General features: G+C 44.3%; 1 protein-coding gene and 1 pseudogene across 3 annotated transcripts; both read right to left on the reverse strand.

The window, feature by feature from the left end:
• Positions 1-9,316: 9,316 nt before the first annotated feature.
• LOC310772390 (non-structural maintenance of chromosomes element 3 homolog pseudogene) lies at positions 9,317-10,970 on the reverse strand (annotated as a pseudogene). The gene is made up of 2 exons: positions 10,888-10,970; positions 9,317-9,998 (listed from the first exon to the last, which is right to left on the reverse strand). The product of its transcript is annotated as a non-structural maintenance of chromosomes element 3 homolog pseudogene (transcript).
• A 7,145-nt stretch (positions 10,971-18,115) lies between these two features.
• On the reverse strand, positions 18,116-35,585 carry LOC310783605 (protein phosphatase 1D-like). 2 transcript variants are annotated; one of them, XM_083644496.1, is made up of 7 exons: positions 34,997-35,585; positions 32,270-32,495; positions 27,250-27,374; positions 26,968-27,149; positions 26,422-26,655; positions 26,174-26,288; positions 18,116-18,461 (listed from the first exon to the last, which is right to left on the reverse strand). In XM_083644496.1, exons 1-6 carry the CDS (start codon positions 35,520-35,522, stop codon positions 26,178-26,180), a joined length of 1,404 nt encoding a protein of 467 aa, XP_083500622.1. In that variant the 5' UTR covers positions 35,523-35,585; the 3' UTR covers positions 18,116-18,461; positions 26,174-26,177. The 2 variants fall into 2 exon arrangements, with proteins under 2 accessions (XP_083500622.1, XP_083500621.1); XM_083644495.1 differs by having other exon boundaries at positions 18,116-18,464.
• Between the last annotated feature and the right edge of the window lie 36,504 nt (positions 35,586-72,089).

Here is a 72,089-nt window from a genome sequence, read left to right on the forward strand (position 1 = left end):
TAGCAGTCTTTAGAGGAGCTGGTACAAGACCAGAGGATAGAGAGGAGTTAATAAGGGTAGTGAGGAAGGGAGATATACTGTATCTGTGGAGATGGATTGGAGAAGAGAGGAAGGGATAGGATCAAGGGGGCAGGAGCCAGGAGGTGGCACGGTTAGACATGACAAGCTTAAGGACCTCTTCGGGGGAGAGGGGAGAGAAGGAGGTAAGTCCTGTAGCAGGGGTCAAAGAGTTGGAGTCGGGAATGTTGCAGCTATTGACTGGAGGGGGGAAGGAAGAGCTGATGTCATCTACCTTCTTAGCAAAGAAGGTTACAAAATCATCAGCAGAGAGGGAGGATGGTGGGGGAGGTGAGGGAGGGTTGAGGAGAGAGGAGAAGGTGGAAAATAATTTGCTGGGGTTTGAGACAGAGGACTGGATTTCAGAAATGAAGGAGGTTTTTGCTGTTGAGACAGCACATGTAAATTTAGAGTGGATAAGGTGGTAAGCAGAGAGATCCCTGGGGTTCTGTGTTTTTCTCCATTTCCTCTCAGCTGCCCGAAGCTCTGTTCGATGAGTTCGCAGAGATTCAGACAACCAAGGAGCAGGGGGAGAGGATCGAGGAGGTTTCGAGGTGAGAGGGCAGAGAGAGTCAAGAGCAGAGGAGAGAGAGGATAAAAGAGTAGTGGAAGCCTCTTGAGTGGATAGGAGAGAGAACTGCTCAGCTGAAGGGAGCAGGGACAGGACAGCCGAGGATAGGGCTGTCGGTGAGAGAGATTTTAGGTTGCGTCGGGTGGTGATAGAGTGAGTGGGAGCTGGGAGGGAGTTGGGGATGGAGATGGGAAGAGAAAAGGTTATAAAGTGATGATCAGATACAGGGAGAGGAGTGACAGTGAGGTTGGAAGTGCAGCAGGATCGGGTGAAGACCAGGTCAAGCAGGTTCCCTGCCTTATGAGTGGGTGGAGATAGAGAGAGGGAGAGATCGAAGGATGAGAAGAAGTTAAGGAAGAGGGGGGATTGCAGGGTTACCGCCTGTATGTTGAAGTCCCCCAGAAGGATGAGTGGAGTGCCATCTTCAGGAAAGACGGAGAGGAGGGTATCCATCTCATCAAGGAAGTTACCAAGTGGACCAGGCGGGCAGTAGATCACCACAATGTTGAGCTCGACAGGTAGGGAAACAGTAACTGCATGGGACTCAAAAGAGGATATAGAGAGATGAGAGAGATGAGTGACCGTGTAGGTCCATTTTGGTGAAATGAGGAGACCAGTGCCTCCCCCACGCCCAGAGGCTCTGGGGGTTTGGGAGAACGAATAAGCCACGGAGAGTGCGGCTGGAGTAGCAGTATTCTCAGGTATGATCCAGGTCTCAGTGAGAGCTAAAAAGTGGAGGGATTGAGATAGAGCATGAGCTGAGATGGTCTCAGTTTTCTTAACAGCTGACTGACAGTTCCAGAGTCCTGCAGTAATAGTAAAGGGAATACTTGTGCGTTTTGGGTAGGAAAAATTACATGGGTTACTACATCTGAAGCTGCCATATCTACGGCGTCTATGGGCTGATGTAACAACGGGGATGGGGGAAAGACACATGGGTAGACGGGTAGGTAGTTAGTAAAAAAGAAGTAACACAGAGCCCTAATCTCTGGCCTCCCCTCGATGGACTCTGGCACAAAGACTTCGTGCCCAGAGGCTTTGTGCCGCTTACCGCTGCCCCTTTAGACTGACTATGCAAAGAAATACTCTTTCAACAGGGGCTTTGAGCTCCGCCCACAACAATCACTCCCTCGTTCACAAGGGCTGCTCACCTGATGTCAGCTGAGAGCAATTAATAGCTTTAAACGACTCTTAAGTTTTATGATTTCCTGACAGAGAAAATCTACTAGCCTACACAACTCCCCACTGCTTTACAGACAGAGAAAATCTAGCCTAAAAACTACTCACCCACTGTTTCTTGAAGAAAGTGTAGTCAAAGATAGCTTACCGGTATATCACACAGGAGAAGGCTCTTGGCAGACAAGCAGAATGTGAACTCTGTTGAGTCACTGTCACGTCACCACTGACTTTGTTTTGATTTACTGGATTTAGGGGAAGACATGTTCAAGGGTTCAAGGTTCAAAGGTCTTTATTGTCATTACATGTTTCCACATGAAACAAAATTTGTCCTCAGGACCAGCAGCGTACACTATCCAATAATAATAGTAGAGAAACTAATAACCTAAATAATAACTCAGAGTGACCTAATAATAATAACTATGATAATAAATAACTATACATATAATAAATAACTGTAGAGATTAAAACAGTTAAAACTGATAGAGCATCATAAAAACAGCAGCACACAGCGCAGTATGTTAAAGCAGCAGCACAGCAGGGCAGCATGTTAAACAGAGCAGCATGTTAAAAACAGCAGCACAGTTCTTTTTCAAATTGATTTAATTAACTTTTGATAGGACAAACAATATAGCATCTGTTCTGATGACTTTGTGTGTCTTAAACTTGGAAGGCTGCCAGCACAAAATTTAGCAAAGCAACATTTTCACTGATTCAAATACAATACAACAGTTTCATTGATTTACAGTAAGTGCAATATACATCCTAGTGTAGTTCTGATCTACATGTAGCAGATCCAAATAAGAAAACAATCCTTATTATAAAAGGGAGCAGGTGGGCAATGTTTGTTCTCTCTGTTTAAATATTTGTCCCAGAGGCATTGTGACATCACTGATGATGTCATCAGTGATGTCATGTCATGTTGTCAGTGATGTCATAAGAGCAGGTGAGCCCGCACAGGGGTCGAGCTGCAGGGCAGGCTCGGCCGTGGCATTGTGACATCATCAGTGATGTCATAAGAGCATTTGTGATGTCATCAGTGATGCAAAGTTGTGACATCATCAGTGAGAGCAGAGTAAGAGCCCGCACAGCGGGTGAGCTGTAGGGCAGGCGAGGCCGCACAGCGGATGAGCTGCAGGGCAGGCGAGGCCGCACAGCGGCTGAGCTGCGTATGCGAGCTGCAGGCCAGCTCGACGAGTACAACGGGCGAGCCTAAGAATCAAGCATGCGTAGCACGCGAGATGCATAGTAAAATAAAATAAAATAAAACCAAATAAAATAAAATAGCCTTCTCAGGACCATAACGTCCTGATTTGTCAGCCCCTCTTACAAATACAGTCACTGGATGGATACCTGACAGTTTATTAAAAAGAAACTCTGGATCTGCCCACAGTTCAAGATAGAGCCATGAAACAAAAACCAGAATAGTCAGTGGGGCTTTGGAAAAAAATAAATTAACTCTGACTGAGGGTGGGAAAACTGACAGAGGGCATTATTAGTTACAGTCACAGAGTGGGAGGCCTCGTTGCATTAGATTTGCTGTTAAATCATTTACTCTTCTTCTCTTCCAGCCTGCCACTCCTGTGCATTCCCAGGGATCCAGGGGTGTCAGTAATCCCATCAAGGGCAGCCAGTAGAGGGCTCCTTTTCCCACATGCGCTTTGTACCGCAAAATGACCGGAACGTGGTCAAATGGCTGCATGTGGGAAAGGCGCCGTGCCGGTATAAGCGCGACCCCGTCGTCGCGGCCATTTCACCAGTTTTGAGCTAGTCAGAAGAACGGTATGCCGCGATAGACAGACAGGTGAGAAAGGGGTCCAGTCATTTTCCGCTATCAGTGCACACAGTAGACAGTCCAACACCAAATACACAGCTGATTGTTCGATATTCCCCTGGTGTTGCGTACCACCAAAGGACTATTGCCAGTCGCAAACGCGCTTCCAGTGGTTTTCGCCACCGGGTGATCTTGCGTGCGGGTCGGACCAGACTCAGCACGTAATACCGGGACATGCGAAAATGACGCTTCCATTCCACGTCGTCAAAATTGTTCAGAGCATCTTCCCAAAATAAATTCCCTCCTGGTCTCTCTCGCTTCCAGACGGCAGTCTCACGCAGCAGCGCAGAGGTACAACACTGTCATGATCTGTCCCCGGTTTTTAGTCTATCTTCATATTCTGCGCGACACTCTCATGGGCGAGGTGTACACACGTTGCTTAATGTTCCAGCGGGCATAATCTAATCATTAGCGCACATTAAAGCAAACTGGCGAAATGATCTTGTGATAATAAGAGCAGTAGCCTATGTCAGCTTCATGTGTGTGTGTGCTGATTTCCCCCTCTCCTCTCTGCTCGCTCTCTGGGAGATACATCTAATTGCAGCGCCGCAGAGCCAGCTGGCTACGCCTCTTGACACGGTCTGTCTGTAAAAAGTGCTTCAACGCAACGCAGGTGAACGGATAAACAAGCAAACTTATTTCACCATTCGGAGTTTTGCCGACACGTCACTCCCCACCCGCTCTGCAGTGCCGCCCCCCCCCCACATACAGGCAATTTCGCTGATAGATTCCCACATGCGAGAGGAGAGGTGTGAAGGGAAATGTCCGATATTGACTTACAGGTAATTTTCCGGTACGCATGTGGGAAAACGGCTTGGTCACACACAGCAGAGCCGCCTTTAGCTCTTCTCCATTCTGCCTCCCCATATAGCAACCAAAGGGGAAAGAGATCATCTCTCAATTCTGTATAAACTGTTAATGGCAGAAAGACCATATGCATGGCACGTTCCACACACTGCTGTTCTGTGTGTTTTTCCTGAGAGCCACTTCTTAACATGCAGTGGAATCCGTATTATATAAATAGTGAAATAAGCCTGCTGCTGCCTGAGGGCATCTTACAGTAGTGGATGGGACTTGGGAGGCAGACATATTCAATATTACATGACTCAGATGTAGCTGGCACTCTAACTCCCTTTACAGAGAAAGTCTCTGTTTCTACAACAAGCAATGATACCAGGGGGGAAAAGCAATAGCAGAAAGTATGAGCAAAGAAACATCTGCTCTGATGTCATATTTAAATCAGCACTCACAGCAAGGTAAGCCAGTGGTGTTTTCCTGTCCACTCAAACACAAAAACATGCCAATAACTGTTACGTAGTTGAGTATCAATAATTTGCTTATCCTAAGTGTAATTGGCTCATGATGAATTAGTCGAGCAGGCCGTCATTTGCATTATTCAGCGTTATTTTGGTTTAATTGATCAGCACTCAGTTTTGGTAGTGCTTTACTGACATTTCAAAAAACCTAAACTAACATGACTCTCTCTGAAAACGAATCACATTTCTCAGTAAATGAAGGGCATTTATTGAATGTCTTGTCATGCTGTCAGTGGTCATGGACCTTTCTCACATGACAGATCAACTTGTTTGTGAGGAGCGGAATTGTGTTTATGCCTCTCCACCAACAAGGCAGAACAGTTTGAAGCTAACTATGTAGGCTAGTGGAAATGATTTGATGCTACACAAGCCAACTGTTATGACCTTTGATCAGATGTTCTATACATATTGTAACGTATCGGTGATACGCCAAGGAACGGAGAGTTGTAGTTGGTACAGGTTCTTTATTCACAGGCTTCTTTAGCTCCTAGCAGCTAGCTTCACACCGCTAGCTCTAGACACAACAACCGGTCTCGCTCACTCCATAGCTTGACTCCCTCCGGCACCCCGGCCGCTGGTCCTATATACCCCGTTTCCCCTAGGAACACACCCACACACATTAGTTCCTAGCTACAATCCAGACACTTATGTTGCACATCACATTACAGGTAATACCTGGATTACCTGGACACGTTACATACTCCTCACCCAACATTAGCTCAATGCCCACATTGACACCCACAACCCACACATATCCCCCTGTACCAAAACACACCACCCCACAACATTTTGTATTCCCCCAATTTCCCCACATAGTCTCTTATCTTTTTAGCACACTTCTTAATTTTCGTTCCACCACCACCATTTGCATTTCTTTTCATTCCTTCCCTCTTTTCCCATTCCTTAAATTCAACCCACATTTCAATTCACATTCCCATCATCATTTAGTTACTTCCCATTAGCACCCTTTTCCCCAACATTTAAATTCCCTCTTTTCTCTTTGCACTCATCTTCAATTTAACTCCAACCCATCACATTGACATCATTCTTTTTTCCCATTACCTTCATTTAAACCTTTTTTCTTACTCACATTATCCCACTTCCCTTCAACCACTATTTCCATCCCCCCTTTTAAAGCTTCTGTCCCATCTGAAGCACATTACAGTCGACACAGCTAAGGCAGTAGTCCTCTACATCTCCCTTCATCTGTACCCAGTAGAAAACTCGACAAAGGCGGCTGAGTGTTTCTTCAGCCCCTCGATGCCCCTGACCCCTGCGGCCCCTGTGCGCCCCCCGTAGCGCCAGTCCCCGCAGGCAGCTGGGCACCACCACGACGCTGCCACTCTTCCCGCGCCCATCTAACCCCAGAATCCCCGACTCTCTCACCCTCAAGTCCGGAAACAACTCCCACAGTTCCTTCGTGGTACTTGAATACATGCATATCTCCTCCAGGCGAGGCCGGTATCCGGCCGCCACCCACCTGCGCACCGGTCCAACGCTAGCGTCCTCCGCCTGTCTGCGTATCCACTCCTCCAGATCGACATCCTCCATAGTCACATTCTCATCCTCCCGGTCTTGCACTCGCTCGTCCTCCCGTCCCGCTCCCCCAGGGGGCGGCGTGTTGAGGACAGCAGGGCGGACACCATCGGCGTCGATCTCCACCTCGACTTTCTGCAGTGCAGCCGTGGGGGTTGTGTAGCGGCATGGTTGGGCCGGCTCCTCCAGCGTTGACCCCTCTCGCTCCCCCGGGGACACGAGCGCCGCTCCCCCGACTGTAACAGCATTGCAGGTGATGTCGCTCACTTCCCTCTGGCTGTTCAAAACGATCCCCGCTCCAGAGCAGCTAGCCTGGGCCGGCTCAACAGTCACTCTCCTGCCCAGAACAATCGGCTCTGTACTGCTCCGCTGCTCCGCCGCTTGTTGCTCAGGCTGCTCAACTGCTTGTTGCTCGGGCTGCTCCCCCGGCTGTGTGTCTCTTCCAGCGTTCACACTCTTAGTGCAGTCTCTAGCTAAATGTTCAGGCGACTGGCAAGCCCAACAAAGCCTCACCTGTCTCTCCTCTCTCGCTGTCCTCCAATCCCCGACAGCTTCTTGACATTCTCTGGCTAAATGTCCGATCGCGCCGCATGCCCAGCAGGCTCCCTGCTGTCCATGTCGTTGTCCCGCATACCCGGTCCGTCTCCCGGGAGCGCCTCGGCACCACCTCGCCTCGTGGCCCGGTTCTCCACAGCTCCAACACAGTCTTTGCGGCTCCTCCGTCCGCTTCTCTCCGTGCTGCGCGACCTCTCGTAGCAGCTCCATAAGCCCCTCTGCCCAGGCCGGCGTCGCCTCCAATAGCCGTCTAATCTCCTGCATCAAGCGGGCTTCCATGGCCGCCAGCGCCGAGCTGATCTCTGTCGTCAGCTCTTCTTTTCTCCCGGTCGCCGACAGGCTTTCTTCTAGGCGCACCATCACACGTGGCGCTCGTAGCAGCTAGCTCACACAGCTAGCTCGCTACTGCTAGGTCGCTCGAGCCTTTGATCTCCAACTTTTCCTCCGCCGTTCCTCCTCACTCTCTCCCCTCTCGACCGAAATCAGGCGTTACCGCTTCACTTCTGACACCAATGTAACGTATCGGTGATACGCCAAGGAACGGAGAGTTGTAGTTGGTACAGGTTCTTTATTCACAGGCTTCTTTAGCTCCTAGCAGCTAGCTTCACACCGCTAGCTCTAGACACAACAACCGGTCTCGCTCACTCCATAGCTTGACTCCCTCCGGCACCCCGGCCGCTGGTCCTATATACCCCGTTTCCCCTAGGAACACACCCACACACATTAGTTCCTAGCTACAATCCAGACACTTATGTTGCACATCACATTACAGGTAATACCTGGATTACCTGGACACGTTACAATATTATTCATAAATCATAAATCCTCTTTAGTAGATGAAAGCTGAAAATGAGATGAGAATCCTGCTGTTGGCCTAAACTGGATTGGGCAGTAAGCAGCTTAAGTCCTAAATGCTCTCACACTATAGGATCTGATGATGACTGTAGATCCCAACTGTCTGAAATGAGGGGAACCGCAGTCTCTCTGCCACGGAGCTCCATTTGATCTTTTCTTTCAGACCCAAACCTGAGAATATTTTTTGTTTGATATGAAACCCAAACACGATATCAGCATTGTGTTTGTGTGTGAAATTAACTGCACAGAAACAATGAATGAATAATTAATGAGGCTCAACTGAGGACGAACACTAACATAGTCTGGAAAGAAAGATTCAACAACTTTATTTACATTTAAAAACATAACAATCTTAGTTGGGCAATATTGTCATTTTTTTTTAATATATGTTGGCTCAAACTGGGAAGTAAACCCACATCATCTCTGACACAAAAACACACTTAAAAAGGGTAAAAATAACTATCTGATATGATTGGTACCCCAAAACCAATAGAGAGCCGCAGGGATGACGTATTTTTGTAGGCTGAATGCGGAAGTCCCGAACTTCCTGGTTCAACACTGTTTCTGTCTATGGGACTTTTGAATGGGTTTTTGGCGTGATGCTTCAAATAAGGTCTCTGGGCAACGCAAGTTTAATCAAACGCGAACCAAGGTTCAGCGGGATAATCTTCACACATGAGGACCACTTTCATGAGTTTTGAAGCGTAAATGCGAGCCCTAGAGGTAAAAAGCTCGTGCTAAGCTAATCCAGAACTACACACTGTCGCATAGGCTTCCACGTCACGTCAACACTCAACCTGGACTGTTGTTGATGTGTGCACTGATTACCCCGGGCTGAACGGGGCTGAACCAGGTGAGGGAAAGAGAATTTCCGTGTTCGTCCTTTGAGTGGTGACGTTATTGACGTATATATCCCCATCGACTCAACAGTGTAGTCCCATTTAGCCGTTTGCTAGCTAGCCGCCCTTTTAACGGCACATAAAAGCTTCAAAACTCATAAAAGTGGTCTTCATGTGTGAAGATGATGTTACTACCATCTGGTTCGCGTTTGATTAAGCCAGCGTTGCCCAGAGAGCGTATTAGAAGCATCGCGCCAAAAACCCATTCAAAACTCCCATAGGCGAAAACTGTGTTGAACCAGGGCTGTTAGCATCGATGATTTCCGGACTCGTTACTGCGGCTCTCTATTCCTCTTTTATTTAAGAATGCATGTTATTGAGTGAGAGACAACGCAAGTTATGGCTCACCAGTTTAACTGCAGCCAAAAAGGAGGGCAGGAAGGCTGGGTAAAAATATATCTGTGTGATATGTTTTGTTGATCTTCAACAAATAAAAAGAAAATATAAAAGCTTAGAAGAAGAATAAGAAGAAACAAATTAAGGCGGAAAAACTCATGTATCATGCAAAAACATGGGCTTATCTCTGACTACTAGTACTGGCCTGGGCAGAGTTGGGGTTGGAGTTGGTGGCTTCTTTGGTGGCTTCTTTGTACTGCTGGCTCCAGCTCTGAGGGTCCTGGTCATGGAGCTGACCCATGAACTCCAGGATTTTTACTTTTGACACTTCCAATTCGGCACGTTGACCCCAGCGGAATTCATGCTCAATCGGCTCTGTATGGGGGATTCGCACATACTCCAGGTATCTTTGACGCACAAACTCATCTGTGACCACCCGCTTAACATCACCAAACTCTTCATGTTTCTCTCCGGGGTCAACGTGTAGTTTCTTCAGCGTATTCCAGATGAGGGTTTCTTTGACAAAGCCTCCTTTCATGAAAACAATGCTCAGGATCACAAAGAGCAGACCCATCTTTGGATTGCTCAGTGGGGCCCCTTCAACTGTCTCCATCTTATTGATCAGTATGTACACATGATTTTTTGTGTCTAGTTCAACCAGTATAAGGCCAAACACCTGCGCAAAGGTGCGCTCTACTCCTTTCATTATCTCAGGGTAGATGTTTCTGTAGTCTTTCAGCACATGTTTCATAATGTCTGCTCGGCGGATGGGAATCTTCTTTTGGTCCCTCACTAGAATGTACTGCACCACCTCTGCCATCTTTTGGTTGACCTGTGCCATCGTGAGCCTCTCCAGTCCTTCACTAGATGTACAGCTCTAGATGGCTTACCCTGGTGACTACCATAGTGATGTCATAAAGAGTGATGTCACTCAAGCAATTGTGATGTCATCAGTGATGTCACTCGAGCAATTGTGATGTCATCACGGCTCCGGGGCGGCGTCTGGGTAGTGTAGAGGTAGCAGTCTTCGCCTACCACCGCGGAGACTTGGGCTCAATTCCCGGCAGCGGGACCTCCAGCTTGGTCAGATGTTCCTACCGACCCAATTGGCCATGTCTGCGGGTGGGAAGCCGGTGAGGCATGGGAGGCGGCAATGCAACATAAAGGATGCCAACTGCGGTAAAACACCACAGAAGAAGAAGAGACGACCCTGGTGACCCCAGAGCAGGCACAGCTGGAGGTGAGGGCGGATCCCGGATCCCGAGGCATCTAGGGTCCCTCTGTCTGGCCCACGTGTGTCAGATCCGGATCCGTGAAGCACTGGGCACACATCGCCTGAACCAAGTCCACTCCCTACCACTAACACAAGTGATAAGACTTTGTGCTCCACCAAAACTAACTTGAACGACTGACTGTCAGTTGATTTATTTTCATTTTCTAGATTTAGTTCTTCAGTGACTGTGTTTCAAGGTTGCCTTTTTACCCACTGGTCTATTGTTTGAGAATGATGTTTGCTGGTTTTGGAAGAACAGTTTGTCATGTAACATTGTAACATTCAGTCTTCCGAGCAGCAAAATAGTAAGTTGCTGTGACAAATGTCCTGTCGTATTTAAGCTCTCACAACTCTCTCTCTTGCCCTGCTTTGTGTGGTAGTGGCCAGGTTTATGGCTTGAATCAGGGTACTTCTAGTTATGCTCATTAGCAGATCTTAGCGACAGTTGCTGAATAGAGGGACTTGATGTAGGCTAACACAATGGTTTTCCTTGGGGGTGGGGCATGCGGCCTGGCTCCACACTGACGCCTCTAAACTGGACGTGCTCTGCGCTCTTGGACATGGACCTTCCTGGTAGAACAGGTCCCGCTTCCCAGTAGGGATGTCACCGTGTACACGGATATTAAATAATATCTGTTTAGAAAAATCAATAACCGTTTACACGTCTTTTTTGTGTGTCCTTTTAAATAAAGTTTTGACAATGATTTGACTGTGTTCTGGACTCGCAATCATTCATTTCTCATCAAAAATAAAACAGTGAGTGTGTCCGATAGGCAGATTCCTGTCAGCTGGGTGCTGGGGGTGCACTGGGGAGCGGTGGTCCCAATGGACAGTGTGCAGGGAAGGAGGAGGACGTTAACTCAGCAGTGGCTTCAGAAAAGCGCTGGTGCGGGTGCTCATTTTCAGGCAACTAATCATATGGAGAAACTATCACTACCGAGACAGAAATGGCTCAATTGTGGGAGCAGATTGGCTAGAAGACACTTAACTCATTGAGTGCCAGCCACTTTTGGAGAACGGACGCTCCCAGTGCCAGAGTTTCGGAGTGTTTTCAGTGATTTCTCGAGGCCCACAGAATATTGTGTGATATTACTATGTAAACACTGAACACGCACAAAGAACGAGGAGACTCTATTGTATCATCAGCAAAAGGAAGTTTATTGATATCATTTTCCGTTCTTTAGTTATCAGCCGGAGAAGATAGGTGGATTTCAGCAAAAACACACGTTTCAATTTAGAAGCTGAGATAATCAGCCTTTTGTGAAATGAAGCATTTCAAGCACATCACTGACTCTGAAGCTAATATTTTCTGATGTGACACCTCAAAAATAATTTCCTTCAATAAAACAGTGAAAACAAAGGAATTTTGTTTGGCCAAATAATATTTTTTAGCTGCAACCAGCAGCGCTGGCCCCTGCGTGCGCAGACCCTACACCTTCTTGCTGGTCTTGATTTACTGCTGGTGGGCATCAGATATTCTAGCTTGTTTGCCTGTCTCTGTCCATCGAGCCTGCTGTCTGGGTCTGTGTTTACTGTCAATGGTTGTATGCTGCCCTGCGTGCCCCACCCCCCTCCTCCTCCTCCGTGGGAGTGTCTCTGGTGGCTCTGCTGCATTTGCTCTGCGTTTGCTCTGCACTGAAAAGTGCGCTGCACCCCGCTTTTTCACAGCATGTCGCCGGCTCCCAGCTGAGAATAATGTAACTTTTCAGAAAGACGCTAGTGTCGGCAACTAAATCATATGGAGGGGCTATCGCAGCGGAGACGGAGGGGCTCAATTGTGGCAGCAGATTGACTGCTGTTCACAGGCACAGCTAACGTTATGCTTCATGCATATCGATGCATACCGATGCCGTTTCCGTTTACATAACGACTTCTTCTCTGTTTTTTACTCAACTTTCTCTAATCTGGAGAGCACTGTCGCCACCTAATGGGTCGGTAAAATAGGTTATACACATTCAACATCCACCATACTTTCACAGGAGATGGATCTGGCTTTGATCCACGTCCCACCGTCAAAAAACGCAATTGACGACAATCGTCGTCATTGGCACTCTACGTTAGTATTCGAATTGACGACAATTGTCGTCATTGGCACTCAATGAGTTAATGGTGAGTGCTGTGCTTTTATCACAGTATGTTGTTAGCTGTTAGCTATCAAGCTAGCTACCGCTGCTAACATTGTTTTCAATCTGCATCCTTGCATGTTGTGTGGTGTTCTGGGATCGGCGCTCCTCAGCGCTCTTCCAGCGTTTAACTGTCAGAAAAATAAGTTTAGTGGACATCTACTGCCTGTGCTACTACAGATGATAACTTTATCGTTAAAGTTTTCACACAAGTGCAGTACATTGCACATAAGGACGCATTGGTCACAATGTGCAAATGCGGTCCAAAAAGAAAAAGAAAACATCCAGTTAACGGGTTAGACGCTGCCAGAAGGTCCAGTGTACAAGTTTAGAAGATGTTGTAACCGTTGACATCCCTACTTCCCAGGCTCCACCGTCCACACTTTTAATCAGACAAGACTCACTCATGTACATCCATGGCACCTTCTTCACCTCTAACACAACCACTGCCCCTCCCTTCACACTTCACACCTCTGTTCACAGAGTCCAATCCCTCCCTTCACAACCTCTTTCACTCTGCGCAACACACAGAAACTCACAGACACCCTCATGCCCAGTGCCTGAAACACTGGGCTGAAGTCACTTATTCATCTTATGAAGTGAAAGTAATCTTCCAGAAAGTGTCATCTGAGTGGAGAAGAAAATGTGCCCACCTGATTTATGTTCAACAAAGAAGGCCGGCAAATTTGGGGCATCATCGTCTTGGAATAGTGGAGCATCATAAGGGAACAGTGTTGCAAAGTCCTGTAAAATGGCCTCATATTTATCAGCTGCTTTCAAGGTATGACACACTCTGCAGTGTGCTTATGACAATGCACAGCAACAAGTATGACACACTCTGCAGTGTGCTTATGACAATGCACAGCAATAATCACATCTAATGAATTCAGTGAGATGGGATACTTTTATAGATCCTCCACCATGTTTAACAAATTTGTGGGTTCTCCAAAATGTAACCTGTTCTTCAGGTGTATATTTTTCATATTATTATATCATGCATTAATTTATGAGCCCACTGCATTAGGGGATATGATTAACGTCCCATCAGGAGTATCAATCCAACTACATCCTCTGCTGCCTCCAGTCTTACTTCTCTAACAGACTAGAAAGGAAACATGCGGTGGCTTCTTAGAACCAGCAGCAAGGTTAGGAAAGGAGGGCATGTCATCTCCCATCATCTATAGAAGTCTTCTCTCCTCATAGAAGTTACTCCAGAGCCTCCCAAGAGTGGCAGAGTGCAAGCCATTACGGTCTTGTTGAAACACTTGTGATACTGTCAGAGGAGATGCAGAAGTGGCGTTAGACAGGCTCCTCCAAAGGCCCAGACGCTCTCACGCTCACAGCTCTCACTGCTCCTGTCCACACTAAGAGCCTGAAGGTGCCAGATGAACAGCAGGCTAATTTCATCATCAACATTTCATGAGGCACTCTGACGGTGAGATGCAAGGCTGAAAGCGTATGTAAATGTTTGTGTGTGTGTGGGGGGAAGGGGGGGGGGGGTGGGGGAGAGAGTGAGTGACTGTTTATGAGTTACTGTTTATTACCCTCAAACAGTAATGAGGGTTCCCAACTTCCAATCATGGAAGTTGGAAACCCTTATCAGTGTTTTGCTTGCACCTGTGTTTACCCTGCCTTTTCAACACAAAATGGCCCCCATGAAAAGGGTCAATTGTATCAAAATTCAGATATAATTGTTTTGCATGATATAAGCTGTCACACACTTAATTTGGATAGTCCAATACTGATCCTTAAACTGACTGTGATGTGTCACTAAAGTGTGTCAGGTGAGACTCACAATAGGGTGAAACGTCTATCTGTCTATTTAGGCTAATGTCTGCGTTAGAGAGGTACAAGGGCTGTTGTGATGCTCCACTGGCTGATGTACACTGACAGACTGTCTCCATGGAACAGGGGAACGTAGCATGTCAGGCAGGTCAGCAGATGCTCGGCGACAGTCAATGAAATATTGAAGTTAAGACACTGCTATCATGGATGTAATGTCTCAGATACAGGCTGCATGTCGGAGAAGAAAATGGTTCCTATACATGTACAGTATGCCACAGGGTTGTAAAAGGAGTGTCCAGTCAGTTAGCCTGTGTCAAGTACAACAACAACAACAACAACAACAGCAGCAGCAGCAACAACAACAACAACAACAACAAAACATTTCCTTCACTTCATCCATACCAATAGAGCTGAACAGTCACATGACATCTCTTGCCCCGGAAGTGAGTTTCCCATTCATTTTCTCCACAGACATTTTGAAAAATCCTTTAATAACGAGTTTTAAGGCTGGAACCAAGCCAACCCGTGACCTCATGAGTGACCATAAAACATTTCACTCGGAGCAAAAAATAACAAGGGAGATTTATTTATTTTGTGCTCCGAGTGAAATGTTTTATGGTCACTCACGATTTAGTAGGTCACGGGTTGGCTTGGTTCCAGCGTTAAAACTAGTTATATAAGGATTTTTTTCTAAATGTCTATGGAGAAAATTTATGGGAAACTCACTTCCGGGGCAAGAGATGTCACGTGACTGTTCAGCTCTTCTGTACTTCTGTACGGATGAACATAAACCTTATGACACAGATCACATACTCGCTACACAGCAAGGGAATGTGCTCTTCTTGCCTTTGTTATGTCCTATTGCAAAAGAGAATACTTCTCTGTTGGTTGCTTTTATCCTGCAGGTGTGGACAGAGCCAAATCTGCCATTCACATAGTGGCAGCCATCCCTTTAATCTGGGTATTTGATGTACCTCCTCTTAAGCCTTCTATTGCCAAACGAACCATGTCAAAGATTAGATTGTAATCAAGATGAGGAACAATTACTTCATGCAATGATTCTTTAAAACACAAATTTGTGTTGTGCATCCAAATTGTTATCCCACGTAAAGAGGTAAGTTGTAAGACTCCACTAGTTTTGTTTTCATAAATAAGACAAAATGGTTGTAGCCATACTTCCCTACTCTATATTTTCTCAGTAGCCAAGTTAATTACTATTTGTTATATTATATTAGTGATATAGTAGCTTGATGGATTTAAATTACACGTCACATTTCCTAGTGAATTAAGAAAACATGTAACAAGGTAATGAAGTGTCTACTCAAGTCATTACAAAGATACAGCGATGTAATCCTTTTACATTACTGCCATCTACTGGATCAAGTCACAAGTCAAAGACTGCATTACCTGGAAATATACATTCTGTTACAGACACATTCAAACTAGAGTGCAGCTATAGTCCAGATTTTACACAGCACTACATACTATTTGCCATACAGCCAATAAACAAGTTACCTTGGTCAAGAGAAACAAGTTAAAATTATGAATTCATGTAAATCAATGAGTCATCCACTCTTGTTCTATAAACATCAACATCATCAATTGAAAAATTGATGATAAAAAAAACTTTATTAGAACGAATGATTAGAACACACACACAGATATCCAGTCACTTTCAAGGCAGGTAGCTAATACAGTTAGTCCTGAAAAGTGGGTGTAGTGGATGTAAAGCCAAAAATAGTGATGGGATTTTCAAAACAATGCATACTGCCCATTAGGGGTGGGGGAAAAAATCGATTCACTTAAGTATCACGATTTTTAATGTCACGATTTTTTGAATCGATCTTTTATTCCAGAATCGATAATCGCAAAAAAAAAAAAAAAAAAAAAAAAAAAAAAATTGGGTGCCCGCAGTCAGGCCACTCACTGAACAGGCCAGGCGCCGCCTACTGGTTTACTAGTGGTTTTATTACTTTATTAGTTAGTCTGAAGTAATATTTACACTTCAGGGTTAAAGTGGGTGCATCTCATTGTAAAATTGGACTTGGCCCAAATTGGGCTTCAAACGGACAAATTTCACGCACGTCGGCCCATATCGGCCTGGCCTGCTTGGTATCTAATGCCCGGCCTGAATTATGATCCCAGTCCGCCCCTGTTTTTAACTATATCGCCCAGCCCTACTCATGATATAATATACAGTCTCTAGTGTATGATTCAACTTTTCCCATGTTCTAATCTAGTGTAAAAAAGCAAACAAACTGAAAAAAAGAAAAGAAACAAAAATCGCAATAAATCGTAATATCGAATCGCAATAATCGTAGAATCGCAATACTTAAGAATCGCAATATATATCGAATCGGCACCCAAGTATCGTGATAGTATCGAATCGGGAGATAAGTGAATAGCCACAGCCCTACTGCCCATTAACATCCATCACCTCTGGACACCTTACAACATACAGAGTAGATCTGAGCATGCCAGACTCAATCAAAACCCAATGACTGTTTTGCATAATGTACTGCACACACATTTACTATTGCATACTGATGTACTGTACAACAGTTGCAGTTTAAAAATAATTGGAAAACAACCAGATATGGAACAGGGTTAATACTCAGTGGTGTCAAGTATAAACAATACAGGGCACAGTTCTGAGAACAAAGAGGAAAAGCGATTTAAATTGCTGTGTTACTGCCCAGGGAATGAGCACAAAATTATAACACAAACAAAAGATCAGAGGAAAAGCCCATTCTAGACCACTTTCCATTGAGGCAAATGTATTGATCTTAGCTTTTATGACCAGTGGACATTTCAAACATTTCTCAAATAAAATATACACCAATTGCAGCTAAAACTGGTAGCTCTGGTTCTACTATTTGAAGCAAATACACTTTTTGAAAGGCCCACAGTTTAGAAATGATTAAAATCCAAAGGCTGATGAACAATAATGCCTGCAAAGCGACTTGACGAACGAAGATAAAAGTACCATTGACACCTATACCAGACATACCAATTAGCTGAGTAGTAGCAAATGTGATCATGACAGTACATAATTGGCCATTACGAAAGACGCTTAAAAAAACATGTTATTCTAACCAGAGACCATTGCTTGTCATATTTTAATGTTTATTTGGCATTTGTTATCCATTTTGGGCTGCATAATCAATGCCAAGGCCTTCTACTGCAGCTGAGCATGTACGGATTTAAGAACAAATTCAACATCAATGACATGAGACGGCAACACCACACTAACCACCCCCTTTTCCCATAATACACTCACTGAGAACCGTCTCAGCTAAAGAGAAAGATGCCAAACAACTGGTCTGAGGTATTAACCCCAACCCCAAGACTGACAAGTAATGGGGCCCACCCCTTGTAAAATACAAAACAAATCCAGAATAATTATTTATTTTGTAAAGATCTAAACTCAAAGATTGCATGCGTCACAACTCTAAACTAAACAGGTGACCTGAAGTGATCTCAGATAGTAGTGATTAAAGATCTCAAAAATAAATCCTTTGGATATACTTTACATACTTAGGTATGAAAATAGATTGCGTAGAACCAATATTTTTTTTAATCTTCATAACTCCTCCCCCCCCCCCCCCCCCCCCCCAAAAAAAAGAAAAGAAAAAAGGGAGGGGCAATTTTTTTTGATAATGAATTCAGGTTAAAGAATTAAGATCCAGATGACAAAACATTTATATTCTCCTATTTACATAAAAAGAAATCTATAAAAAGTATAAGAAAGGCCTACACAAGGTACAGCAAGATGCACCGTTAGGCAAGTGGATGCAGATCCTTGTCCTCGTCTCATGACAATTTTGCCTCTTCTGCAAGACAAGATACACCACGCATACAAGTCGGCTGTGTGGTGCTGTTGTATATTGCGAACATCGGAGGAGATTTTATGTCTCTTTTGGGTCTGCTTCCCACAGGTGTGTTCACTGTGTGCTCTGCTGTTGAAGCGTCTTGCGGCACAAACTTAACAGAGGAGTAGGTGGGGTGGAGGCCGTTCGAGTCCTCGAGTCTTCATTTTCAAAAACGTTTGCGGGGACCGTCTGAGGGCGTGACGGAGCACTCAGGGGGTCGTCAGGTGAGAGCTGTGAGGTGGTACAGGAAGCAGCTCCACACGCATGGCTCCACTGCTGGGGAAAAAAACAGCAAATCAAACAATTGTTGGGTCTGTTACTTTCTCTTTTGGAATGAACCTCTAACCCTAACCCTGCAAATCGACATGTGACGTTAGTTATCATTCATCCCCCCCTTCCCGCTACTACTTTCACCCAGCTGGACAGTGTATGCACTAGTGCAAAACCCTGTATCTATTAATTGATTTATTAATATCATCATCATCATTAAAAAGCTTCCCCCCTCTACAGCATTATCAAAAGTACTACGAACTACTACATCACAGAGGTAATAGAAGCACTACATCACAGAGGTAATATAAGCACTACATCACAGGTAAGAGAACCACTACATCACAGGTAAGAGAACCACTACATCACACAGGTAAGAGAACCACTACATCACAGAGGTAAGAGAACCACTACATCACACAGGTAAGAGAACCACTACATCACACAGGTAAGAGAACCACTACATCACAGGTAAGAGAACCACTACATCACAGAGGTAAGAGAACCACTACATCACAGAGGTAAGAGAACCACTTCATCACAGGTAAGAGAGCCACTACATCACAGGTAAGAGAACCACTACATCACAGGTAAGAGAACCACTACATCACAGAGGTAAGAGAACCACTTCATCACAGGTAAGAGAGCCACTACATCACAGGTAAGAGAACCACTACATCACAGGTAAGAGAACCACTACATCACAGAGGTAAGAGAACCACTTCATCACAGGTAAGAGAGCCACTACATCACAGGTAAGAGAACCACTACATCACAGGTAAGAGAACCACTACATCAGAGAGGTAAGATAACCACTACATCAGAGAGGTAAGATAACCACTACATCAGAGAGGTAAGAGAACGACTACATCACAGAGGTAAGATAACCACTACATCAGAGAGGTAAGAGAACCACTACATCACAGAGGAAAGAGAACCACTACATCACAGAGGTAAAGAGAACCACTACATCACAGAGGTAATAGAACCACTACATCACAGAGGTAAGAGAACCACTACATCACAGAGGTAAGAGAACCACTACATCACAGAGGAAAGAGAACCACTACATCACAGAGGTAAAGAGAACCACTACATCACAGAGGTAATAGAACCACTACATCACAGGTAAGAGAACCACTTCATCACAGGTAAGAGAACCACTACATCACAGGTAAGAGAACCACTACATCACAGAGGTAAGAGAACCACTTCATCACAGGTAAGAGAGCCACTACATCACAGGTAAGAGAACCACTACATCACAGGTAAGATAACCACTACATCACAGAGGTAAGAGAACCACTACATCACAGGTAAGAGAACCACTACATCACAGAGGTAATAGAACCACTACATCAGAGAGGTAAGATAACCACTACATCAGAGAGGTAAGATAACCACTACATCAGAGAGGTAAGAGAACGACTACATCACAGAGGTAAGATAACCACTACATCAGAGAGGTAATAGAACCACTACATCACAGAGGTAAGAGAACCACTACATCACAGAGGTAATAGAACCACTACATCACAGAGGTAAGAGAACCACTACATCACAGAGGTAAGAGAACCACTACATCACAGGTAAGAGAACCACTACATCAGAGAGGTAAGATAGCCACTACATCAGAGAGGTAAGAGAACCACTACATCACAGAGGTAAGAGAACCACTACATCACGGTAAGAGAACCACTACATCACAGGTAAGAGAACCACTACATCACAGAGGTAAGAGAACCACTACATCAGAGAGGTAAGAGAACCACTACATCACAGAGGTAAGATAACCACTACATCACAGAGGTAAGAGAACCACTACATCAGAGAGGTAAGAGAACCACTACATCACAGAGGTAAGAGAACCACTCAGTGTTTCCCACAGGATTTTGAGTATTTGTGGTGGGGGACCGCAGACCCGGGGGCATGCCCCCCCGCAAGATTTTTTTTAAACATTTTAAAGTAAAATGCATGAATTTGGTGTACTTTGAGAAAGCTTAAGAGCAAAATTAAAAGGCTAGATGTATGAAGAACATGTCATCATTACTGTGCTGTGGGTTTACAATGACAAACTAAATTTCTCCCTATAGGTCAGGGATACTCAACTTGCTTTGCCACTTTCGTGAAATGATAGAAGGCGAGGGGCCAGTTAATAAACAAACAATATACATTTTTCTGTAGCGGATTGTAGGTTTTTGGGGTGTCAGCCGGAGTTTAGGATGACAATGTTGTGCCCACCGGATAGTTAGTTAGGTTAAGTACATACATAAGTGCCTGGGTAGCGAGCAGATGGCGGTATTTGACAATTTAGCAGCTAAATCATAGATTATTGAAAGATATTCCATATTCCATACTGAAATGCTATAACAGAAGTATTGGCCAGAATGACATGAACATTTATTGGACACTTATTCAGCGGGTATCTTGCATGTTGCGTTCAGGTGCACTGTGTAAAAAAAAAAAAAAAAAAAAATTTGGTCAACATCTTTTTGTGGCGGTCAAAATCCTTTTGTGGCGGCCCGCCACAAATTCCTTTATGTATGGGAAACACTGCCACTACATCACAGAGGTAATAGAACCACTACATCAGAGAGATAAGAGAACTACTACATCACAGAGGTAATAGGAGAAAGATTAAAGAGTCATCTTCAGCCCACAAATAACTAGAACGACCGCAACGCGGACTTATGCCTCCGCCATTAGTTCATTCTACAGTCCAAATCGCCATTTGAGGCAAATTGGAAGAAATTCCGTCAAGGCGCTCCTGAGATGTTGCGTTACAGGTCTTGGAAATTGGGTGTGTGAGGTCACAGTGACCTTGAACTTTAACCCCCAAATGTCCTTGAGTCCAAGTGGACGTTTGAGGCAAATTTGAATAAATTCCATCAAGACATTCCTGAGATATCGCGTTAACAAGCTTGAAAATGGCATTGGAGAGGTCACAGTAACCTTGATCCTTGCGTCCAAGTACGATGTTTGAGCCAAATCAGAAGAAATTCTATCAAGCCGTTCTTGAGATATTGTGTTAACGAACTTGGGAATGGCATTCATGAGGTCATAGTGACCTTGACCTTTGACCACCAAAATTTAATCAGTTCATGCTTGAGTCCAAGTCGATGTTTGAGACAAATTTGATGAAATTCCATCAAGGCATTCCTGAGATATCGCGTTAACAAGCTTGAAAATGGCGTTCGAGATGTCACTGTGACCTTGACCTTTGACCACCAAAATCTAATCAGTTCATCCTTGAGTCCAAGTCCATGTTTGAGGCAAATGTGATGAAATTCCGTCAAGGCATTCCTGAGATATCACGTTAACAAGCTTGAAAATGGCGTTCGAGAGGTCAGTGACCTTGACCTTTGACATTTGACCACCAAAATCTAATCAGATCATCCTTGAGTCCAAGTCGATGTTTGAGGCAAATTTGATGCAATTCCGTCAAGCCATTCCTGAGATATCGTGTTAACAAGCTTGAAAATGGCATTCGAGAGGTCACAGTGACTTGACCTTTGACCACCAAAATCTAATCAGATCATCCTTGAGTCTAAGGCCTTGGCCACACTGATCCATCATAAAATGGACAGAACAGATAGACGGATAGATTTATGTCCGTTGCATGTACAAGTAACCTACTTGTACAGCAGGTGGCGGTAAGCACCTTGAAGGTGTCAGCGACCTGCCTATAAACCGAGAGAAGAAGAAAGCTGGCGTCAGCTAGCTGTTAGCTCTGTGCGCTACATTACTTATGTGGCAGTGACACTGACTATCACGTTGTACAACAGCGGGATGGTGTACACAGCATTAATTATAGCTTCCTTCACGGCCTCGGCCGCCATCTTCTTTGAAAAGTTGAAACAAATCTCGGAACGCCTCCTCTCGCTCGACTCTGATTGGCTAAACGGACAGTGACTATCCGACCATCCGATACGTCCATCCAGAAAAAGTTCATCCCTCTTCAACTTTCTGTCCATCAAAACGTATGCAAATTTTCTGGATACGTACGCTTCTGAGTACTCCACGGACAGCTGACATTGAAAATGAATGGAAGTGAACAGAGAAATGAACGCACATGGACAGACACCACGGATCAGTGTGGCCAAGGCCTAAGTGGATGTTTAAGGCAAATTTGATGAAATTCCATCAAGGCGTTCATCAGATATCGCGTTAACGAACCTCGTACAGACGGACGGACAACCTGGATCCATAATCCAAAAAAATATCTCTCCTCTTAAAAGGATTAGGGAAAAAAATCACCTACTCTTCAGTTTCTCTCTCTCTCTCTCTCTCTCTCTCTCTCTCTCTCTCTCTCTCTCTCTCTCTCTCTCTCTCTCTCTCTCTCTCTCTCTCTCTCTCTCTCTCTCTCTCTCTCTCTCTCTCTCTCTCTCTCTAGTTAAATTGAAAGGACTCCCTGGAGTTAAATTGAAAGGACATGCCTGGATGGGTTAAATGCAGAGGACACTTTTCACCGGCTACCGTCAGCATGAGTGTGTTGTGGCCGCATGCATGTGTTGTGGTGTTCGTGTGACAATAAAAGACGGGGCTTGTCCCGTTATGAGTTTTTTTTTTTTTTAAATAAGCCGCGGAGGAGCAGGGTACATTGCCGAGTCCCGCTCGGCTGGAGTCCACTCCAGTCTGAGCGGCTCGCTTCACCTCACTGGCCCCTCTCTCTCCCCGGCCACAGCGCAACACAGCCGGCTTGGCGAAGTGAAGGTAGGCTACTATCGAGCCCTGTGTCCTGGTTACATTCCCCGACCAGCTGTAGTCCATATCACTGCTGCCTGCTACAGATCAGCTGCTGCTGCTATCTGTCAGTCAGTCACGTTGTAACGTGGATACAGGAGAGGAGGACTATTTGTTTCGTATTGCGAATAGAACGACAAACATAATAATAAAACGCATCGGACCAGTGTGCAAGCTTTACTGTGCGTGATGATTTTTTTTTCGGATGGCGGATTAAAAGAAACGGACTCTGTGTAAACTCAACTCAAACTCATTTCCTCATCTACTCAAGAACAGCCAAATCCACAACTGTAGAGTGGGCATGGCTTCGAAGGTCTGGGCTCCAGACCTATAGGCTATAAACTCCTTGTCCAGGGATAACAATCATAACATTTTGATGTTTATTTATTTTTATTCTATTTGTTTATTTGGCAGGGACATATACAAAAAAAACATTAAACCCCATAGGGGAAGAGATGCTTTGTAACAGATTTAGCCATAGGCTACTTTCCATCTGGAGCCCCTGTTCTGTTGCACCTTTTTTCTTTTGGAAAAGTAAATGCATGATAGCTGTGGGATATAGGCTACTGGTTGTTTTATATTCATTGTATTTACACAAAAAAGAAAAGCTCTGTCCAGTAACCTGGAACACTTTTATTTTGAGATGTTTTTGAGTGAGATCGTCCTACCTCATGCAAATGATAAGAAATGTGACATGAATCTTAATTTTCTATTAAAGCAAAGTAAAAAAAATAATAATCAAAAAATAACCCGTCAATTATTGTTCTTAGAAAGAAAATCGGAATCGGCCAAAATCGGTATCGGGAAGTCAGACTATTCAAAAGTCGGAAATCGGAATTGGCCAAGAAAATGGCAATCGGTGCATCTCTAATTGTTAATTAACTTGACAAAATTAAACAAATTTCCTTTGCACTATCCGTTTCTCTGGTAACACCCATGGGACAGACTTGGATCAAAACTATCCCAATCCCATTAACGACATGAGACTTATACATTCAGGCGGTGTCTCGTCATAGACGCATGGTCAATGCAGCATGGGGGAAATCCTCACATTTTCCTGTGATGGAAAAATGTTCCATCACACTCCCCATTCAGCATAGTTAGCATTTAGCTGCTAGCCCAGCCCAGGACAGGATCGGGGATTCAACCACCGCAGTAAACGCACATCTGAACAGACGTCTATGTACCTGTTCTAGAATCCCTAATCCTGTCCTCTCAAACAGCTAAGAACCTTGGAGTGATCCTTGACAATCAGCTGTCCAACTCAGCCTACATCGCAGCAACTGCCCGCTCCTGTAGGTTCTCCCTGTACAACATCTGCAAAATCCGTCCGTTTCTCACAAGGGAAGCAACACAACTCCTGGTCCAGGCACTGGTCATCTCTCGCCTGGACTACTGCAATGTTCTTCTGGCTGGGCTACCTGCTGCAGCCATCCGACCGCTTCAGCTCATTCAGAACGCTGCAGCCCGTCCTGGTTTCAAACCAACCCAAATTCTCTCATGTTACTCCCCTCTTCCGGGACCTTCACTGGCTTCCCATCTCGGCACACATTCAATTCAAAACACTGGTTCTGGCCTACAGGGCAGTACACCAGACAGCCCCCCTGTACTTACAATCTATGGTCAGGCTCCAAATCTCTCACCGTTCCCTCCGCTCCTCCACCAGTGCAGGACGCCTCGCCCCTCCTCCACTACGGGGGCTCAAAAGTCGCTCATCCCGTTCGCGACTCTTCTCGTCCCTGGCACCTCAATGGTGGAACGAGCTTCCACCTTCGGTCAGGACGGCCGAATCACTGCCGATCTTTCGGAAAAGACTAAAGACACACCTTTTCAGGCTCCATCTGGGCCCTTCTTGAACTAACTTCTTTCTCTCTAAAAAAAACTAAAAAAAGAAAACCAACCTGAACTAAACTTGTACCACTGTTCCTTCAGAAGTTGTAGTTGTCATAGACTGTGTTGCATAGTTGATTGCTCTATTGCTGACAAAAATGTGTTATTGTAAGTCGCTTTGGATAAAAGCGTCTGCCAAATGACGTAATGTAGAATGTAGAATGTAGTGTAGAGCCGCAGCACCATCCTTTGGTGAGTCCGCCGATTGAGAATGGGGGGTTTTCCCCCACCGTCTAGTCTCACGCGCCAGCCATAGTAACATTTTGTGGGTGTTCCCACACAGACCCACTGTATCTATACAATGAAGACTTTACTTCTACTCTAGGAAACGGCACAAACCTTGGGGAGCTCTTGTGGGCTGTGAGCTACCTACCTACTCATATTGATCAATGTTTAAATGCACAATGCTTATTTGTTGCTACTAACTGTGGGCGCTTTGGCCAGGCATTTGCTTCACCCACCTCCCAGGTGCTGAGAACTGAGTCATTTTGTATGTATTAGAAAATGATCCAGTGGGCAAGTGGTTTACTATACTGGTGCCTGTGACTCAACATCTTGCGCTCAGACTTCTAACTCTGAAGTGAGATGAAGGTTTCAGGTGGCAGTGGTACCGACGATAACCAAGTTTAAAAATAAAAGAGTTTTTAATTTGTGAAAAGGTTATACATCTCGTCAATTATTTGGATGTTACAAGAACAAAATGGTAAACATTTAACAACAGAAGCCTCCTCCTGCTCAAATTAACTTATTTAAATCTATATGAGCAAAACTTATTCAATCGTAATAGAATACCAGTACAATTACTATTGCTACTACTACTACTGTTACTTACTACTACAGCTAATAATACTGGTCTTGCTAAATCAAAAAGACTAAGCAGCTGTAATGATCTCTAAAGGTAATTGTTATTCCTACACTAACCAACTCAAACTTCAAATGCCTGTGAATTGTTTTGGCCAACAGGTTCAACAAGAGGAGCCTGGCCTTGTTCAAGTATTCAGAAAAGAGTAAATTGGTTAGTTCATTGCTGGCTGGTTGTGTTACTGACACTTTTGATACATTTTCATTTACTGAGCAGTCACCTCACTACCACTCCAGGCATGTCCACTCCTCGTGTTCTTCTCCATATATTTCATCTTCTTCACAAAACATGTCAACCTCGTCTTCCACCCGTAGCTGTTGGCCCCGAAAGAGTGCCTAATATAAAAGACACATAAAAAAATACATTGAATAAAAGCTGGTAAAGGCTGCTCTTGATATTTACTGAGCATTTGGAAAACATCTGTCATTGTGCTGTATGATCCTGATGCAACGCGGCAGCAGCACTGACCTTTATAACTGTACACGAGTCGTAAGGATATTCTGGGACAGGAACGTCAATTCCATCAATTCCTGTAGCCATGTCGACAAGAGTCTCCTCTCGATGCATAGCAATAGGCGGACCCTGGCGATCCTGCAGGGCCAGGACAATAACTGTTGTGTTGTCTGCACGAAGCATGCGGTCTTTCCAAAACAGAAGGGCAGTGCATCCCAACCGGGTGGCACAGGACATTCCCCTTGGTCCCTTGGGAGCAAACAGAGAAATCAAACAGCTGAAGGACAATGCACATTTAATAAAAATTTGTTGGAATTGCAATTTCAAACATTTTTTCTTCTTCTTTTAAATCAAAATATTTTATCCAAGTCTATTCTTTGCCCTAAATGGGAATTCTAAATGAAACTAAATCTTTCATTATTGCCAGTATCCCACCATTGTTTTTAATTGCAGAAACTCAAATTGAGATACAGAAATACATGATGAATTGTGCAACGATTGCTCAAACTCAGATAAGAATGGATGGCATTCTAAAAAGGTAGATATTGCAAGATCACATACCACCATTTTGTCATGGCTTTGACACATGTTGACAGCATTCTTAGGAGGCATCATGTTCCATAGCCCATCACTGCCAAGGATGATGTAGCGATGATGCTTTGGGTCAAGAGTCACCACGGTGGTATCAGGCTCTGGGGAAACCACAAACTCCCCACTGTAGAAATCATAGCTCCATAGATCACCTTTCGAACAAAAAGGAAAATATATTAGTATTGGGTGAATAATAATAATACAGTCTAATTATGTGCACACCGATCGCAGCCACAGGGTTGCTGTGTTTACCTAATGCCCGGGCCACAGCCAGGAAGGGGATCTGGTCAATGACAGTACTTCTCCTCACAGGGCCACTGTGGGTCAGCCTGGGTCTCTTCCACACAACACGGTTCACCCCAGATTTCTTCATGACACTACAGTTACACAAGCAGAACACCACACATTTCAGTGCATAGGTACATTTTTACTCAGGCTGAAAATAAAGCAAAATGTCTGTCGGCTGCTCTGTTCACACAGAACCCCGATTCTGCTGATGGCTTTTATCCATGTAATAGGTACCACTCTGTGCTGAATTAAATCCGTATGCATATTAACAGTTAGGCTAATTGGGGACTTAAAAGAGAAGCCAAGGATGTTCAAACATTGATTGTGATGCTGACTGCTGCGATACAGACATCACAATTGTTGAATGTGTTTCTTCACAAAATGTTTATCAAATCTGTTTTAATGTTGTGATGGGAAACTGGAATGGAAATATGGAATGCAACATTCTACAACATTCAGCAGACACTTGAAATTGACGTTAACTAGAAATAAGTCGGCCAGGAAGAGCGATGTATTTAATATACTTTTATTTATACTACAGTTAGAGATGCTGCGATCGAGATTTTTCAATTCCGATCCGATTTCGATATTTTAGCTCAAAACCGATCCGATTCCGATCAAATTTCGATACCCGATTCGATACCGATTTCGATCCGATACCGATACAGCACATATTTAAGTCTCTCTATTCTGTCTGATAGCTAGCAGGCAACAAACATTTTTAGGGTTAGGTATGTATGTGTGTGCTTTGGTAATATAGTATGTAAACGATTTAGTTCATCTAATTCATTTGATGTAAAACTAAAACATAACAATCAAATTAGGGCTGGGCGATATGGCCCGTGACAAAGCAACATTATTAAATAATTTAGAGCAATGAAACACGCAGAGTAATTAACCTTAAAGACGTTAACTCTCTCACATGTAGGTACACACAATCAGACAGACTCCTGCTGCACTCTCTATAGCCTACATGGAGTAAAGAAACGCTTCAATGAGGTAGCCTATGTGCTCTCAAAACAAACATTTTGGAAGGATTATTCGCTGTAATTATTATTTGAAGTGTCCATATAATGCCACCGCAGATTTTCTGTTGTGGACTCGACTGTGATCTATTTGTCAACTTTACTGCAACGTGAGTAGGCTGTGAACAATTGAGTGCGCATGAGGTAATTAAAAGAAATCAGACAGCGAGTCTGGCCGTATCTGCAAGCCGTGTGCGCACCTGCTGCACTACGTTTAGTAGCCTACTACTGCAACATGGCCAATTGAGAGCGCATGAGGTAATTAAAAGAAATGGGGAAGAATAAGAACTGTTTCTGTAGCCTGCCTAGTGCCTACCTACCTCTACATGCTAGCCTACCTCCATTTGAAACACTGCGCGGTCACGCCATCCGCACTTTGGGGAAGCGTAGTCGGTTGCGCTATCTGAAGACCATGGATTAATTGAAGAAAGACCGACATGAAAGCAGCAGCGCAACTCATCCAGAGCAGGCCTAGGCTACAACTGTTGTCGCGCACGGCAGCATGTGATGTGAGTGTCTGTGTGTGTGTGTGTGTGTGTGTGTGTGAGAGAGAGAGAGAGAGAGGGGGGAGAGAGACAGTTATTAGCTGCTTTGCACACCTTGGAAGCTCTGCTGTGCTCCTCCTGCGTCCGGAGACATATTACATTAAATTGGCCGTTGCGGGCTGCTGGGTTGGGCTGGGTTCGGAATTTTCAGATATTTTAACGGGGCGGGCTGGCTCCAATGATGGGTTGGGTTGGGGCGGGCCTTAAAAAAACCTGACCCGCGCATCACTACTGGCCATCCTAGGCTCAACGCGGCCTCTGTGTGCTGCTGCTGCTGCTGCTGCATGCTGGATAGAAATCCTGGAGCGGAGTCATGGAATGGAGTGCTTATATCGGAGCCTTGGATCGGTCATTTTCGCTGGAATCCGATCCGATCCGATCCATGTTTTTTGGCTGATATCGCGCCGATATCCGATCACATGATCGGATCGCAGCATCTCTAACTACAGTGCAGTGCCCGTTCCCCTCCCACCCCTTCTCCCCATTCACCTAGAGCCATATGAAATCCGCGTTCACGGAATCGTGGACGGAATTGCGGAATTGAAAAGCAAAACACAGAATTCAGAAAAATTTAAACAGAAAAAAATGAATTTGGGAAAAAATAAAATGGAATTTGGAAAAAAAATAAAACAGATTTCCTATGGCTCTACATTCGTTTTTTTCCCTTGCGCCCCCCCCCCCCCCACACACACACACACACACACACACTGCACTCCGTCAGGTCCCCCCAAGTGCACACCCCATGTTTGAAGTCGATCAGAGATGGGGACTTGGACTTGAGACCTGGGGCCCTATCCTCGCAAAAGCGGTAATTTAGCGTTTGCGCTGGTTTAACGGCGCTCGCAATGCAAATTAGGGGCGTGCACAAGCGCATGCATGTTATAACCAACGCAAAAACGTGGGGACAGATGGCATTCTCCTATCATCAGGAGCGTGCAATTACTTTGTGCTAAGAGCTTTGAAAAGCACCTCTTACGTGCTAAAATACCGCGCTGCGCTTAAGTGCACCATAACCTGCGTGCTGCAGAGTAATTGCTTTTGGATATGTCATTACACACGGACGTGCCACGCCAGGACATCAAATTATGCAGTTAAAATTGGGTATTAGCAGGTATTAACTAGGGATGCACACAATTAACCGAAACTCGATTAATTGCTTGTTAAGGATTTACTCGAGCAAAGAAAAATTACTCGATCAAAACAAAACATAAAAAGCAACGCATTAAATGGTGTTTTCAAATCATTTTTCAATGATCCTCCAGAGGGCGCAATGATATCACTGTAACAGACTGTGTTCAGCGTGTATGCGAGGCTCTGTGTTTGTCCCCTCAAGAGTTGCCATAGTGAGGAAGTGAGGGACTTTGTTGTTGACCAGAGCTGGTGTGTGCTAACCTATGGTGCTAACGCTAGGAGCTAACTGAGAATGAATGTGGAAACGTGTTATAACGTTACAGCCTGACTCTCGTTTATTGTTTTAACAAAGTGTAAGTAATAGGCGGACCCGGACACTCGGCTACATCACTATAGCCCTTTTCAGACAAGTCATAAGATGCTGTTCAAGTAGAACAGTGTTCATTCGGATAAATTGGCTCGCCTGGAGTAACCTCGCGTCACAATCTGCGTGGGTAAGTGAGCCCCTGCGGGCGTGACGGGGATTCTGGGCAAATGTTGACATGTTTAAAAAGTTATGCCTCCACGTTTTTATGTGTTTCATAGCGTAGGCTATGCTATGCAATGCTGTGAGGAATATACAATACTTTGCTGCTGCATAAATAAACATTTTATTGAGGAAAAAACGCATTTGGTATGGTTTGGATTTTTTTTTTTTTTTTAATTACAATTAATCGATTGATTGATTGTTAATGTTAGCAATGATCGAGTTTGGAATTTGCGGAAAATGTGCATCCCTAATGAGAACCTTTTATCACATCGCAAAGAGGGAAATTAATTGAGAAATCTTGTTGGATAATGGACATTGTAGCCTACTTGCAATAGGCTATTCACCTTCACCTATCCCATAACCCGGAGGGTCGTTGGCACCACAGACGATCTGTCAACAAGCTCTCCCCATCTCTCTCTGTCCTCGGCACGAGTGAGTCCACTCTAAATCCTCACATATTTTCTTTTGTCTCCGCCGTTTCCCCGCTGCAAACACATTTCTATTTCCCAGTCAACAAAAGAACCCAAATTGCATCAAATCACAGATGTTTTTAACGGGTATATGATGTGATGTTATTGTGAGAGATAGGCCTATCCAAATTGCACATGGAGAGAATTACAGCATATTGCATGCCTCGTGCAAACACAGCGATTGCGAGGCGGGAATCTGATTGGTTTGATTGATGTAATGCCCAGACATTGCCTGGCCACACCTGTGAATAATTCTGGTGCTTAAGACCGTCCAAATCCCTTTTGCGCTGGCATTTTGGGGGCGCAGATGACTTGGCACGGCTCTAATTTGCGCCTGCGGCAGGTCCCGTGAACGTTTCCGTATCCCCGCTGAGAATTGCATCCCCACCATATTTCGGGGCTGTTTTAACTTAGAAAACAGGGAGGTCACGTCTACCCAGACAATTATATAATTTTTAAACAGTTACGTTTTCGTATAAATCATTACAATATGCTTCCATTAGCTGGGGATGCGTTTAGCGCCGGCCGGGCGGGGGTTCAAAACTTGGCATAACACCTGGACACTTGCGCTTGGCGGACTGCAATCGTTAAGGCACACAAAAGGTGCGCAAGCGCAAATAGGGGATATCGCCTGTACAAAGATAGGGCCCTTGGACTTGAATTGTACTTAGGTCACACACACAGTGACTAGGGACGTGTCCTCAAAGACTTGAGACTTGACTTGAGATTTGGGACTTTTTTTTTTTTGTGTGTCAACATAAGGAAATTTCTACTAATAATAATGTCAATTAATCAATGCTGATACTGTAAGCCATGAATAGTCAAAGACATATAGAGAGGCAAAGTGAATGTCACTTTCTGCTTCAGCACTGTACCAGAGATTCTCTTCCGCAATTTATTTTCCCATAGACATTTCATAAAATGCTTATAAAAATTGTTTTACTTGGTCAAACCAAACGGTTAAGCTATATTTAGAATCGGGAGAGACCATATATATATATATTTTTTTTTTTACGTTTTGGTCTGAGTGAAATGTTATGTGGTCTCTCCTGTTTCTAAATATATCTGAACAGTTTGGTTTGAACAAGTAAAACTCTTTTTGTAAGCATTTACGAAATGTCTATGGGAAAATAAATGGCGGATGAAAATCTCTGGTACAGTGCTGAAGCAGGAAGTGACGTCCCACCTTGGCTCTCTATAGTATGCTAGTATATGCATGAGTCCAATGGAGAGTCCACTTTACATGAAGCCCCCAGACCCCCCCCCCCCCCCCCCCCAACTCACCTGCCACCCAGTCGCTCAATCCGTTCTTTTTCTTGAGGAAGTTCAGGTTTGTGGTCTTGTGTGACTTCAAGTGCCCGGAGGGTATCAGAGTCATTGTCTTTCACCCCAACCACCACTGCTGAATCCCCTACATGCGCAACAAACATGTGAATACCCCGGATCACAATCACGCTGGCTGTGGTGCCGGACGTACTTGGCAGGCCACTAACAGTCTTTGGCCATGCAGCTGTAAGAGGAAAATATGGATAAATATTTAAGAATGATTGACATTACCTGCCCATCAATTTGTTCATAGTTTATAGAGGAATGGTAGTAGCCTGGGTAAACCCAGCCTTCAACGTGACGTCAGAGGCTATGCCTGTAGGGTACGTTTCGTGACTGATAGCACATAGAGGTCACGTGGAGGCTGGGTTTACCCAGGCTAGAATGGTAGTGCAAGTATCAGTGGTGAGAATAATGGGATAAGAAAAGCAAAATAGCATAATTTTCAAACTACTCTAAGGGCTAATGTCCACCAGCTCCGGAACAAATGCGGTACGGCTGCGAACAGACCCACACATTTATATAATCTGTCAGACGGATGCGGGATCCGATAAAAATAGAACGGGTGCGTAATTCTTCCGTACTGCATGTATTGCCCATCGAAATAGCTTAGAAAAGTTTAAACTACAATAACGACGACAAGGAATGGTATTGCAACTACATTTCTGTGTTTGTGCCAAGCAAGTTGCAATACCATTCCGGAAATGTGGGGGGCATTAGTGAGTCGTACAGTGAGTCAGTGAGTCGTATGTCCGGGTTGCTATAGATCATACATGGGCAACATACGGCCCGCGGGCCGTATGCGGCCCGCGGGCGCCCCCTGTGTGGCCCGCGATGGAATTGCAAAAAAAAAAAAAAAAATTTTTTTTTTTTTTACAGTGCACTTGAACGCAACATGCAATATACCCGCTGAATAAGTGTCCAAATGTTCATGTCATTCTGGGCAATACTCTTCTGTTATAGCATTTCAGTCTGAAATATGGAATATCTTTCAATAATATTTATGACTAAAAGGCCAAAAGTAATCTCTTGTGTAAGAAATGACTGTTCTACATTGAAGTAGAAATTTAAATAATTAATTTGTTGGTTTTGGATTTATTTAGCTTCAAGAGTGCATTTTTGTTCTTGTGTGACCTTCAACACAGGCTTTGAGAATCCCGGGCCACTTACTGATACTTATGCTTAAATTAACCCACTCATATTCTGGTTTATTTCAAGAAAAACATTTCGGCTAGTGGAAATTCTAATTGGCTGGTAACTTTAAAATCTAGCAGCCATACTGGCAGGTGGTGAAAAAAGTTAATTTCAAGCCCTGCAGGGAGAGCAGGTGGTGACATAGGAGTGAGTGAGGAAAAGGATCAAATATTGGTGGTTAAGACTGAATAATGACATCACAATTGTTAATTTATAATGAGTTATTCCTCTAAACCTGGCTTCAAATGCCCCAAATTTTTCGTGCTGGCGCCGTTCAGCCCTCAGCAAAATCTGGTAGCGAGGACATTTTTTTGTGGCCCTCTCTATTATCAAAGTTGCCCATCCATGGGTTACGGCATGACAATATTTGTTCGGCCCCCGGCAACAATCTGGGTTTCTCATGTGGCCCCCCATGAAAAATAGTTGCCCACCCCTGCTATAGATGAATGATTTTTGGTTTTTCAAAGACAGAAAAGTGGATTTTATGCAACAATTTGGAAGCGGCAACTACATTTATTTAGAAGAAGAGGATGTTATGCGTCGGATAGCGTCTTCACTTCAAGTTTCTGGGTTGGTTGGTTTTAAGACTTAGACGCGGCGATTTGATGAGAGATGCTATAATGGTCCCCGGGCGCTAACGATCAGTATGAGCGAGAGCGCCCGGCTAGCAGGGTAACTTGGATAACAACATTGGCTCGGAGGTAGGTACAGTTTTATTGTGATTGATAGCGTGTATATCGCGTGCAGCCACTCAGCAGGCGTTACAGTGGCTGTGAGGACCACGGATCCTGATTGGCTGTAGGGTGTCCATTAATTTGTGATAATGTACACCAAGCTAAGTAGTGTTATCGTGCATTCCTTTATAACTGGGAACTGGTAATCTTACCGGTTCAAAGTTCATGAGCTGGGACGTGACGTCACTAGAGCTGGTAGAGCCTCAGCAGCCCCGACGTAAAAAATCCAAGATGGCTGATCCGCGCAACAACAGTAGTTATAATCGTATAAATGCTATTTAGCACTTCTGTCTTGTTTGTGTCTCATTAAATCAGCTGTACACACAGCACGGCCTACTTCTATCTGTGTGGACATGAGGCTGCAGTGTTTGTATGCGCAAAATGACACGAAATGCCTTGTTATCAACTGTTATTGCTAACAATGGCTAGCCTGGCTAGCGAGTGGATCTGACCAGTGAACAAACAGTGAACTTCCCAGCTCAACTTTTCTGCAAATGGAATGCTAACAAAACGGATGTGACGTAATGAATTAGCCTCCACATCCCAGTTCTTTTGCGATAAAGGAACGCACGATTAGTGTCACATGGCTCTGAGTACTGAGTAGCGTTATTTCCAGGCAAATGGTCTGATAATGGACACCTCCTCGACATTAACCCTTACATACCCTCTATAGACATTTTGACAGAAAGGATTATGCCCAACAATTAACATTTTTCCAAGTGCAAGAAGAGTGCATGTAACCTGTTTGTCGACTTACGTAGCTCTTTCCACATTGCGTGGTGGCAGGCAATGAAGCCTTTCCGAAGGGCAGCACACACTTCACTGTGATCCTTCGACCAAAACCCCCTCTGCCTTTTCAGCAAATCCCACAGATTATCTCTTGCGAAATGTGCTGCTTCTCGGCCCCCGTGGCCATCAAATACAGCGAAAAACGCCACCGATTTCCGAGTGTCGACTGTTTGCTCTGCGACTTTTTCCTTTGATACCGATGTACCTCTGTTGGTCTCGCTGTTCTCTTCTAATAGACTTTCTACCCACATTGCAGAAGCCGGAGCAGGTTTGCGAGTGTGATCGAGTGTGTCATCTGCAGTCTGTTTGGTGGGTTCACTCTCTGCTTTTGCGGGCTCCCCTCCTCCATGTATCTGCGAATTTAGACAATCTTTTTCCGTTGGTGACGCCGGCGTCGGCTCGTACTCGATTTTTATGTCGAGAACATCCTCCATGTATTTCCTCCCTCCTTGCTGGGACCATGCACTCATACGAATAATTAATGTGTCGTCCATGATTGTTAAAACCTAGCGTTAGCAACCTACAACTACACGATACATGTAGTTGCTAACCGGTAGCTTGCAGGCTAAAGTATTTGAACCAATTTTGCCGCGATACTGTTGCCGAAGGCTTCCTTCCTTTTTTGTTTATCTTCTTCGACGGGTCGTAAATGCCCCGCTTTACGTAATGACGTCATCTTTCCCCACCTATCAACCGTGGCAAAATGCTGCCTAGCAACTACGCAGCAGCGCAGCACGCGTGATACGCCCACGCATGCGCCCACGCATGCTTCTGACCTTACGCTGCCTTCAAATGCTATCGGAATTTACGGGCGAACCATTTAATTTCTGATTTTTGCCTGGCCCTCGACTTCCCCTCGCCTCTTCCCCACTTTCCCCACTGCCATCATCTAACAGTGAAGTTCCTAACTTTGAATCTTTGAGGACAGAGGGAGCGAGTCACACAAAAATGCGGACAAAATGCAGACGGAAGAATTCAGAAAGACAACCAGATAAAATAAAATAAAATAATCTTCTGGCTAAAGCTGCATGGATGCGCGGCAAGTCGTACTGGTCGTAATGCTATTTGTGAGTGCCAAACACGGCGAGGAAAGTTTCTGCTGCATTTGTGTTAAACTGCTGTGCACCATGATGGAACACTTTACTACTCCTTGCAAAATAGCACCATCTGCAGGACATTGTGTGTATGTGCATGCTAGTTATTCTTTCTTTTTTCTTTTTACAACAATAGTAATACAATGACAGAGTAACAAACAAACAAATATACAACGCCAGAGATTACAGAAAAAACTTTGCAATTAGAAAATCAAAAAAGTACACTATTATATATTAGTTATAGCAATATACTCTGCTTCTTTCTTAAACCTGCAAAAAGAGGGTTTCGTTTTTAAGACTTTGCCAGTAATATGATATTACAAAGAAAAAAAAATCATTTTCTAAATCTCTCGTAATTTCTAAACCCAAACAACACATCCTTCAAGCAAAGCACAAATGTATCATATATGGAGTCCAAAATGAAACGACAGATACCTTGCCACAGCTTCCGAGTGTGTTCACAGGTCCAAAACAAATTAAATACAGTCTCTGGGTGCAAGTTACAAAAATATCACCAAAAATGACTTAACAGGATAACAGCGATGAATGATCTTAAAAGAAATTTCTTTCACCTTGTTAACCAGTAGATAAGAGACTATAATTTTTCCCAACATATGTCCTGATTCTGAGCGAGCTTATTCCAAGAAGCTATTACATATGGGACAGAGACACAATCATATTGGAGCAAGGTGTGGATGTTTCTATTATTTTTACAGGAACCAGGCTGAAAACATAATTTTCCTATAGGTGTGTCAACTGGATCAAGTGAAGGTGTCGCATCAGAAGCAGGAAAGGCATAACCCTTATAAAGCATGATAACACCAGAAGGAATAGCATCAAAAACAATGGCAAATTGTTTAGGCCTCACAGGGATCTTATAATGATTGAGAAATTCTTGGTAGCCAAAAAGCTTTCCCTCTTTATTGAAAAGTCGACTCACCCGTACAATACCATTCCTAAACGAATTGTCAAAAAATAAAGATTTCTTTTTGTAGCACACATCCCTGTTGTTCCATATGAAGTACCTATTTGGGGGAAAATTGTGTTTATAAATAAGAGACCGAGCCAAAAGTGCTTGCTTATGGAAATTTGAGAGAGAAACAGGAATCCGGTCAATATTATGATTACAAAGTAGAACAAATTTCTGACCACCCACGTAATGTATTAGAAAACATGTGACAAGAAATAAAATTCCAAACAGAAGTAGGGTCTTTCAAGTAGTGTCTAATCCAATTAACCTTGAAGTTGTGCTAACTATTCTTGGTTGTTGTTATAGGACGAATCAGCGTGACGTCACTTTCCACCCAGAAATGCGGAACCCCAGTTAACTAGTGATAGAGAATGGAATTTTAACCACTCTACATCCACTAAATGTATATATAACAATATTAACCAAATGAACTTGAAGCCAGGAGTCCAGGAAGATGTCTTATGTAAGAATATTTATTACCATAACATTCTCTGTCAATATGTATTGTCAGAGGGCTGAATCTCAATGTACACATTCTTATACGTTATACAGAGTCAAATATTCAGCGGCGATGTCACAATTTGACATACGCTTTATAGGCAAAGGAAGAGGAAAGGCAGAGAGGAGGGGGGGATGAACTTTGGAAATGTGTGTGCGTCGTGCATTCTGGCCTGACTTGGAGGGTTATCAGTTGTTATGGAACACGACGCACTGACCAAGGTCTCAGCAAAAGGAGAAGTCCTCTGCCATGGGTGAATCTATATGTCATTGTGTCAGATGTCATGTCATGTTAACTTATTGTAGCATAATTATGTGTATGCAAATATAGCTTATTGATTAGGAAATGCCAATGGAACTTATATTTTTCTCCAACAACTAGTATGAGTTGTTTATTTGTTTATTTGTTTATTAAAAAGGATCCCCATTAGCTGACGCCTAGACGTCAGCTAGTCTTCCTGGGGTCTAAGAAGTTGTGCCAAACAAACGTTAATATCTCAAAAACTACACATCACATCGCTTATATTTTGACATTCTGATCGAGAATTAGCTCGAGTTTGATGTATAATTATGCATGTCGTGTTAAATTTGTGTGAACTGTTGCTGTTTTTAAAATGTAAACAGGGTCAGCCGGCTGGAGTCAGACACTCAAGCCTCCCAAAGCTCAGGCTCCATAGGGTTCCATTGCTGTTGCCACCCAGTGACGCGGTTTGTTTACCAAAATGCTGCTCGGCTGATCCCTCATATAGTAGCACTATTTTTGCTGGACATTGTAGGTATGCTCTTCTCTACTCCAGTGACTATGGGAATAGTAATTTGTATAATTCCATGACTTTTGAAGGGCACACAAAATAATTAACTCACCATGAAGTGCACCTAACTTATTAATGTGTTCATCAGGCACATGTTTGTGGATGATTGATGTCTGCATTTGTGTATCCCCATTCCCCACGGTAAGATATAATGATGAAGCTGTATAGCCTACCACACCTACAGCCACACACAAATGCGAGTCGTGTTGTGCGGCAACACTGACAGTAAAGTGGATCAGTGTGCACAGGCACACAGACATATTAGAACTAGTTCGGATACCGGTTGGAGGACACAATCACTGGCTATTTAGTTAGGCCTCACTCACAGAGTTGGCATGCAGCGTCTCCTCTCTCTCCCCAGAGGCCTTTTATAAGTCCACTTCCCTGGCTGCCAACTCCGCTCAGGTGCGCTCCACCAGTACTAATGGAGCTCTCCATGGTGCTGAACCTGTGTTCACTAATTCTGACTACTAATTAGCCATTTTGCCCATTTAGTTAACCATAATTACCTAATTTAAAAAAATCTGGCACCGTCTGCTTGGGACTGCTGCCGGTAACCATGCCAAATATGAATGCTGTCAGGCTGACGGTGTCAGAGGAAAATGTTCCTTGATATGTGAGGAGAGGAATCAGGATCTGTAAATTAATATGCCACTGTCAGCTGGTTGGTATGCTGTTTGTGCCTTGTAGACTGGGTTAATGCCCCCCCCCCACTATTTCACTTATTAATAAAACCTGTAATTAATGGCAAAACATTACATACAAGTCACCAATACTAACCTAGTCTCTCCCCAGACTCAAATATTACGTTGAATCGCTGCGTTCGGCATAAGAGAGCTCTGCAGCATGCAGTAACATAGTGTATCAGCGTAAGAACTCTCATGGGTCTGGCGTCGAGACTAATACTAACCTAATGCTGAATGAGGTATAACTCATGAATTTGCTGATGTTGAGCTTCAGATGAATTCCTGTCAATTCATGCATTCATTGTAGCCCTAGGCTATATTTCATTAATATGTATTTGTGTACCCTTTTATAATGTGTGTTACCATATAATTAAAAGTGAATTGATCCCAACCCCTCCCCACACAGAGTTTATTGCCTTGGTTTCATCCTGGACCCCACCCTCTCCTTCGATCCCCACGTCACCTCTGTTGTCAAAACCTCATATTTCCATCTCCGCAATATCGCCAAAGTCAGACACTGCCTCTCCCCCCCTACTGCTCAATCCCTCATCCATGCCTTCATCTCCTCCCGCCTCGACTATTGCAACTCCCTCCTCACCGGCATCACCTCCCGTTCCCTCCATAGACTCCAGATGGTTCAAAACTCAGCCGCCTGCCTGCTCACTCACACCCGGTCCCGCGATCACATCACCCCTGTCCTCCACTCTCTCCACTGGCTCCCCGTCAAGCAATGTATCGACTTCAAACTACTCCTCCTCACCTTCAAAGCCCTCCACAGCCTAGCCCCCCCCCTACCTGACTGACCTCCTCATCCCCCATCGCCCCTCCCATACACTCCGATCCTCTTCTACTGCCACCCTCATCATCCCCCCATCCAGACTCAAAACCTTTGGTGACCGTGCTTTCTCCCGCGCCGCACCCCGACTTTGGAACTCCCTCCCCCAGACCGTCCGAGACTCTCCCTCACTCCCCACTTTCAAAACCCGACTTAAAACCTATCTGTTCTCCCAAGCTTACAACCTCCCCTACCCCTGACCACCTCCTCCAAACCATCACCCTCCGCCCCCCCCTGCCCCTCCCTCCTGTTCTGTTCCTCTCCTCTGCTTCTCCATAGCCTACAACCTTGCCCTGAACCGCCACTGTTATTTGTACCTGTTCCCTGTATCTGTTGCCTGTTTCTGTTGCCTGTTGCTTGTCTGTTGCCTGTTGCTTGTCTTTTGTTTTACTGTTAAGCGTCTTTGGGTCTTGAAAAGCGCTATATAAAATAAATGAATTATTGTTATTATTATTGCAGGAGCTCTTCATCAAGCAGTGATACAGCAATAGCCTATCTATCAGATGGAGGCAGTGTTGAACCAGTAAAATAAATATTTTTAATTATGTAATTTGAATAGAAATTCAGTTCACAATTTAATTAACTCTGTTTTCATCATTGGATAGATTTTTTTTTAAATTGTTTGTTTGTTTATTTATTTATTTATTTATTTATTTATTTATTTATTTATTTATTTATTTATTTATTTATTAGCAGTTTCCCTGTATCACAAGTGTTTGTAATGGGTTTATTAACCATTGCAAAAGATAACAGAGGTGAAACTATCTTCATCTGCCTAATGAATTTAATGAAAAGTTCTAATTGTACCACTGTACTTAAAGTCAAGGAAAACACTCATGACACTGTTATAAACTCATTTGAGAGTGTAATTGCACTTAATGACATCTTAATGTCTGCTATGTCATGTTTATGACAGGTTATGTTGTCTTGGTTATGTCAAGTTGTCACAATGAAGACATTGACAGGTTATGTTGTCTTGGTTAACAAGTTGTCATAACAAAGACATTTCAAACAATTTCAAGAGTGAATTAATAATCAAATAATAATACATTTTATTTGGAGACGCCTTTCAAAACACCCAAGGTCGCCGTACAGTGCATAAAAGAGACAAACATTCTAAAAGCTCATACTCAGATAAAGAAAACATTAACAAGCATTAAAGTCGAGCTGAACCCAAAAATTACTTTTCTTTTCTTTTAGTTCAAATACCTGGGTATGCAGGGCACCTATTTAATAATGTATGCAAAAAAAATCACAAAAATCTAATTTCTTTAGTTTTTCACACTTTTTCACATCAAAAGTTCATTTTTCAAGATTTCATTGATAACTCCAGTTTGCTGACGTCACCTAGTACTATCAAATTTCTACCCCATTTCAACCAATCATATCACGACATGGCAGCTGTCAATCAAATCTTCATTTCAGGATAATTTTCTCTTCCAAAAGAAAGAGAAAATGGCGCCTAGTGCCTGTCATCTGGCAGAATTTTTATCCCATAAACTAACTACTAACTTGGCCAATTGTATGAAACATGAACAAAAAACAAAAACGGTAATGTCTAAGAATGCAAAGAAATGTAACTGGCTCGTTAAAACGCGCATTCCAGGAATATTATTTGCTTGGTTGTCAGGGGTCGCACCCAGTAGATTTATTTTTGACATTTCGGTCTCACAACCTTCTTCAGAATGAAGCAGGAAATGACAGAGCACTCATATAAATAGGTCACAACTCTCCACCAATTGGCGGAGAGGAAAACAGGTCAGGTGAGTACAATCAACCATGATAGAAATCAGAGTGCATCTTGCTTCACACCAATAAATCAAAGTAATAAGACAATCCCAAATGAAACACAACAACAAGAACATTGAAGTAAAACAATGTAAATAGTCATAAAGACTCAGTGTAGGTGTTATATAGACATAGGCCTAATAAAACACTATGCATTCATGATAATATACACAATATGCAATCAATGGTCAAACGGCTGAAGGGGGGGAATTATTGTTAGACTTAGATAAGAGGTGCTAATACTCCAAAGAGTGAAAATTGATCTAATAACAGAAAATATTATATCTAAACATCACTCAGGGTGGGTAGCCTGGGTAATTGTCTGTCTATGGCTGTTTGTTAGCACCCTAAGAGTGGCTTCAATGTCGGGTACTCTGGCCCCAGGTAAACAAACTATTTCGGCTGGTGTGTTAAGCTTGATATTGCGGGTTATAGAGCCGCCAATTAATAGCATTGATGGTTTAATATTATCGGGTGGCAGGAGGGACAGGAGGAGGAAAATGGCGGAGGCAATGGCGTTTGAGTGTGCGAGTGAGAGTGAATTAGAAAGTGATGAAGATACGAGGGGTCTTGAAAATAAACATAATCGTGTATCAAGTGGTAACTGAAGAAAGTGAGGAAAGGGAGTGAGGGTCCGTATCTTGTAGGAATGAGAGTGATGTCAAAGGTGGATGGAATTTTCAGTAATCTGCATGAGTTGGGGAAAGCTTATGGATAAGAAAGTTGGTGTGGTCAAATCGATAAGGGTAACTAGAAGTGGCCGTGGGTTGGTAGTGATAGATTGTGTGTCACAGGATCAGGGAATGAAAGTAATTGAGATAGGTAAGTATAATCATTGTAGGGTGGAGTGCTTCATACTAAGGAAAGAGCCGATGAAGAAAGGAGTAGTAAGTGGCATGCCGCTTGATGTGGAGGTGGAGACATTTGAGGATCAGGGAGAGTTAGTGTATGAGGCCAGAAGGATGTCTAGATTTGTAGAAGGTAAGAAAGAGGATAGTTTAACTGTGTCTGACTTTTAGAGAAGGGGTTCCAGAAAGAGTGTTCCTGGACAGTGTGAGTATGGTCATGTAGCTGCGGTGTGTAGAGGAGATCAAAGTGTGGTCGGTGTGGGAAGAATGATTGTGGTGGTATGGATGATTGTGATGAGCAGGTGAAATGCCTGCATTGTTAGGGAAAGCATTATACAGGATCAGCACAGTGCCCAAAAGTAATCCGAAAAGGAAAAGTGAGTAAAGTCAGAGAAAAGAAAGGGTTGTCATATGCTGAGGCTGTCAAAAGTGTGGAGAGGAAACGTGAGAGGGTGGAGAGAAACGAGGACAGGGTGGGTGTACAAAGGGAATCGAGGAAGGAAAAGGACAGATGGAATCAGAGTAATGTTATCTGCATGGATAAGAAGTGATTCCTGGCCTTTATCACTATGGTGTTAAACTGTGCTGCTAGTATGACTGGGAAGACTGAGGACTGAAATGATGGTCGACGCTGCAAAGAGGTTCCTGGATGTGGTGGATGTATCGGGAACAGATATAGATAAAATGCTGAGATACGCATTTGCGCAAACTCAGACAATTGCATCTGAGTGATAGTATGGACAATAATTATGAATGGGAGCATTTTGGGTGGAAACTGTTCTTTTCTGTTGACTGTAAATAAATGCATTGCAAAACTACTAGAACTCAGTAGGTGGCGGTAATACACCTCTAAGCTGGTTGCCAACCGCCAATCAAATCTGAAGAAGAAAAAGAAGATATTATCGGGCGGAGGGGTCAACGCAGCATGCTGGACAGGAGAGTTAGCAAGCAGCGTGAATCTATTCCGAGTCTCAACCGGGGTGGCTTGTTGAAAAACGAGCTGTGAACGATTAACATTATGGCGACGTGAGACAACTGTAAACCCATCATCATGTGGGTCGGGTTGTTGCGCTAGTGCTGTGGGTTAGCATTAGCGAGGACACCAGCTGGATCCCAGCTAGCATCCTCGCTTATAATTCACAGTGCACACACCAGCTGCTGGGGTACACTGTAAACTATCAGGAAAGCCAGTCAAGTTAAGTGTAACAAGACTATCATTTAGTGGCTGGCGTTTATCGTTCTCTAATTGGGAGACACGGTTATCTAGTAATTTAATCATATCTAAGAGAGAGTGGATACGGTTAGTAGGAATTGGATCGTTCCTACCCGGTTCAGCAGGGGAATGGCCATCATTAGCCATGTCAGTGTCTCGTAATGCAGCCGCTATTAGCAGCTCCCACCGTTGTGATGACCGGAGACCCAGGGCCTTGGTGGGAGCAGAGGCTGGTAGCGTAGGTTGACAGACCAGTCGTTCAGCTGCTGTAGTAGGTTGCTGGGCGATGGACATGACGCGAGATGCTGAAGGAGGTGCTGTTGAAGTAGCGTCACGCAACTTGAAGAAAACTTCATCATCCGAGGGAAACAAGCGTAATTCCACGGATCCGGTGTCATGCCGAGTTTTGCACCCCCCCCCCCCCCAGAATTGCATCCCCACCTTCCGGGAGCATATTGTAATGATTTATATGGAAACGTAACTGTTTAAAAATTATATAATTGTCTTGGGTAGACGTGATCTCCAAGCCAGGGGGTCTGTCCTGGCTCATGGAGACCAACTTTGATGCATTAGATCCGCGTGGAGGTGACTTCCATGCGTGGGGGCTCTCTTCTGGCTCATGGAAGCCGACTTTGGTGCTTAAAATCCGGGTACAGATGACCTCAATACCTGGGGATCTCTCCTGGCTTTATGGAGGGGGGTGCAAATCTCGGTGGTTTGTACCTGCCGAGATTTGCATCCCTGTTTTTAAGTTAAACAGCTCCAAAATATGGTGGGGGTGCAATTCTCGGCGGGGGTGCAAAACTCGGCATGACACCGGCAAGCGTCGTCATATTGGACAAGCATGTTGATTATCCATGAGGGACAGCAGCTCTGATTGCTTAGTGACTGTGGGTGTTAGATCGTGTGTATACTCATCCTTCCTATTGAGTTCAGCCTTGAGCTGCTAGAAGGTGGCTAGGCTAACGTTTAGCGATAGAGCGGTTGTTTCAAGTTAAGTAGAAAGTCGGTGGTAAGACGTCTGCAGATTGAGAGGGAAGAGTTAATGAATAGCGATGTGGGTGTCGCAAGCACAAAAAAAAATGAAGATAGCAAAAAGTAGGTGAGGAATTGGCAAAGTAAGTGGCAGTGAACAGAGCTGAAAAACACCGGTATCACACAGCGTCGTTCTCCTCCAACTCCCAAGACAGGATCTGTTTTTAAGTGGAGCTCATTGTAGGTAATCTTGCATATTGTGGCAATAAAAGTGATTCTGATTCTGATAACTGTAATCTCTTTGTAATTTGGTTATATTATAGCCTGCTGTATGCAGTATATTGAACTGTCTTGCTTATATTGGACATGACCAATGGTAATTACCATACATTTATATGGTAATATCTGAGACGGTCTCCAGCTCTCTTTTCTCTGCTTTGGATAGGTTGACTGACACTTTAGCATCTACATGCCAAGCCAAACAAAGCTGTTTTTATGGATGGACTATTATACAACAGCTGCATATCTGCGGGAATGCAATCCAGGTGTCATTGGCCCTTGGTAATCTCTCTCGTCTTCAGGAATTCATTTTCTCAGCGGCTTCTTGAAAATGACATTCTGACACCATTTACATGGAAATCACTTTGCCTCTTCATCTCTGATAGCGGCCTGTGTGCACTGTGCAGACAGGACCTCTCTCAGAAGGCTAGACTATTAATGGGCATATAAAAAGAAAGAAAGAAAGAAAGAAAGAAAGAAAGAAAGAAAGAAAGAAAGAAAGAAAGAAAGAAAGAAAGAAAGAAAGAAAGAACGAACACGTGGAGGAGAGTGTGTAGATGCTGAAACATGAGCTTTTCAAGAGCAGTTGGAGGATGGAATGAGAGCACTCACTCACAGACTCTGGTTCTGGAGTGTGGGCTAGTTATAGCCCTTGCTCGCACACTGCCGATGATGTCACACATCCCATTGTGATGTCATCGGAGATGGTGACATTCCCATTATGACGGCATGGGTGATGTCATACTTGACTATGACATCATCAGCAAGGACATCACATCTGTCATGATGTCACGATGGCACTCGGTGGAGTGCACTTTTCTCCGCCAGGCCTGCGTTTTCCGCCAAGCTGACCCATGTGTGTGACGAGACATCACCTGAATGTAATGTGTTAGTGAGTGTTCTCATACTGAGATGCTATTGTAAATCATATATTGTTATTATTATTGTCTGCTTTTATTTGAGAGTTTTGTATACTGTATGTAAATCTATCTGATGACAGACTTAATCGAATTGTAAACTGAATTTCTATTCAAACTAGAGAATTTTAAAAATATATTTTTATTTTACTGGGCCAACACTGCCTCCATCTGATAGGCTATTGCTGTATCACTGCTTGATGAAGAGCTCCTGCAATACAGTCTGTGTGGGGAGGGGAGTTGTTGGAACTTTGCATCAATTAAATTATATGGTAACACTAACACTTTAAAAATGTGTACAAAATAAATATTAATGAAATGTGAAATATAGCCTAGGCCTACATGAATGCATGAATCAACAGGCATTCATCTGAAGCCCAACATCACCAAATTAACAGGATTCACAGGATCTTATCAAATGTGTTTCCTCATCAAGATATAGCACTAGTGATTCATTGGTGAGGGGGATAAATAAATCCCAATTGGACCTCAGTGGACCAGGTCTAGCCATTAGTCTATGTGACAGCTTCACCATACAGCTCCAGAAACAAAGATGAAGATAAAGACAGAGCAAGACTGCAACCGAGAAAAGAGAGGCCAGCACAGAGGGTTAACAGGTTTCTTAGATCCCATCCCCCAACATCCATTTCTAGTTATCTGACAGAGGAACTAGGAAAGCGCCAACATTACCAACATCTTTACAGAGGTTCCCATGAAAGCATATGCGCACACACTGCTATGTTTCACTGGAAGAGCTTCTTTAAGGATTCTATAGGTGGAAGACTGAACACAGACATACTGCAAGACATACTAATGAGCTGGGAACAATCAATAAAAGGAAGCATGCTCTGTGTTTACCATGAAAATGAAATCTGCAATATATATACAGAAATTATACAGGGATGATGTCTATATAGATTTACTCTATTGCTATTTGTAATTCATGTCATTTCTGTCCTGAGGAGGTAGTTGGATTGTGAATGATAAATTAAATTAAATTCTTTAATAACGGAACTAAAATTGTTGTGTATAGCCTTGTGGGAGGGAACCATGAGGATTCCAAAAGTTGCAAATTATATGGAAGTTGTTTGCTCTAATCTCTCTCTCTCTTCTCTCTCTCTCTCTCTCTCTCTCTCTCTCTCTCTCTCTTATAGTTGTATGTGGCTCATTTGCCCTACTATACCAATAAAGAGTGGTTTCATGAACACCAAGATGAAGTCAAACTCCTTCCATGGCCTTTCTGATCATCAGATCTACAGTAAACATCTTTAAACCTTTTAGAGGAAGTAAAGTTCTGGAGTGTGAAGAACACTTCCATCTCCTAAAAACAACTGGAGGCTTTTCTGCCAATATCCAATAACACAATTTATGACTTGTATGAGAGCAATCCAAGGAGGACTGAAGCAGTTCTGAAGGAAAGGGGTGGCTCTACTCTTTATTGGAATCAAGTCTCAATCTCAGTAGCTAAAGAAAACATATTTTTTTATAGAGATATACTGGGCTCCATTCTCCCCCTGGCCTTAAATTTGCGTTTATGGCTTGGCCCAGCGCTATTAGTGGGCGTGGTCACACGCATTCCCAAATTTTTCCTTGACGTTATGCCAGATTGCGCGGCGCTAACCATTTAACCACGCCTTTTTAAGCGTAGAATTATTCACAACTGTGGCCATTGGTGATCTGCAGTAAACCAATCACATTCTTCCCTTTCAAGCTCCGATTCCACGGAGCGATCCAGTCCGGTCAGAAAAGCCCAACCAAAGCGCTCCGAGTTCCCCCCCTCCCACTCTCCCCACTTTCATCCCCGTCTGTCTCCATATGCTCCTCGAACAAATCTCACGGCAGTTTAAATACAGCAAGCATGTAAATACGCTACACTATAGCAAGAGCAAAGTGAGAATAATGTTCTAAACGCTTCGGCTAGAAAAATATAGCCTATCCCTGGATGTCATGATGAGATTAGATTGGTGAAAGTTTAGACAGAATGATTGCATCATTTTCTCTCGCTGCCTTTTCTTCTCCCCCTCTACACGGCAGACAGGTAGGATGATGCAACAGACTCTGAATGACGGGCTCAAAACTACGGTATAACAACTTTTTTTTCATCGGTCATTGTGCCTGCCCAGTGCCTACATACAAATTAGTGGCCTTTCCCCCAAAATAGTGATGGTTCTCAGTGTTTCCCCTAGAAACATTTTCAGGCCTGGAGGGATTTTGAAACGTACCTCGACCGCAACGGTGGGGGCCCTCGCTGGCAACGCTAAACTTTTAGCTAACCTGTTCACACATCTATGTTCGCAATGGCATCCCAAGTATCATCATACTATTATGGGATGCGATGCGAACAGTTGTATTATGGGATGTGCGTTTCGCAGGCAACGACACGTTGACATGTTTTGGAACAGCGCTGCACGCTGGCACAATGCTCCTAAAAGCAAAATGCTTATTGTTTTGAATGATTTGGTATCTTCTATTACTGTCAACACTGTTTTTTGTTTTTTTGTTTGTTTTTTTGCAATTCTTTTTCTGGACTGGCGGGGTGCCGTTGCCCTGGCGGGCCCGCCAGGCCTGTAGAATGGTAGGGGAAACACTGGTTCTGTCATTCTGTGGTGTAGCCTACATTTCAGATCTGATGCTTGCAGTGCGCTATAGGTGCAGAAATTGACGCGCGAGAGAGAGGGAGAGAGGGAGGAGAGGGAGTGAGAAAGAGAGGGGGGAGAGAGAGAGATAGCAGCAGAGAGAGTGATTGAATAACGCCGTGGGTGCATCCCCAGGGCCGGCGCACTGAATAAGGCCTGGTTTTGAAAAGCGTTAACCGCAAAATTAACGCCCTTTGGGAAGATCACTTTAGGCTGGTATTTAAGGCCGAAACGCCCATTCTGGCCTATTCGGGCACTAAAGCGCATTTCGGGGCGTAAAAACATGACACTATCTTCCAGAGTCAGCGGTAGGCAGGCGTAAAGCGTGTTTTTTTGCGTTTAAGGCCAGTTTAGCACCTAAGGCCAGGGGGAGAATAGAGCCCACTGTTTAAGTTTAAGTTTATTAGGATCACCATTAGCTACAGCATTGCAGCAGCTATTCTTCCTGGGGTCCACAACCCTAGATGACGTTATTAGGATGTTAGGATGAGTATTAATCCTAACATATGTCTTTGATGGTGGGAGGAAACCGGAGCACACGGACACGGGGAGAACATGCAAACTCCACACAGAAAGGACCTGGGACAGACTGGGGTTAAAACCCGGGACCTTCTTGCTGTGAGGCAGCAGTGCTAACCACTGAGCCGTGCCGTCCTGTATATAACTGTGCAAGAGACGATAAAAGTTGAACATTTGACAAAGTGACAGATACATTAAGATGACATAACTGAAATATCACAGGTTAGAAAAACAGTAATCATCTAATGGTGGAAGTCCCAGAACCAGATCATCAAAATCAAATAAATAATTAAATTGTTCAAGGCCTATCTATCCCACAAATTCCTTTGAACTTTGGCCATATGTTTTTCAGATAGCCCTCTGACAGACAGAAAGACAAACAAACTAAGGGGCAAAGACCTCATCTGGAGATAACAAGTTCAGGAGCAAGGCTCAAAACATGTGATCTGGATCACACCAATACTAAATGTTATGTCTTGCTAGAAAGGACATAGTTTCCTGTTGGGATGATTATCTCTCCAATGTCAAACCCACTATCTGCTGCCAGCATGATAGATGACCATGATATAGATCAAGTTAATTCAAAACTGCACTGATGAGTTTGATTGAGGATTTTGATAAGAGGGTGCAATTGAAAAGAGAATTCACAAAACTGTGCCTTACCAAGATATGCAAGAGAGAATTGCTTTCATTGTTTTGAACTTTTCTGATTATTTATTCTGAATAATGAATATAGATAAAGCCGAATACATTTGATTGATCTGTTATAAGGGTTGTTAACGTCCGTGTATTCAAACTTACAGTATGTATCTTAATGCAGATCTCGATTCGGGGGGGGGGGGGGGGGGTGAAGTTGCAACATTGTTTAATTTTTCATTTGATCCGGTTCGCTTTCACACATGCAATTTGCCAAGCGCACCAAACTTTCTGAACAATGTCACATGGTCGAAACGGTCACTCGTCTATTGGACAGAATATAGAGGGGAAAGCTCTCCTCCTTCTGCCGCCTTGCCTGCTGAGGGCTGACTGAACAACACAAGTGAATCTGCAAAACACAACCCATAGAGAAACACCACCTTTATGCGATCTTGGGATTTCTGGTTTTACTTTGGTGTTACTATCAAATAAATATTTTACAAGAATGCGCCCAATATGAGCAGCAGATGAGGCAGCGAGCAGATGAGACGAGACGAGCAAGGCAGCGTGGTGCGCACTGACCCGTGTGCGCGTCGCAGTGTTTGTTTTGCTTCCTTCTACCGCCTTCTACTCATGATGCACTGCCTTTCCTACATTTGCTCTTGTGTTTGGTTCGGTTTGCTTTTACACTCCAGAAGGCTGTTGTATGTTGTAAGCTCTTGTTCTCAATGGCGGCCTTACTGATTGTGGAAAGAGAAATAAAGGGCCCTATCATCGTACGGCGCTATCGTTTGCGCACCTCTTATGCTATCTTCCCTGCAGCTTAAGCTATCGTCTGCCTCCACCATCCAGTTTTGCGCTGGAATCTAACCGCAGACACAGGTGTAGGCGTGGCCCAGGCGTCCGTGCGCCCCTTAGCCCATCATCTGCCTCCCGCAAGTGTCAGTTTGCGCTCTGGCGAAGATACCATCGCCATGTTCCGAGCGTAAACACAGGTTTGGGCGTTGCTCATGCCAAAATAGGCGTTCCAGCGCAATGTGTTAGAAAAAAAGGCCTTGGGTGCTCTCAATTTTAACGCCACCTAATAGCAGGTCTTAGTGCAAAAAACCCCACTACGCCTGAGCGTTATGGGGCGCACACAGTATTCTCCGCGCAGTGCAGGAAATCCTCGCTTGGATACATTACGCATGGCATGGATGTCACTCTCTCTCCAACACCTCGCACACACTCTTCCCTCCTCAGAATGCCACGTTGATTTTCAACTATAACCTACATTGCAGAAAAAAGCACACCTTGATAAAAAAAAGAAAAAAAGAAAAGATTTGTTTGTCTGGTTTTATTCGGCACAGCGCCACCTACTGGCAACACAAAAAGTGGTTTATCTTGAGAACCGTTCATCCGATTGACTTCAAACTTGGGGAGTGTGCTCCTGGGAACTCGAAGTAGTGCGGCAATTGTAAATCTTGCAATTTCCCGTGCCACCTACTAGCAGCACAAAAAGCAGTTCATCTCAAGAAACATTTTGTCCGATTGACTTCAAACTTGGGGAGTGCGCTGCTCGGACCCCGATGGAGTGCGGTGCCGCATTTCATGCAATTTGGACTTATTCCAGGACTGTCTGTATGTCTGTCCTTCGCGTATCTCGAGAACCGTTTGTCAGATCCACTTCAAACTTGGGGAGTGCGCTTAGGGGGACCTAGTCTCTCCCCAGATTCAAATATTACGTTGAATCGCTGCGCTCCACATACTACATAAGTGAGTCTGTGCCAGTTAACAGCCACTGCTGGTTTTGAAGGCGGGTTGAAACTGAATGAGTGACAGGTCATAGCACACCCATGAGAGAGCGGTTCGAAAAATGGGCTGCGCCTCCCGTGTTGTCTGATCGCAAAGTCGTTACTGATTGGGAAGGACTGAAGCCATCAGTGGCTTGACTGCCTGGCCAAGTGAACGGTTCCCTCCCATAACCAGCCCTCTGAGGGAAAGTGTCCCAGACCCAGAGAGAGCTCTGCAGCATGCAGTAACGTAGTGTGGGATATAAATATATAAATAGTCTCAAACAATAGAATTATTGTAAAAAACAACAACATTCAAATGATAATTCTATTGAAGTTCACTATTGTTGAATGTCCTTGAGCGTATGAGGTGAAGTTTCATCTGTGAGAGCAAATTGTGTGAGTGCAGCTTTAGGACCCAGAGGATATTGGAAATCGGCTGCTGCAGAGGTTTGGTGATTTGTATGCGCTCCATCTGATTGCGTCTCCTGGATCACAGACGGATTATTGAGGCTTCCCTGCTGGCATGGGTGCCTTCTTTTGAATTTCTTTTTACAGGTCCATGTATTGTTCTTTTTTCTCTCTTTCTGCTTTCATTTTTCATGCAAGGGGACTTGGCCGCCTCAGAAAACACACTGGCAGAGATTTGCCTTCACCAGAGAGAATGGAGGAATTATACTCATCGGATGAACAAGCTAATGGGGTGAGCTGTAAAGTTTTAGTCACTTGTCTTATGGCTTACTTTATGAAAATGATTTACTGTACTTTCGAGTGGAAGTGTTTCTGACAAATCTGTGTGGATGAGATGAATAGAACACATGAATAGTCCTGGTGGTTTTATTGTAACATTACCAGTGAAGGGGTAAGTTAGTGAAGGGTACCAGTGAAGGGGTGAGTCAGTTGAGAAAATAATGCTTATTACAATTTGACAGCTGTTCAATAGGCATGATATTAAACCCAAATGACACCAGTGGCCATCCATGTGCTCCCCTTGCTATTAAATCCATGATAAATCACAGCATAATGTCATGGCTTGGGAACTTGTTTTGGTCATTTGTGTTCTAATAGCTTTGGAAAGGCCTATGTACAGAATAGACAACAGGTTTGTACCAGGTCTGTACCCACTGAGCTATACAGGACCAGGTGCTGTCCAGGTGCGGTGGTGCTGAAAGTTGCCAAGCATTATTGCTGAATGAATGTGTACAGAGCATAGTGAGGGAGTGGCTATGTATGTCTAAGATGATGATGAATGAGGAAGCAATACTAAACAAGCAATAATCTGATGACAGAATCCCTCAAACTGTTTAACCTGTTTCCTCATCGCATCTGCATTCACTCAAGATAATTTAACAATTGAGTGTATTTCACAGAATGGCCAGGTATAGAAATAGTATGCAACATATACCCCATGCAATATATTAAACTATTTCTGCACAGTTCTCATTTCTACAAAAATGTTGTTAGTTTGTTCTTTTTTTGTCTCCTGGTTTCTGGTTTTGAAAATGTTTTGAAAACCACTGAAGGTTTTTAGCCGCGGGACACACAACACAATGTTATCCTATGTCACTTCACACATTCAAGCAAATCCAAACTCATAAGAGCATTATTTAGCTGTATCTATACTATCTTCTATCTATCTATCTATCTATCTATCTATCTATCTATCTATCTATCTATCTATCTATCTATTTATCTATCTATCTATCTCTGGTGACATCACTGAAGATGTCATAGCCATTTTGACATCATCAGTAATGTTATAAGATGATGTCATAGGCACTGATGTAAACTTAAGGGGCACGTCATTGGCAAATGGCTATGGCGCGGCCACCCGCTCCGCCCCATGACCACCACGTCACGCCTGCGCCATTTTGCCATATCGTCACTTTGCTTTTGTTCAGCAGCCCATACAGACGTGTCTGTTCTCTTGACCCTCGACTAGCTTGCGGTTAGCTCTTAGCCAGTAGTGACACCCGTCTCAGTGTTCCATCAACCTCCACGGGAGTGGCGGACCAGGACATGTCGAACCGGCCCTCTTCGCCAGGGACCCACTGTGAAAAGCAGAGAAAAATAGTTTTTCTCTCATGCTAGCTTGGTAGTCTCTCTGGCTAGCCAGCCTGTGGCTAGCTATTAGCTATTAAATTACGCTAGCCTAAGCTAACTGCTTCCCTGGCCAGGGTCGTGTATTAGCTAGCTTAGCACTGCCTGCCTAGCGCTAGCGTGTACTGTTGCTTTGCACCGTAGCTTGTTAGCCTGCTTCGCTAGGTTTGTTAGCCGAAAATCGTTCATGGCTTTTTCCTCCACCCTCGCTAGCCAGGCTGTGTCCACGGACCCGCCTCGCCCACCTATGGATGCGAACGCACCGTTCCGTCAGTGCAGCCGATGCCGTGTTGAGATGGCTACGGACGACTCGCACGATCTGAGCATGCCGAGCGCGCTTGGCGGGACCCACACTTCTGTCGCAAGTGTGGCGCACTCCCCATGTCCGCGCGCCGCCACCGGGCCACTGCTGTTCGTGGGGAGATGCCTCCCGGTGGAATGCCCACCGTAGGCCGAACCCTCGCTCAGGCCACCGAGCATGTTGCTAACTTGGCATGCTTGCCTGATATTACCTAGCTCCCCTGACAGGGTAGGATTGTCACGCTAGCTTCATTGTAACTGTTGCTGTGCACCGCTAGCTGTGGTTAGCTAGCTATTCGCTAGGTTGCTAACTGTGCTGTTAGCCGGCTTGTTCGCAGTTTTCTTCTTCTTTCTTTGTCCCTGTGCTAGTCAGGCTGTCTTCGGACCCGCCTTGCCCAGCTATGGACAAGAACGTGCCGTTCCGTCAGTGTGACCAGTGCCGTGCTGAGGCGGCTTCCCGGGTAGAATTCGGGGTAGAATTGATATGCTTACTGTAACTGTTGCTTGTGTGCACCGTTAAGCTTAGGTTAGCTGACATTACGCTATAGGCTTGCTAGCTGTTGCTTGGGCACCGTTAATCGGCTTGCTTGTGGCTTGCCTAGCTCGCTTCCCGGATTGGTTAGCGAGTTTTTTCCTTTCCCCTGTTGCTAGTCAGGCTGTGTTTGCGAACGCGCCTCTCTAAGCTATGGACAGGGATGGGCCCCCTTGCCAGTGCACTCTGTGTCAGGCCGAGAGGGTGACAGACTATCCGCATATCATGCATGTTGCTTGGGGCCTGAGCACGCTGAGCGCGCGCTCGCCGGCCCCCACTTCTGTCGAAGGTGTGCTAGTTCCTTCCTGCTGCCTAGGTTGTGTCTTCCCCACCTAGCTTCGTTATGGAAAGGGCAGAGCCACTTAGACCACGCGCTCAGTGCGGTGCGGCCTGGTGCCAGATGTTGTCATCTGTTATTGTGTACGCTGCTATAACGGTTAAGGTCCTTACACATCAAGAGCGATGCGAATATACGGCACGAAATTGCGATGCGAGTTTTGACTCACCTGTCAATCACAGCCACAGATGTGTACACGTCGGAAGCGAATTTCTGAAAAATCGAACGTGGTTCGGAAAAATAAACACCGCAATAACGCTCAGCGAAACTTCGCCGTCGGTATGCACGGTTGCATTGACTGATATAGGTTCGGAAAATATTATTGACGTGCGAATTAATCGCACGAAAAAAACGTGCTCGGTGTGTAAGGACCTTTAGTTAGCGCAAAAAAAAAATCACTCCTCTGCTAGCTTGTACTAACCCCGCTGTTGCATCGGCTATATTTGGGCTGGGCTGCTAAGACTGCCGCCCCGTTGAGTTATTTAGCTCTGCTGACTTATTGTTAGTACTACTAGTTCTAGCCGCTCGCAAGTGGGGTTCACTAGTGTGATAACATCGCTAGCTTCGCTCCCCGCTTAGCCGGGCTGCTTGCACCCCGTCTAGCTGCGGTTGGAGGGCGATCGTTACCTCCCCGTGTAAGATGGGGAGAGGGAGTGAGCCGAGGCTGCTCGGCAGGGGAGCGAGCCACCGTCATCTGTGCCTAGTGCCCGACTTCGGTTTGGAGCTCTCAAGAGCCCCTTGCCTCCAGAGTGCCCCCAGCCGGCGAAAGCCGCCCGGCAAGGGGGACCACAGTCTGTGCTCAACGCCCGACACTGGTTTGGAGCTCTCAGGAAGCCTTGCCCTGCTAGGTCCCGTGTCTGTGACAGCCCGGGTCATACAGCGTGCGACATTTACCACCTGTGTGAACACGGCGCTGACTCCCCTCACCGCAGTGACCGCAGCAGATCTGGTTTGCGGACCTCATCTTGCTGTTGGTAGGTTCCGCCGTGGCCACTGCCATGCCGGAAGGACCTCCTGTCGCAAGTGAAGGGTGAGATACTCCACCCCAGTGACCCCACCCCTTCCAGATGGAAGTTGGCGGCCTGGTCCCTGAACGGGAGTGCCTGTTAGCTCAGGGGTTGCCCATGAGCGTGGTGCACACCATCCAGCACGCTAGGGCCACGTCCACGCGCTCTCAGCCTTGATGTGGCCAGCTCCCTTTGCGCACGATGTGTTGTCAGCCACCAGGCGGTAGTTCCTTAAGTCACTCTTATGCCTGCAGATTCACATGGGCTGAGGCCCTGTGCTCCGTTGCCAGCCTCGGGTCTTTACCTTGTGCGGGCAAGGCCGCACAGCGGCCGAGCTGCAGGACAGGCGAGGCCGTGCAGCGGGCGAGCCTAGGAATCGAGCGCGCATAGCGCGCGAGATTCCTAGTAATAAAAATAGACAATAAAAGAGACAATAACATATACCAACTAATGGAGGGAGAGTTTTCAGATGGGACGGTGGAAGTGAAAGCAGATAGCTCAATACACCTGTAGCATTTGCAGAAATACAGCTCCAAACCTACTGTTTCCCCATAAACCACATTATTCTGCTTTCTTTTCACACGATAGCATTGTTGCGAAACAGTTACGGCACCTTTAATCATATTGATGATATCCCCACTTTCAAAAGGGAGTTGGGGCTCTAACTCAATGTAAATGCATTACATAGTATTGTGTATTTTTCTCATGTTTTAAGTCATATTTACTTCAATGTGTGTGTCTTCATGCTTGTGGTAGGATGTGATGGCTATTCATCAGCTCTGCGGTGACAGCACCAAGGGGCCGAGTGAAAGCAGGGGGTACACAGGAAGTGTGTTTCACTGCCTATGTTCTGCACAGGAACTGGAGTCTAAATCAGTGCCACAGTGTGAGGTATCTGCTAACTCTCTCTGCTAACACAAGATGATAATCTGGATGGAGAAGTTTGTGTTATTGAGCTTCCACTAGAAAATAAAAGTCAAAAGAAGTCACATATCCGATGCGCGCGCATACACAACACACACACACACACACACACACACACACACACACACACACACACACACACACACACACACACACACACACACACACACACACACACACACACACACACACACACACACACAGATGCTACCAGCGTATTGCTGTCATTGAAGTGAAGTCATATATCTTTAACATAAGAGCCCATTACACTTCAGTCGAGGCTCACTGTCACCTCGTAAGACTGAGGAGTTCTTACCCAACATGAAAGAACCTGACTGAGACCTGAGGCAGATCGGTGAGGATCTGTCTTTTGGATAAATGGATGGGGAGACAAATGTAGGCTTTCATCACTGCCAATCGTGTGCATTAAGCAAGCTATCGGAGCAAGACAGCGAATGTTAAGGATATGAGAAGCAATGGAGAGTGTCTGGGGCTCTGTCAGGGCTTATAATAAAAAGTCGTAGAAGGCTGAGCAGACATTGTGGATGAGAAAAGCTAGCCGAGGAGCTGCAGATGATCTAATGGGGGAATTTGATCCCTGCAGGTGACCCTCAAATGTCGAGCAAATAGATGATAGGACTTGATCATGCAACCCACTGTTACCTAGGTTTGAACTTTCCATCACCAAATAATGTCCCCCAAGGTTTTTTCTCTTTCCCAATAGGGTTAAAAAAAAATCTTTGCCTATCTAATACACTTTGGTTTGATTGGGAAATTATTTATTTGATTCTGCAACTTCTGAGTGGATTATTTCAGAATATGAACCATAGAATTTTCATATCTTATCACAATTTGCATATCTTACCAGGCAAGTCAATGAACGACAAATTCCAATTTCAAGACAAACTTGGGGTAAAGGGAAACAAAGGGAGAAAGGACAAGAAGGCTAGCAATGTGCAGATGGGCAACAGATAAAATAACTCATGTTGAAAGAGACAGTAAAGTACCACAAACTGAAACATGCAACAAAATGTATGGCAACAATTAGTGTAGTCAGTTGCATGTGAGTCTGTGATAGTCCTTGAAAGCAACGAGAGATGAAGTTGTTAAATTTCACCTCCTAATAGTGAAATACAGTAGTACTAGGCTGCGCACTATTCGCGCTCGATCCCCAGGCTCACCCGCTGTGCGGCCTCGCACGCCCTGCAGCTTGCTGAACTGGCCCTGCAGCTCACAAACCCAGCATGCACAGTTTTGCATCACTGATGACATCACTGATGATGTCATAGACATTGTGACATCATCAGTGGGACAAAGATTTAAGCAAACAGACAGACAAACATTGCCCACTTGCTCCCTTTTATATACGATGATGATGATGATGATGATGAAGGAAGGACTCCAAGCGCGGCCTAGCCCACAGCTCGGCTGCTGCATTGCCTCGCCTGCCCTATTGGCATGCACAACGCATATTGCCCAACTTCGCATCACTGATGACATCACAAATGCCCTGATGTCACAATGCCTATGACATCATCAGTGGGACAAAAATTGAAACAGAGAACAGAGAGACATTGCCCACTTGCTCCCTTTTACATAGATAGATAGATAAACAGACAGACAGACAGACAGACAGACAGACAGACAGACAGACAGATAGATAGATAGATAGATAGATAGATAGATAGATATCACTAATGACATCATCACTGATGACATGACGTCAGTGATGTCATCAGTGTGTGTGTGTGTGTGTGTGTGTGTGTGTGTGTGTGTGTGTGTGTGTGTGTGTGTGTGTCTGTCTCTTGTGTGTGCATGTGTGTGCCTGTCTGTCTCTTGTGTGTATGTATGTGTGTGAGTTTGAGGGCATTTACACCTTGCATTAACATGCATTTTCTGCCATCAGATTGCAATCAGATTGTACTTGACCACATTAACCTGATTCGATTTACACCTGCCATTAACATGCGTTTTCTACCATCAGATTGCAATCTGATGGCAGAAATGGATGTCCTCTCAATCCGCATACAGTTGCTGAATCCAGATTGAGAGGACACATTGCATTTACACTTGTGTTCAATGTGTACACAATGCATCCCTGACCACCTCTGGAGGTGGTTTGGCCGATCAGATTGCAATCCTTCTTCAATGCGTTTTGGGGGTGTTTACACCTGTACTTTCAAGTGATAAAACACAATCTGATTGCAATCTGATGGCAGAAAACACATGTTAATGCCAGGTGTAAAGGCCTCAGTGTGTGTATGTGTGCGTGCGTGCGTGCGCACGTCTGTGTGTGTGTGTGTGTGTGTGTGTGTGTGTGTATGTGTGCATCACTGATGATGTCACAATGCCTCTGACATCACTGATGATGTCACAATTTATGACATCACTGATGACATCATCACTGGGACTTTGTGTGTGTGTGTCTGTGAGTGAATTTATGATCACTGATGATGTCATCAGTGGGACACACAGAGAAACAAAGACACATACAAACAAACAAACAAACAGACAGACAGAGCCCCAGCTCCCTTTTATATAGAATACTAGGGGATTCCCTCGATTCCCCTGGCCCTGCAGCTCGGCCGCTGCGCAGCTTTGCCTGCAGCTCGGCTGCTGTGTGGCCAATGAGACCAGCATCACTGATGTCAGATTTATGACATCACTGATGATGTCACAGTGTGATTTATGAGATCACTGATGATGTCACAGTGGGATTTATGACAACACAGTGGGACAGAGAAACAGAGAAACAGACAGACAGACAGACAGAGCCCTAGCTCCCATTTATATACTGACTGATGACTGATAGATAGATAGATAGATAGATAGATAGATAGATAGATAGATAGATAGATAGATAGATAGATAGATACATTCAGGCAGTGTCTCGTCATAGACGCATGGTCAATGGGTCAGCATGGGGGAAATCCTCCCATTCTTCCCATTCAGCATAGTTAGTATATAGTTGCTAGCCCATCCCAGGCAGACAGGATCGGGGATTCAACTACCGCAGTAAACGCACATCTGAACAGACGTCTATGTACCTGCTCTAGAATCCTTAATCCTGTAGTGTAGAGCCGCAGCACCGTCCTTTGGTGAGTCAGCCCATTGAGATATATGGGGGGTTTTCCCCCACCGAGGAAATTTACTTTTTTTATTGTGGCTCTTGCAAAGCTTTTCTTTGGTCATTGTGGCTCCTGAGTAGGGCAAGGTTGAGTACCACTGCTCTACACCAACAGCTGCACCTCCAGCCATCAGTCCGTCAAGCTCCTGAAATTCACAGATGACACGACCCTCATACGGCTCTGGAGACGAGTCTGCGTACAGGCAGGATATTGACCACCTGACGAGCTGGTGCAGTCTAAACAACCTGGAGCTCAATGCCCAAAAGACAGTGGAGATGGTTGTGGACTACAGGAAGAAGGCAGCCCCAGCTTTCCCCATCACCCTGGGACACTGTGGAGTCCTTCCGCTTCCTGGGCTCAACAATCAGCCGGAAACTGAAATGGGAGTCGAACATCAAAGCTCTCACCAAGAAGCCACAAAAGAGGATGCAGGAAGTTCAAGGTGCCAAAGGCAGCATTGTCACTTTTCTACACCTCCACCGTCGAGCCCATCCTCACCTCCTCCATCAGCATCTGGTATGCTGCTGCTGCCCACATCTCCAGACTGCATCGCATCATCCGCTGAGCTGAAAAGGTTTCGGGTGTAGCCTGCCATCCATTCACACGAGGGTCGCAGGTTCGCGCCCCCGTGTTACCTCCGGCTTGGTCAGGCGTCCATACAGGCATGATTGGCTGTGTCTGCGGGTGGGAAGCCGGATTAAGGGTATGTGTTCTGGTCGCTGCACTAGCGCCTCCTCTGGTCGGTCGGGGCGGAAGGGACCTGGTGGGAATAGCGTGATCCTCCCACGTGCTCCGTCCTGCCGGTGAAGCTCCCCGCTGTCGGGTGAAAAGAACTAGAAGTGGCTGACAACTGCACCTGTGTCAGAGGAAGCATGGTGCTAGTCTATGGCTCTCCCCAGATCGGCAGAGTGTGGAGCAGCGACCGGGGCAGCAGGGGGAAATTGGCCAAGTACAATTGGGGAGGGAAGGGGGGGTGTTAATAAAAAATCTGTCTATAGGCACTGGCAGGGTAAAAGACAACTTACAGGTCGTTTTCTTCTTGTTCTTGATCTCCTGCTATCCGTCGTGGCGTGGCTCCAAACCTGGACACGGTTGGCTTGGTGTAGCACAGCTTCGTGGCGTCGGTGTCTGAGTTGGACCACTTCAGATGTTACTGTGCTGGTTTTCATTCAATAGATGTTTGGAATCCCATCCCAAAACAGTGATGATGATGCAATATACTATTGTTAGTTCCAGCGTTGTTAAACCAGTACTACAATAATAATACATACTGTACTATCAGTGAGGGATATTCTAAATATTAAAGAAATCCTCTCAGACTGACATTATAATTATGATCTTCTGCTCAGGGCATAGCATAACGGGCTTTCTGATTCTCATAAATGGTTTTCATACTGAGGGGGTGGAGCCTACAGGGTTATGCCATTGAGGAAGTCTAGACAAAGGTCTCCCGGGTCAACTCTCAAGAGCACACATGGATGAGAGCACATGGCTTTGGAGCCATTTTAAGGAAGGCTGTGTGAGAGACTAAGCTTGGTCTCTCTCTCCAAGGTGGAGTCTGGCTAAATGCTGTAATATGGACAATGGCATGGAAGTCCCCCTCTTATCTTTAATTGAGTTTTCGAAATCTGCCGTGACAATAGTTAAGTGAACTGCTGGCACTGCTATAGCAGCCTTTCTTCAATTAATATTGTAGCATCTGGCCCTTCCCGTCTGGCCCGTCCCGTCTGGCCCGTCCCGTCTGGCCCGTCCTGGCCCTTTAACCGACTGGATATGACGGATGCTGAGTGTTACAATAGGTTGGGGTGCTGGTCCCAAGTTAAAGTCAAATGGCCCACCACTTATTCATTTTTTATATTTATTTACTTATGATTTATTTTTCTATCCTCCCATAGCTAACAGAAACAAAAATCAACAATGGGATCATATTACTAGAATGTCTTCTTAACAAATTGCAAAACTCTAAAAGAGAAAACACCAGTGGATTACCGGTATACTGTTATCATGCACCCTCTCCCACTCTCATCACTGTTGCCGTGCATTTTACAGAACACCAATTAAAGTCAGGCGTGGACTCATTGACCACAGGGTGCCAAGACATGCCTGGAATCTGGCTGTTCATATGAGACAACCAGGATGAGTTGAGAGCTGTTTGTACCACAGATGGCTGATCAGTAGAACTGACTGTGTATTTCTCTCCCACCGCCTGGCATTGTCACTGCAACTCATCATGATGCCCACTTGAGAGCGACGAGCTGGTGGGCTGGTGTGTGTGTGTCTGTGTGTGTGTGTCTGTGTGTGTGTGTGTGTGTGTGTGTGTGTGTGTGTGTGTTTGTTGCGGGTAGGGTGGGAGGTCAAGTTGGGATGTTTGCCAGCATGTTTGTATGATTGAGTGTCTACTTGTTTGAATATGTAGATGTGCACTTATACGTATTTATGCATGCAAGCACACACAGACACACACACACACACACACACACACACACACACACACACACACAGAGCAAGAATAGAATAGGCCTACAGAAGCTCACTTGTGTGTTAAAATACTTAAGAAACATGTGACATTGAACTCGTACTAATCTGAATGTCCTCCCTGCATGCGTGGATTGGATCAGACCGAAACGGACAGACTTAAAATATTCAGATGGCTGTGTGTTGGGTAGGCTTCATAGAAAAGCCCATCTGTCTGGCACGCCCCCCCCCCCCCCCCTTTTTTTTTCAAGCTGTGGCCAGTCATGGTCCAGCTAAGTCACTTTTTTGGTTGGTTGGTTGGTTGGTTGGTTGGTCCACAAAAAGTTCACCACGTTCGTGTAGCGGGTTTTCGTTAGCCTGATACTCAGACTGCATCGTCAATAATTCACAACTGTGGAGTGGGCGTGGCTTCGAAGGTCTGGAGCCAGGCTAGGTTTTCGCCCTAGGAGGCTGAAATTTGGCATGGAGGTCAAGTGTGTGTGTGAAGGTGTGTGTTTGTGTTCATGCCAATATGGCTAAAAGGGGGCCAGTGGGGGGGGGGATTTCACAATGGAGTGGATGACATCATAATGGACTGGATGATGTCACACTCTGACTGACATCACATATCTGGTTGCAGCCATTGCAAATTTGCGCTTTTATTTTTTTTTTTATTTTTTTTATTTTTTTTTGTAGTGGATTTTCAGACAGTGCCTCTCTCTCAATGGCTGCCTTAACAACATCATGGAGTGACAGTTGGGTGGTGCACCAGGAGTTTGTATGATGAAAGGATTGCAGAAAATAACTGCAGAAAACAACATGCATCCTTTTATAGTGCACTATGCTCATATGATGTGAGGTCATACTAGTGAATCTATAAATTGGTTTGTGCAGATGTACAGTGAGTACAGAGAGCATGGAGGGTTTGTTTTGGCTTCATACTTTTGTGTCCAATGGAATGATAGTATAAACGATGATAATGAAGTTAAACTTCAGACTGTCATCTCTAATTTGAGAGTAATGTCTAGCCTTATCTGATGGATAGTTAAATAATTCAATAAACTTGAGATGACTACTTTATGAATACAATATTTAACCGGCCAAATACTTTTGTGCACCCTGAAATGGAAAACCACAGAAAAAGAGTGGCGTGGATCTTATTGTCATAAGGCAGGGGTTTTCAAAGTCTGAGACTGTGGGCCTGCCCCAAGACAAAGCATTGAAAAAGGAGACCTCCAGCTCATACTTAGTTCAGACGACACCAAACACATAGAAAAGTCTCTTTCTGATGGCATTTCTTATTTCCTGACTCCGGGACGGTGGGAAAAACTGACAAATTTCCCCAAACTATGAACTATCTCTTGAACAAAATCACACACATTTAGGCTATTCTATGTGATCTCCTTTTAATAACTAATCTAATATTTTTTTCCACTTCCATTCACTGAGCCTCCCCTGAAACTGCTTGGAGCCCCCCTGGGGAGGCCTGTCTCTCACTTTGAAAACCTCTGAAAATAACCTGAAACTGAAGCAGAAAGTCAAATTTTTACAAGTATGCTGCCGTCTGTATAAGTTTGGAGCACAATGTATGGCGATCACCGGCTCACCACATTCCTCAAGTATTTCTCAATCACAAGCCATATTCAACTGTACGCTACTTATCATAATACGTCATGATTGAACAAATGTTTACCCTCCTGTATGTCTCTGTCCCAGGACTATTAATGCAGCTTCCTGAGAGGCATGCTGCGACATTAGGAACCATGCAGGTTATGTGGTCACCCGTCAGCACTTTCCTGCTCATCGTTCTGCTCTGTCTCCACAGCAAGGCCATTTTCTCAGGTCAGAAACTCTTCATTTAATAACAGATACTCAAACAAAAGAGACACATCAAGAGTGCTTATATTCTTATATTCTGTGTCAATTCTAAGCTTGTTGCGTTGTGTGGACTGATGCAGCTCTTTGTTCCTCAAGTGGTCAAGGCTAATTAATACAGTTTCCATGTTACTCATTCACTACGAACTTAAGCAAATCAAATTGTGGTGTAAATATGCCTCACAAAGAGATCACCTTGCACCCAGCTAGCCCAGCTTGATCACCAGTTACAAGGACACACTGCACACGGAATCCTTGAGGCTAATCCAAGGGTTGGCAGGGTTTACTCAGGGGTGTGTCAAACTCAATTTCAACCCAGGCCACATCAGCATTATAGTTGCCCTCAAAGGGCCGGTTGTAAATGCAACACGTAAATGTATAGAGCATACTTGTTATATTACATAATTGCCTCCGATTCGATTATTATTGGTTTGTAGTAATAACTTAATAATTAACAACTACCTCTGAAAGCAGAATTATAGGAAAAATAATGGCGAACAGACAACTATTAGTAGCCTACAACTATTAGAACTAATTAGAATTGTATTGCGCAAATTGTATTATTTGCTAGCTCTCCCGGGCCACATAAAATGAGGTGCCGGACCGGATTTGGCCCGCGGGCCTTGAGTTTGACACATGTGGTTTAGAACATTCAACAACTGCAGGATTGCAGAACTATTCATACAGTATTCTTTGAATAGTTTCTCTCTGAATGTTGGAAGAGAGATGTTCTTAGACAGAATACCGTCTCCCTTATTTGCCTCATGTGCATTGAAGCTTGTATCTGGCAGGACTGACACTTCTGAACTATAATAACCCAACAGTATGGGATCTACTGAACTATAATAACCCAACAGTATGGGATCTACTGAACTATAATAACCCAACAGTATGGGATCTACTGAACTATAATAACCCAACAGTATGGGATCTACTGAACTATAATAACCCAATAGTATGGGATCTACTGAACTATAATAACCCAACAGTATGGGATCTACTGAACTATAATAACCCAACAGTATGGGATCTATACTGAACTATAATAACCCAACAGTATGGGATCTACTGAACTATAATAACCCAACAGTATGGGATCTACTGAACTATAATAACCCAACAGTATGGGATCTACTGAACTATAATAGCCCAACAGTTTGGGATCTACTGAACTATAATAACCCAACAGTTTGGGATCTACTGAACTATAATAACCCAATAGTATGGGATCTACTGAACTATAATAACCCAACAGTATGGGATCTACTGAACTATAATAACCCAACAGTATGGGATCTATACTGAACTATAATAACCCAACAGTATGGGATCTACTGAACTATAATAACCCAACAGTATGGGATCTACTGAACTATAATAACCCAACAGTATGGGATCTACTGAACTATAATAACCCAACAGTATGGGATCTACTGAACTATAATAGCCCAACAGTTTGGGATCTACTGAACTATAATAACCCAACAGTATGGGATCTACAGAACTATAATGACCCAACAGTTTGGGATCTACTGAACTATAATAACCCAATAGTATGGGATCTACTGAACTATAATAACCCAACAGTATGGGATCTATACTGAACTATAATAACCCAACAGTTTGGGATCTATACTGAACTTTTCACAGAGGCTATGCCAGATACTGGATGCATTTTTAAAAGGAATCTGTCAGTTCTACTTTTGTCTTTGTAGAAGTTTCTTATGTTGCTGAAATCTGTGTTTGTTTATATAAGTGCACATTAATTAATACACAGGACAAGATGTTACTATCCCTTGTGCCAAAATCCGAGGAACATATGGAGAGTGTACATTATGTTTACTTGGTTGGATATCCCTATATTTGTAGATTAAGATATGTGTTTCTGTTAATAATGTGTTACTGCGTATGGCATATAGTTTATGATAAACTTATATTGCTCTCTCCAGCATAACTTGCCCTTTGAAATTCTCATGATATCCATCCATTAGTGCAGTGAGTACAGCACTAAACAAAGACCAGAGAGAGAAGATTGTATTGCGAAGTCACAGCTGAAGTGATACCATACAATCTGATCACTGTCTGTCTTCCTTTACAACAGACACAGACAAACAGGAAGTGATATGATACAGTCTGATCACTGTCTGTCTTCCTTTACAACAGACACAGACAAACAGCAAGTGATATGATACAGTCTGATCACTGTCTGTCTTCCTTTACAACAGACACAGACAAACAGGAAGTGATATGATACAGTCTGATCACTGTCTGTGTCTTCCTTACCAACAGACACAGACAAACAGCAAGTGATATGATACAGTCTGATCACTGTCTGTCTTCCTTTACAACAGACACAGACAAACAGCAAGTGACATGATACAGTCTGATCACTGTCTGTCTTCCTTTACAACAGACACAGACAAACAGGAAGTGATATGATACAGTCTGATCACTGTCTGTCTTCCTTTACAACAGACACAGACAAACAGGAAGGGACCAGTGAGAGCATCAACCCCACACCTGCATCTGAACATCGAGTAGTGGACAACAGCCTTGGATACACAGGTATGGTCCTGTGTATCAGCTCATACAGGGCAGCTCTTGGATACGATCCAGGCCAGGGCAGCTCCTGGTTACACAGGTATGGTCCAGACCAGGGCAGCTCCTGGTTACACAGGTATGGTCCAGACCAGGGCAGCTCCTGGTTACACAGGTATGGTCCAGACCAGGGCAGCTCCTGGTTACACAGGTATGGTCCAGACCAGGGCAGCTCCTGGATACACAGGTATGGTCCAGACCAGGGCAGCTCCTGGATACACAGGTATGGTCCAGACCAGGGCAGCTCCTGGATATGGTCCAGGCCAGGGCAGCTCCTGGTTACACAGGTATGGTCCAGGCCAGGGCAGCTCCTGGATACACAGATATGGTCCAGGACAGGGCAGCTCCTGGGTACGATTTGTGTACGCCGACCCACTTGCACATTACCTATTACCTATCTCTTATTTTGCCTTTTTTGTCATTGATAAAAACCAACAAATCCCTTTTTGTCAAACATCTCATCTTATTTGAAAGCTGTCTGGTTTTTATCTCGTAAAAGGGCCGTAAAAAGTCTGAAATAAACTTCAACAAAGCCTTTGGCGGGGGGTACGGTGGCGCAGTGGTAAGCACCGTCGCCTCACAGCTAGAACGTCCTGGGTTCGATTCCCACCTGGGACGCTGTGAGTGCTGAAGGAGTGCGTGCCCGTCCGCATGTACTCGAGTGCCCACCGCCCGGGTGGGCTCGTCAAAAAAAGGGCCTTTCTGTGTGTTTGCATGTTCTCCCCGTGCCCCCTGGGGGTTTCCTTCATATAGGAACCCCTCACCAAAACATGCAATATCCTCGTCGCTGAAGTGGTGGCTCCTCTGATCGTTAGGGGCACCTGCTCGGAGGGAGGGGAACTTGTTGGAATAGCGTGATCCTCCCACGTGCTATGTCCTACCGGTGAAGCCTCCCCTCCTGTCAGGTGAAAAGAAGCGGCTGGCTACTGCCCATGTCTCGGAAGAAGCATGGAGCCAGTTTCAGCTCTCCCCAGATCAGCAGAGGGTGGAGCAGCAACCAGGATAAATAAATTAAAATTTGCACTCAAATGGGATAAAAAAATCTGGGGGGAAAAACACACACACACACACATACAAAAACAAAGCCTTTGGCGTAGTAAGGTAGTGCTCCAGGTTGTGCTCATTTTGGATTCCCCTTCGCTGACAAAGACTGTAATACCACTTAAAGACAGTTCAACAGCTGTAGACCTCAAGTGTACTATCCAAAGACAACACAATTCAAACTCCTCTCCCTTTCCTCTGAGAGTTTTATAGTAAGGGCTCTGTCTAGGGAAGTGCTGGGATAGAACAAATAAGCCAAATGTCGAGTCCTTAGCTCCTGTGGTTTTGGAGAATAACAAAACATTGCTTATAGTACTGCACAGTCCTCACATAGTGTGCAATGCCTGGGAGAAATGCTAAAAGTATGTTGTTGTAGTTGTTGTTGTTGTTATTGTTGTTTCCTTTTATTTCTAATGGGCACTGTAAGTATTTTTTCTTTTTGTTTTATGGGCTCTACTGTAAATTGGAGCCTTCCATCTGATGTACTTTACAGGAGCTAATGGGGGAAAGAGGGACTTGATCTGACTGTTTTCTCTCTCAAGATAAGAAGCCTATTTTTCTTATACTTGGAATCTTTCTTAGCCCATTGAAAAAAAGGAAAAGAAAGTGAGATTGTGAGCAGTTGTAAGGATGTCCAACAGTCTTAACTATATACTGTATAGGACCATTGTGGTGGCTGACAGTTTGCCAATTTGGAAGGAGACAGAGGAAGAGGAGAGGCAAAGCTATTGCAAATTGCATCAGCTTTCCCAATTGTGCTGGGGATGGTGAATAGGAAGGTTGTCTCTCTGTGGTATTTCTTGAGCACGTTGCATGTGACCCTGACCAAGTGCACTGCTGTGCTGTGAGAGGCTCCGACAAATAGTCGAGCAAAAAAAACGAGTGGGGGAAAATGAAAGAGCGAGAGGATGTGCTGTTACAGATGACAGGAGACGGAGAGAGTGGAGGATCAGCATAAGAAATACAACTTTGGATGTGAAAAATAGGGGAGTGAAAGGAGCAGCTGACGGTGCTCCTGTCAGGCACTGTGTGACATACCAGGGTTTATAGCATACACAGCTATTGTATATCGGCTGCATGTCTTCAAGGGAATATTATCCCACTGACGACACTATGCAGTAGTACTATGTATACTATCAAGACATCTCCAATTTCTCCAGTCCATACAGACTCCTGATAGGGATAATTTAAATGACAATTATCATGACGTTGATTTCGAATGGAGCTGGAAGAAGAGAAAAGACTCAATGGTGACTAATCAAGGAGTGGACTAGCCAGGCCAAATGAGAGTTGTCCCTTCTTAAATATTTTGGGGATTTTGGTCGGTTGTGTTTTGTGTAGCAATTTTCTTCCCTGGCTTGAACCCAACTGTTTTATTTGAAGTGCAGGGGGAAAATAAGTAGATGTCAGTACTTGGCACTGTCTCCTTGGGATCCTTGCCATTTTATATGCTGTGTTGCCATGAAAACGTGCAAGTCTCTGTTTCCATTCTCCACCATCTGTTCCTGGGACTATGGGTCTGGGAGATGCATTGGATTGTGAGCAGTGGTGAAATGCACTATAGCAATGATAAACCCTGCACTCTGCTGTAGCCTACTGCACCTGTTGTTATGTTTGAGGCCACACATAGCTCCACTACCAACCTCTAGATCCCCTCTTTATTTCTGCCATGGCAGTACCTAAGTGGTGACGCCCATCTTACTCCTATGAAATGAGACTCTAACAATAAAAAAAATTACATGTCCAAGACCATACCATGTTATGGCTATTGTACATGAAAATGTATATATATATATATATATATATATAGATATATATATATATATATAAATGAAGCCACCACTGGTCTACAACGGCCAATTAAAGGATTTGAGGCAAAGCGGCAAGGATGGCTGAGTAAGTGAACCTAAATTTGTCCAATCCGAGGTGACTCATAAGGCCAGGAGCACAACTCAGAGAGAGAGAGGTGGGGGGGGGGGGGGGGGGTCGAGAGAGAGAGAGAGAGAGAGAGAGAGAGAGAATTAAACACATCTCTACAGTGTTGTGAAGATGTGGCAACTTCATATCTCTCATATTTCTTATCTATTTTGATTTGATTTTAGATCCTTAAGATAGTACACAGATACTCAAGCATTTTGAAAATTATTATTGTGATACATTCGTTCATCGATTCCTTCATTCATACCCACTTGTTCCTATTCAGGGTCACTTGGGCGTTGGAGCCTAGTATACACTGACGCAGAAAAATGCCCCTGACAGCTTGCCATAACAGGGCTCACAGATAGATATAGGCAGTCATTCACACTGATACTACCTGCATACATTATGCATAGAATTTTGAATATTATAAATTACATTAGGAAAGAAAATCATAGCACTGATTATTAGTATAGGCAAGATTAAGTGGATCAAGCAGTGGTTTTGAGTGTTGAGCATGTTTGATACCTGATATTAATAATTGATTGGATTTTTATAGCACTATTCAAGGCACTCAAAACGCTTTACATGTCAGGGTGTGTGTGGGGGGGGGGGGGCTCAACTCATGCACCACTGATGTGTAGCACCTACCGAGGTGATGCACTGCAGCCAGTTTGCGCCAGAACGCTCACGCCACATCATGGTGGAGAGTTGAGGACGGAATGTGCCAATTAAGTATCGAGGGATGATTAGGTGGCCATGTCTGAAGGAAGGCCTGTGTGGGAATTTAGCCAGGGCACCGGGGTTACACTCCTATTGCGAAAAGTGCCGATGGGATCTTTAATGACCACAGAGAGTCAGGACCTCGGTTTAACGTCTCATCCAAAGGATGGTGCTAACTCACAGGACAGAGTCCCCTGTCTCTGCCCTGGGGCATTGGGAATGGGGAGATTATTCATGAGACCAGAGGGAAGAGCACCTCCTGGTCCTCCAACACCACATTAACAAAGAATTGCACAGAAGTCTATGAATACAGCAATCTATTCTAATATTAATGCATTCTGTTGGTTAAGCCTTTAATGTTGATGCAGAAGAATTTGGACAAAATCACTTAAAAAAAAAAAATGTCCAGTCAGGTTGAATATAAGCTAACACTACAATCCTAATATCTCTGGTTTGGATATTCAGATACCTCCTCCTCCCCCCCCCACTCTCTCTATCTCTCTCTCTCTCTCTCTCTCTCTCTCACACACACACACACACACACACACACACACACACACACACACACCCACCCACCCACCCACACACACACACACACACACACACACACACACACACACACACACACACACACACACACACACACACACACACACACTCTGAAGATATTCTAAGGTGGCCACAGTCACTTGTGAGTGCCCCCTTTTCTATGCACAATGCATTGGTTTTCTTAGGCCAAGAGATCCTTGTTCATGTTATACAATTTAAAATGATCACAATTTATGACTCAGTGACTAATTTCACTTTATTTGACCTTTGAACCTTTGGCACTGACCTATAAAGGCAGCACTAAGACCTTGTGGTTATAGTGAGGTCATCCCCTAACTGGATGGCCACGGTTTAATTCCTATGAGCAAGATACAATATATAAATTATTATTATTATTATTATTATTATTATTATTATTATTATTATTATTATTATTATTATTATTATTATTATTATTATCACTATAGAACATACATTCATCCATCCTCAGAGAATCGGCCATCTATAATTGCTATGGTCACTCACACTGTTGACAAAATATAACCCAAAGTGGTCACTGGTCAACATAATGAACATGCCTTATCTGCTAGAAAATAATTCTGTATGAAAAACGAAACAATATCATCTGATCCCTCAGACACACAAATTGCTTCATAGTAGTCTACTGGACTGCACTGTAGTACTATCGCCAGCAGAGGGAGCCCCTGATCTGGTAAGACAACAACATGGAATATCGTCTCTGGGGTCTACAGGTCAGAGGTAAACCCACACCAACTATTAAAAGAAGCAACTTAATTGTTTCTCAGATCGAAATAACCTTTACCTGAATAAATAAAATAAATAAAGCGCACTATTCGATATCAAAGCCTCTTGCATCAGCTGACACTGTGTTCAGCTGATAGATGATGCACTTAAAATGTCATCTGATTTGCTAGTCTACTCCGTTGAGAGGTCGCTGGGTCGAAATTTGATCGATTTATGTCTTATCGATATAATCTATTAGAAAAAAGCAACACTGCCCCTGGCTAATCTGGGTAAAGCCACATTTTAATTGGATCATGAAGATGGCAATATTTTTCCTAAAGCCTATAGCGTTGA

The sequence above is a fragment of the Poromitra crassiceps genome (genome assembly GCF_964638095.1).
Source record: "Poromitra crassiceps genome assembly, chromosome: 1".
NCBI classification, from domain to species: Eukaryota; Metazoa; Chordata; class Actinopteri; order Beryciformes; family Melamphaidae; genus Poromitra; species Poromitra crassiceps.

What these genes read in the sequence shown, in the direction of transcription:
- LOC310783605 (XM_083644496.1), bottom strand. Translation starts at nt 35,522, where the DNA reads ATGGACGACACATTAATTATTCGTATGAGTGCATGGTCCCAGCAAGGA. An exon ending in ATTGAGCGACTGGGTGGCAG is followed by an intron (nt 27,375 to 32,269) that starts GTGAGTTGGGGG and finishes GTGTAACTGTAG; the next exon opens with TGTCATGAAGAAATCTGGGG. An exon ending in ACTCGTGTACAGTTATAAAG is followed by an intron (nt 26,289 to 26,421) that starts GTCAGTGCTGCT and finishes CTTTTATATTAG; the next exon opens with GCACTCTTTCGGGGCCAACA.